This window comes from Coregonus lavaretus (genome assembly GCF_964263955.1).
Source record: "Coregonus lavaretus genome assembly, chromosome: 3".
Lineage (NCBI taxonomy): Eukaryota > Metazoa > Chordata > Actinopteri > Salmoniformes > Salmonidae > Coregonus > Coregonus lavaretus.
Window position 1 is genome coordinate 55,972,546 of NC_139990.1, and position 72,089 is coordinate 56,044,634.

Consider the following 72,089-nt stretch of genomic DNA (forward strand, 5'->3'; position numbering starts at 1 on the left):
GGGAACAGGGGGGGACTTAGCTGGAAATACAAATAGCAGATACATTCCATTACAGCAGTGCCATCATTGGTTTGGGCAACAAGTTTCTCCATATTGTTAAACTCAGACATTTCAGAATTCACAAAGTCAAACACAGACTGCGCATCTCGCCCACTTGACATATCAAAGTAGCTCAAGAAACTTTTCTCCCTGGGGCCTGGAGTTCTTCCTTTTCCGGTAACCTAACCAGGAAAACTCTGGACCCTATAGGGTATGACAATGATTCATCAGTTGTAAAAAGGTTTTATATGGGCATGATGGGACCAGTTTTTCTATATGGTCATATGGTTTTAAAAAACTCTTGAAAAAAACTCCTGGCCCTGGGGGGGATGAAAACCCTGTCAAACTGCATCAACCTTATACTTGTTCATAGAATTTGTGATGAGTGTGATAGAAGAAGTCAGGCACAGGAGGGTAATCACCGAATGCAGAGTTTATTCCGTCGTACACACATAGCGCTGGATAGCGACAAACGAAACAGGCACAGGGGAAATATCTACCCCGGTAATAACAAGGTACGAGTAGCTTCACTGCGCTACACTACTCTCACAAAGAAACAATCACCCACAAGGACAAGGGGGGCAGAGGGAACACTTATACACAGACTAATGAGGGGATAAGAACCAGGTGTGTGTGATTGACAAGACAAGACAAATGGAATGATGAATAATAGAGCGGCAGTGGCTAGTAAGCCGGTGACGACGAACGCCGAAGCCTGCCCGAACAAGGAAGGGAGGCAGCCTCTGCGGAAGTCGTGACAGAATTATATTTAGACTAGACTAACAGGGGGGTTTCCTCTACCCAGACACAGAGACAACAACTGATAGACAATATAACTCACAGGGCTGAGCTTGCTTTATGCAGTTTGCATCATCTAAGCCTATGCAACTGTAGGCCTCATAAAAAATGTACTCACAGTCTGTCATCACTATTATGTTGATTGATTAATTCCAGTTAATTCTTTTGGATTGAAAAGGTATAGGCAGCCTAGCCAGCCCAAGTTAGAATATAAACCACATTTGATCACATTCACATTTTCTCCTGACAAACAAATGGGCTATACAGTGAGGGAAACAAGTATTTGATCCCCTGCTGATTTTGTACGTTTGCCCACTGACAAAGACATGATCAGTCTATAATTTTAATGGTAGGTTTATTTGAACAGTGAGGGACAGAATAACAACAACAAAATCCAGAAAAATGCATGTCAAAAATGTTATAAATTGATTTGCATTTTAATGAGGGAAATAAGTATTTGACCCCTCTGCAAAACATGACTTAGTACTTGGTGGCAAAACCCTTGTTGGCAATCACAGAGGTCAGACGTTTCTTGTAGTTGGCCACCAGGTTTGCACACATCTCAGGAGGGATTTTGTCCCACTCCTCTTTGCAGATCTTCTCCAAGTCATCAAGGTTTCGAGGCTGACGTTTGGCAACTCGAACCTTCAGCTCCCTCCACAGATTTTCTATGGGATTAAGGTCTGGAGACTGGCTAGGCCACTCCAGGACCTTAATGTGCTTCTTCTTGAGCCACTCCTTTGTTGCCTTGGCCGTGTGTTTTGGGTCGTTGTCATGCTGGAATACCCATCCATGACCCATTTTCAATGCCCTGGCTGAGGGAAGGAGGTTCTCACCCAAGATTTGACGGTACATGGCCCCGTCCATCGTCCCTTTGATGCGGTGAAGTTGTCCTGTCCCCTTAGCAGAAAACACGCCCAAAGCATAATGTTTCCACCTCCATGTTTGACGGTGGGGATGGTGTTCTTGGGGTCATAGGCAGCATTCCTCTTCCTCCAAACACAGCGAGTTGAGTTGATGCCAAAGAGCTCGATTTTGGTCTCATCTGACCACAACACTTTCACCCAGTTCTCCTCTGAATCATTCAGATGTTCATTGGCAAACTTCAGACGGGCCTGTATATGTGCTTTCTTGAGCAGGGGGACCTTGCGGGCGCTGCAGGATTTCAGTCCTTCACGGCGTAGTGTGTTACCAATTGTTTTCTTGGTGACTATGGTCCCAGCTGCCTTGAGATCATTGACAAGATCCTCCCGTGTAGTTCTGGGCTGATTCCTCACCATTCTCATGATCATTGCAACTCCACGAGGTGAGATCTTGCATGGAGCCCCAGGCTGAGGGAGATTGACAGTTATTTTGTGTTTCTTCCATTTGCGAATAATCGCACCAACTGTTGTCACCTTCTCACCAAACTGCTTGGCGATGGTCTTGTAGCCCATTCCAGCCTTGTGTAGGTCTACAATCTTGTCCCTGACATCCTTGGAGAGCTCTTTGGTCTTGGCCATGGTGGAGAGTTTGGAATCTGATTGATTGATTGCTTCTGTGGACAGGTGTCTTTTATACAGGTAACAAGCTGAGATTAGGAGCACTCCCTTTAAGAGTGTGCTCCTAATCTCAGCTTGTTACCTGTATAAAAGACACCTGGGAGCCAGAAATCTTTCTGATTGAGAGGGGGTCAAATACTTATTTCCCTCATTAAAATGCAAATCAATTTATAACATTTTTGACATGCATTGTTCTGGATTTTTTTGTTGTTATTCTGTCTCTCACTGTTCAAATAAACCTACCATTAAAATTATAGACTGATCATTTCTTTGTCAGTGGGAAAACGTACAAAATCAGCAGGGGATCAAATACTTTTTTCCCTCACTATAAATACATAACATTACCAATTAGTTTACCCTGACCGGATGGACAGGGCACATAGGCTGTATGCAGCTGCTATTATTAGTAGCCTACAGTTGATCAGACTGAAAAAACATCTAATTTTCATCCCATACAGCATGACAGATCTCTAATGTTTAGATGTAGCCTAGGCACTGCAACATTTATGTCATGAGTTTTTGCTTGTGTCTGTCCGGAGTGATTATGTGTTATCACCATTGATAAATAGCCTAAATACTGGAGGAAAGTGGAAAGCCTACATGAGCGCGCACGAAAAACATGCGCTGTCAACCTCTCTTTTTAATCTCACTTTTAATGGATGATGCGATGGAAGCGATCAAGTCATTCTGAATTGATTTCGACATCCCTGAGAAGACAGTAGAAACGTCCATATGATCAGCAAGTAAAGCATTGTAACGTGCAATTACCTCTGCAAGCTCCTTGTAGTTGTCCTTGTTAGCTGAACTTTCCGTGTAATTGTGCCCTTAAAAGCCAATTTATGCTTCATCAGAAAATGTGGTTGAAGGCTTCGTATGGAGGGTGTGCCGCATTGCAAAACATTGTGTTTTAATCAGTTATTTGGTGACGTGAATATATTTAGTATAGTTTTGTCTAAAAGGATATATTTTAGAATGTTTCATTATTTTTTATTTTTCTGAAATTCACTGAGTAAGATGGTCCTCCCCTTCCTCCTCTGAGGAGCCTCCACTGGTACACACATGCACACACGTACACACACAAACACGCACGCGCGCGCACACTCGGACACACTTGGACACACACTCACTCTTGTCATTAGTTTATCTTAAGCGCTGCTTGTAGACCTTTATAACAACAGAAGTGCAATGAGCTGACATGAGGTGAGTGAGATTGTGAGAGTGTTGCTGAGGGAGGGAGAGTGTGGCTTTCTGCCCTGTCCCCTCCCCTTCCCCCACACTGACCACGGGAGACTGGAACTAGGTGCTTTGATCACAGCAGCTCACAACAGCAACTCCTATCAATACAAAGGAACACATGGCCATGGAGCAGTATTCTGATTAGTGTTCCAAGGGAAGTTTGTCTGTGTTGCTACCAATACTTTTTTGCAGATCAATATACAGTGGGGGAAAAAAGTATTTAGTCAGCCACCAATTGTGCAAGTTCTCTCACTTAAAAAGATGAGAGAGGCCTGTAATTTTCATCATAGGTACACGTCAACTATGACAGACAAAATGAGAAAAAAAAATCCAGAAAATCACATTGTTGGATTTTTAATGAATTGATTTGCAAATTATGGTGGAAAATAAGTATTTGGTCAATAACAAAAGTTTCTCAATACTTTGTTATATACCCTTTGTTGGCAATGACACAGGTCAAACGTTTTCTGTAAGTCTTCACAAGGTTTTCACACACTGTTGCTGGTATTTTGGCCCATTCCTCCATGCAGATCTCCTCTAGAGCAGTGATGTTTTGGGGCTGTCGCTGGGCAACACAGACTTTCAACTCCCTCCAAAGATTTTCTATGGGGTTGAGATCTGGAGAATGGCTAGGCCACTCCAGGACCTTGAAATGCTTCTTACGAAGCCACTCCTTCGTTTCCCGGGCGGTGTGTTTGGGATCATTGTCATGCTGAAAGACCCAGCCACGTTTCATCTTCAATGTCCTTGCTGATGGAAGGAGGTTTTGACTCAAAATCTCACGATACATGGCCCCATTCATTCTTTCCTTTACACGGATCAGTCGTCCTGGTCCCTTTGCAGAAAAACAGCCCCAAAGCATGATGTTTCCACCCCCATGCTTCACAGTAGGTATGGTGTTCTTTGGATGCAACTCAGCATTCTTTGTCCTCCAAACACGACGAGTTGAGTTTTTACCAAAAAGTTCTATTTTGATTTCATCTGACCATATGACATTCTCCCAATCCTCTTCTGGATCATCCAAATGCACTCTAGCAAACTTCAGACGGGCCTGGACATGTACTGGCTTAAGCAGGGGGACACGTCTGGCACTGCAGGATTTGAGTCCCTGGCGGCGTAGTGTGTTACTGATGGTAGGCTTTGTTACTTTGGTCCCAGCTCTCTGCAGGTCATTCACTAGGTCCCCCCGTGTGGTTCTGGGATTTTTGCTCACCGTTCTTGTGATCATTTTGACCCCACGGGGTGAGATCTTGCGTGGAGCCCCAGATCGAGGGAGATTATCAGTGGTCTTGTATGTCTTCCATTTCCTAATAATTGCTCCCACAGTTGATTTCTTCAAACCAAGCTGCTTACCTATTGCAGATTCAGTCTTCCCAGCCTGGTGCAGGTCTACAATTTTGTTTCTGGTGTCCTTTGACAGCTCTTTGGTCTTGGCCATAGTGGAGTTTGGAGTGTGACTGTTTGAGGTTGTGGACAGGTGTCTTTTATACTGATAACAAGTTCAAACAGGTGCCATTAATACAGGTAACGAGTGGAGGACAGAGGAGCCTCTTAAAGAAGAAGTTACAGGTCTGTGAGAGCCAGAAATCTTGCTTGTTTGTAGGTGACCAAATACTTATTTTCCACCATAATTTGCAAATAAATTCATAAAAAATCCTACAATGTGATTTTCTAGATTTTTTCTCTCTCAATTTGTCTGTCATATTTGCCGTGTACCTATGATGAAAATTACAGGCCTCTCTCATCTTTTTAAGTGGGAGAACTTGCACAATTGGTGGCTGACTAAATACTTATTTTCCCCACTGTATGCACGCACCACTTTTCTGTTATTTATTTTTTTGAATTTTTTGAAACAAGTTATTTTTTGAATTTCACTTCACCAATTTGGACTATTTTGTGTATGTCTACAACATGAAATCCAAATAAAAATCCATTTAAATTACAGGTTGTAATGCAACAAAATAGGAAAAACGCCAAGGGGGATGAATACTTTTGCAAGGCACTGTATGTGGGAAGGTGGGATTTAAAACTGTGAAGTGGTTCTGAGCATAATTTGTTGCTGATTAATGGCAGAAATTAACAATTTCTCTGAACCTCGCCTGCCCAGACCGACAGAGGTGAACAGTAATAAGGAGTTGATATGGAGAGCTGTTCATAAAAGATTACGTAGGCTCTTTTATATTTTATGATGGATTTCTGGTGTTACTAAAAAACCACCACACCTCATTTCAGTTTGACATGAAATGTCACAGGTTTGTCGCTAGTCCGCTACATAGTGGACTTTGAATAATCTTTCATGTAAATATGCTTTTATGTTTTCCAGCTAGAAAGTGTACTGTTTGGGGCCAGAAACAGCGACTGTGGCCCTAAGCTTCGAGGCCATGAATTGCTTCAAAGGGCGTTTTGGACAGGATGTGGAGAAACAGGACAAAAAGCTGTCAAAACCAAGATGGGATACCCCCAAAAACAAGGTGATGGATGTTTTGATGGAAGTGATCAATTTAGCAATAACTTATTTTGTTAAATCACACAGTCATTTCTCTCCATCTTATTTAACCCCTTTCTTTCTTTCTTTCTTTCTTTCTTTCTTTCTTTCTTTCTTTCTTTCTTTCTTTCTTTCTTTCTTTCACATGAACAACACCCAGGTGCCCACAGACCGGACCATGGTGGTGGGCGGCAGGCAAGGTGGGGGTGGTAAAGGTTCCAACCGTTCAGGAGGCACCCTGAGGAAACGGCGGCAGCGATACGTGGAGAAGGACGGCAAGTGCAACGTGCATCACGGCAACGTGCGCGAGAAATACCGCTACATGACAGACATCTTCACTACCCTGGTGGACCTGAAGTGGCGCTTTAACCTGCTGGTGTTCACCCTGGTCTACACAACCACCTGGGTGTTCTTCGGTCTCATCTGGTGGCTCATCGCCTACATCCGCGGAGACCTGGACCACACTGATGATGGAGACTGGATCCCCTGCGTCAACAACCTCAACGGCTTCGTCTCCGCCTTCCTCTTCTCCATCGAGACGGAGACCACCATCGGCTACGGCTATCGGGTCATCACTGATAAATGCCCAGAGGGGATTCTTCTGCTGTTAGTCCAGGCCATCCTGGGATCCATCGTCAATGCCTTCATGGTGGGATGCATGTTCGTCAAGATCTCCCAGCCCAAGAAGCGAGCCGAGACGCTCATGTTCTCCCACAAGGCGGTGATCTCTGTGAGGGACAGCAAGCTGTGTCTGATGTTCAGGGTCGGAGACCTGAGGAACTCACACATTGTGGAGGCCTCCATCCGGGTCAAGCTGATCCGCTCCAAGCAGACCAAGGAAGGGGAGTTTATCCCGCTCAACCAGACGGATATTAATGTGGGCTTCGATACGGGGGACGACAGGCTCTTCCTGGTGTCACCACTCATCATCTGTCACGAGTTCAACGAGGGCAGTCCCTTCTGGGAGATCTCCCAGGAACAGCTGGAGAGGGAGGAGTTTGAGGTAGTGGTCATCCTGGAGGGCATGGTGGAAGCCACAGGTGGGTTCTTCTAATTTAAGGTCAGATTTGCATCTCCTGCTTAATGATGAAGATTTGGATTGGGGGAGGGTAAGCTGATCCTAGATCTGTGCCTACGAGCTTCTACCTGGAGAGATTTTTATTATAATCATAATGATGTAGAAAATGATTATTAAAATAACATTAATAACACTATAATTACAGGTACTTTAACTTATAATATGAGAATCCAATGCAGGTGTGTGTGACCCTGTTTATAAGCATTCATTCACTTGGTGGGATAAAGGGGAGGCAGTCGACAGGAATCACTCAAGACTTGCAGGGTATCACCAATTAACGTTGGCTGTGAATGCACTTGACAAGGACTGCAATTACACTGTCCTAAATGACCACAGCATTGTCCTGTATGCTAATAACCTCTATTGGTGTAGTCTGGCTCCTGGTGAGAAGCAGGAGGGACTCCAGGGAAGCCCGTCTGTGTGTTTGTGGGAGAATCCCAGACCTGTCAATAGCACAGCCTCTGGGAAATTAAACGAGCAGAAGATGTTGAGGGAATTCAGGTCGGAATGGTGATTGAATTGGGTCGTTCCACCAATTTGGTGCCTTTTGAGAAGTGTAACTTGGTCAAAATAAACATTTGATTTCACCTAATTCTGTCATAAAGAGCACATGTTCAACTTAATAAAAAACAAGTTTTCCCATGTCAAGAGGATAAATAAAATGAAAAAGACTATAGTAAGTGCCTATTAAGTGCCAAATAAAGTAACAGGGTTGAACGTAACAGGGTTTACGATTTCTTCTTAAATCAGCCATAAATCCCCTTGTTCTGTGCAACAAGGAGTGGCAATTGAATGCAAAAAAATGTAATTGTTAAAACATTTCTAGCCTGTCTATCTATGGGTAACAGGGTTGACGTGTTATGTTTGACCCGCTCAGTTTTCCACCACAAAACAGCAGAAAATGGCCAAAAAGAGTAGAACCAGCTCACCTGCTTTTACTATATGATTTGACTATTAGATGTTTAATGTTTCTTTTAAAAAGGAATAGTTTCACCATATTAAAACGAGAGTTCAGTTCACGTAACGGGGTTGACCTTAAAATAAGGGACAGACGTAAATGAATCACTAATCATATGAAATAAATAGTAATCTTCAGAATTGACTTTGTCAAAGCAACAAAATAACTAGGGCTTTCAATGATGGTGAAACTTGGAGACATTTTGGGATTGTGGGTTAAAATCTTCCTAGAAGTGACACAGGGTTGACAGAGAGACATGTGAAAAGGCTGGATTTTGGCACTTTAGCAAGCCTTTAGTCATATTAAAATTAGGATTGATTGAATTTTCCATATGGTCTATATTAAAGGGCACTTCATTTAATATAACAGGCTTTTAAAATTCAATATTGGTGCACAATTTATACTTAAAACATCAAAGGGATGCAAAAGGCACTCTTTTCATGGAACGACCCAATTCCCTTATCCCTCCCACCGGCAATGATTCTCGGTCCAGGAGTGGGCGGTGGCAGTGAACTGAACTACTGTCGCTTTGATTCAAAGACACACTGCAGGTGATTTACCTTCAGTTTTGTTTATGAGGATGCAGACTGGGTGGGTGTTATTGCTTCACATTTGTTTTTGATATTCTACTCAATATATAGACTTTGGTTTAACAGGGGGATAACTTTTGATCCATCGCACAGCAAGGGCTGGTTTTTCCTCAGTATCCCATGTCAATATTGACGGTTTAGTCAAGGGGACAAACTAAAATCTGATGCGGTTTTGAATTTTTAAAAGCTATCGACAGCAGTTGGTTGTTTTGCTCTTTTCCCTCAGGAAGCAAACCCAATCAGGCCTTGAAGTGGGATTTGCCTGAAGTAGGAAAGAGTTTACTGGTTTGCTGTTAATCTCTCAGGTGCTTAGAGAACGGAAGCTTCTGCAACGTAGACGCAGGGAGTCAGGCAGCAAGTGCAGTTGGTGAGTTTAATAACGAAGACCATGAAGACATACAAAACAAGAGACGCGTACTGGGCATGAAAAACAAAACCAATACTGCCTGAAGACTGAGGCTACTGAGGGCTAAATAAAGGAGAAGGAATCAAGGTACTGATGAAGTCCAGGTGTGCATAACGATGGGGACCAGGTGTGAGTAATGATGGTTGCCAGGACCGGTGGTTAGTAGACCAGCGAGAGCGCCAGAACGGGAGTAGGCGTGACAACTGCGTTTATCTCTTATTCTTATTCATACTCTCAACTCATACGGTGCTCAAAGGCTTTGTTTAGTTTTTCTAGATGCTTCATGAAAATACATAGGCTAATTGGTATGTTGATTGTATATTAAGAATTATCATCATCAGGCTTAGTATGTAGGTATCCCACTCTATACATGATACCATTGAATTGCCAGTTGTATTTTTTCTTCATTCAGCGGGCTGTTTATATTCAAAGAAGCACAGCTATATCATTATAATTTAATAAATTTGATGCAGGTGCAATGCAAATGAAGTGATATACATTTACATTATGGCTGCTGAAAAAAATAACTTGATACAGTACAAGGTTGTGAATCATCCAACCCGCAACCCCTTACTTCTCTTAATATCAGTGTGTGTATGTGTGTGTATGTGTGTGTGTACATTGGTCTGTCTGCCTTGATATACTCCTGGCGCTGGCTGTGCATGGTCTGTTGGTTTGTTTCTTCATTTCTGTGGATAATATGTACTGTAATTGATGTGGTTCTTCAAGGTTCACTTGAGCAGAGGATGAAAATGCTGACAAGCTATTTATAGGCAATCCACGTATAAATATTCAGAAAGGTGTGTGTTTGTTTGTGTGTGTGTGTGTTTGTGTGTGTGTTTATCTGTCTGTGTTTCTGCATCTGTGCGTTTGATGTGTGTACACGTGTGTGATTGAAAGAGAAGATGCACATCTCTGTATTACAACCACTCGTCAGCCTATTTCCTTTTCCCAGTGAGATCTTGTCTCACTCTCTTGTCTCAGTTGTTTTAATACAACCCTGGAAACCCTGCTAAAATGTTTGCACAATGAAAGGAGTACAGCTCATTTAAAGTCAGGAAGACAAAGCATAGTGAATCTTAATTAGATCCACAAAGCACAACGACCCAGCTTGGGTCCAGGTCTTAAGATAGTTCCATGACAAGGGATTTAAAAAAATATATGTTTAGATCATACCCAATCACACAGTCGTTTCGAGTTCCTATCCTCAATTTCATGTCATTAATGTCTGTCTCCCGCCCCCCTCTCTCTCTCAAGGAATGACATGCCAGGCGCGCAGCTCATACCTAGACTCAGAGGTTCTGTGGGGGGAGCGCTTCACCCCTGTGCTCTCCCTAGAGGAGGGCTTCTACGAGGTGGACTATGAATCCTTCCACCACACCTACCCTACCCCGACCCCCACCTGCTCTGCCCGAGAGCTGGCCGAGCTGGACAAGAAGGGAGAGGCCATCCCCCTACCTCCCCAGTCCCCACCTCCAGTCCTGGAGCCGCCCCCACCACGTCCAGAGAAGGAGGAAGACAGAGGGGAGGAAGAGGTGGGGGTGGAGGCGATAGGGGATGGAGAGGGGGAGAACGTTAGCAATGGAGATGCGAACAGGATGGATGATGGGCATGAATGAGTGTGCATTGGTGAAAACACAGACCATGTCATCCGATGATGCTGCTCACTGGTTTAAAACACGTTCATACATGGAACAGAGGCTACAAGAGGCAAGATTTCAAATCCACAACATCATGAAGATGGGCAAGAAGTACTTGTGCAAGTGACTCAATGTCTCAAATGGCTTTGATATCAAACTTCATCAACTGATCAAGTGTCAAACATAAACTATGATATCCTATAGTTTTTGACTGCTATTAGAGGGACCAAAGGTAAGACTTCATGGGGACTCTTCATTTTTTTATTACAGCATTTAGTGCCAATATTCTGATCTAAAACAACTTGGATAACTGGGTGAATATGATTTTAAAAGTTTCAAATAATGGTATGTAAATTATTGAATACTTTTAACTAGAGCAATGTGTGTAAGAATGAATGTGAAAGATGATAAATTAAAGGAGGCCTGGCCAAATGCCCTTCCATTTCAAGTATTTTGATACACACGTTATGCTTACATGTGTTCATTTTCGTGAAATGAATATTTACTTTGTATTGAAATCTTAAATCACTAAGGTTGTAAGGCCTTTGCCTTTTAATTAATTGTTTAAAGTTATGGTTTGGATTTCTTACACCATTTTGTTGGCTTCACAAATGATCCTGTTCATGGCATTTTGGAAGGGTTTGCTATTAGTGGGCTTTGCCAACCACCTAATAAAATAAATAACTGAGCGCTTATCATGGAATTTGAAATGATTGAAGTCTTTTTCATTAATTTTTTCATTTTACATTCACACCATGGTGACCACACACATAGGTTTTTAGAGGTTGATCATTCACTCTGAGGTTGTGCCATTTTGAGTCTTACCTTGGTGAAGATTTCCCTCTACTGGCTGTAGAACGTCATGACAAGCACAACCTGGTCCTCTCAGGTCTCTCTCCAACTTCTTCCAAGCCTGATCAAGTAAGAAAAAGGTGAGGGGAATGACTAATCAGTTCATTTTTGTTATGCAGTCATATATAAGTAAGTCATTAATCATCAGACAAGGCCTAAAATCCCCAAACACAAGCAAATTGTGACATTGGCAAGTATGGTGAAAGGTGTGTTTATCATAATGAAGCAGCAGGGGCCCCTTAAAACTGCACCCACTCTCATTGTAAACAAGTAATACTGCACTGCCACAGAAATCAAACTCAAAACGACAAAAAACCATCAAATCGCACAGAAATCAAATTATACATAAATCAAATCATACACAATCAAAGTCATACATGTGATCGCTAAGGTGACAGGCATAATACAAGTTATACAAATTGTTGTCATGTAGTCCAGGGCAGAGGTAGCTCTCGAGAACCCAAGGGATCATACCCAGCCCTCTTGGGTTCTCATTTGAACCATTGACCACAGCTCGGCCAATTTGTTTATTATAAACTGGGTGGTTTGAGCCCTGAACGCTGATTGGCTGACAGCCGTGGGATATACCACGGGTATGACAAAACATTTATTTTTACTGCTCTAATTACGTTGGTAACCAGTTTATAATAGCAATAAGGCACCACAGGGGTTTGTGGTATATGGCCAATTTACCACGGCTAAGGGCTGTATCCAGGCACTCCGCGTTGCGTCGTGCATAAGAACAGCCCTTAGAAGTGGTATATTGGCCATATACCACACCCCCTCGTAATCCTTGCATGCAATATGCATTTGGAAACCTCAGAAACTATACTTTCATATCCCCCCAAAATAGTTCAGGGGTCGCATTAGCGCAGAATTCTGCCAAAAAATAATGATAAAACGCATAAGAAATATCTTAATGCGTTTTGTAAATCTAAAATGCTTCTTACTGTAATTTCTGCTTGCCATTAGACAAATGTTGTGCTTGACTTGCATTTCTCCAGTCGGATGAGAATTCACCAACAGCATTCTATCTGCAGACAGCGCTCTGACCCATGTGTACTTTTCTCTGGTACTTTTCTCGGTGTAGCCTACTTTTCTCTGGTACTTTTCTCGGTGTAGCCTACTTTTCTATGGTAAAATGCAAGATTAACTTCAATTAAAACATTAGGAAATGTAGCTGGCTACATTCTTTCTATGATAAACAATAGAAATATAATGTCCTTGTTTTTTCATTGTAAGCTCATTTACTTGTGTGGCTGCTATCCAAATGGCGTTGTACTTATGTTGTCATGTCAAGCTATTTTCTGGTGAATGTGTTGCAGTAATATATTTTCTGTGAAGGAAAACTATAGTTGCACACCCCTGATCACTCTATGATCAGGTGAAATGGTCTAAAACACAGATTTTTTGATGGTCTGCATTTTGAAAATGCAGATTTCTGAACTCTAACGTTTTACAAATACAAAAGATATACTTACTGTGTGCTGTTTTAACACAGAATCACACAGAGGTATTTTGCGTTGCACATTTACCTGAACTACAACACTTCCTGAGCAAATGGAAACTTGGGAGGGAACAAAAAAAACGTGGCTTGAAGCTTTGCCACACTAAAAATCTGTGGTAAAACATCTAACAGTAGCCAGTGTATATTTTGCAGTCTATTTGTAACGTTTTTTTGGGATGATAATTAAGTTGAGTGTTCAAGGTTTCCAAAACCGTATAGGAATCAAGGATCAATTGTTTTTAGGTAGAACATTTCACGCTTTGGTCAGCTCCCCTCAGCTAAATCAAAAGAAAGATTCAATTACTCTAATGCATTGGAGTCAGAAGGGCCGAGGATAGGCTCCTTCACACAGAGCTCAATCTAAAAATGCATATAATCTTGAATAATATTTTTTTGTTGGATAGCTAGAATTCACACTAAATACAATTGAATATCCATGGAGAACAACTTTTTGATATCTTGTATGTTGTCACCATAGTCCCTATGGCAGGGGTCCCCAACTACATTCAGCCACGGGATGATTCAGACCCTTTACTAAGTACTTTGTTGAAGCACCTTTGGCAACGATTACAGCCTGGAGTCTTCTTGGGTATGACGCTACAAGCTTGGTACACCTGTATTTGGGGAGTTTCTCCCATTCTTGTCAAGCCCTGTCAGGTTGGATGGAGAGCGTCGCTGCACAGCTATTTTGAGGTCTCTCCAGAGATGTTCAATCGGGTTCAAATCCGAGCTCTGGCTGGGCCACTCAAGGACATTGAGAGACTTGTCCCGAAGCCACTCCTGCATTGTCTTGGCTGTGTGCTTAGGGTCGTTGTCCTGTTGGAAGGTGAACCTTCTCCCCAATCTGAGGTCCTGAGCGCTCTGGAGCAGGTTTTCATCAAGGAGCTCTCTGTACTTTGCTCCGTTCATCTTTCCCTCGATCCTGACTGGTCTCCCAGTCCCGGCCGCTGAATAATTTTCCCACAGCATGATGCTGCAACCACCATGCTTCACCGTAGGGATGGTGCCAGGTTTCCTCCAGAAGTGACGCTTGGCATTCAGGCCAAAGAGTTCAATCTTGGTTTCATCAGACCAGATAATCTTTTTTCTCATGGTCTGAGAGTCCTTTAGGTGCCTTTTGGCAAACTTCAAGCGGGCTGTCATGTGCCTTTTACTGAGGAGTGGCTTCCGCCTGGCCACTACCATAAAGGCCTGATTGGTGGAATGCTGCAGAGTGCCCATCTCCACAGAGTGACCATCGGGTTCTTGGTCACCTCCCTGACCAAGGCCCTTCTCCCCCGATTGCTCAGTTTGTCCGGGCGGCCAGCTCTAGGAAGGTGGGTCCAAACTTCTTCCATTTAAGAATGATGGAGGCTACTGTGTTCTTGGGGACCTTCAATGCTGCAGAAAGTTTTAGGTACCCTTCCCCAGATCTGTCTCTGAGCTCTACGGACAATTCAATCGACCTCATGGCTTGGTTTTTGCTCTGACATGCATTGTCTGTCAAGGGCTGATGTGGATGCGGTGTTGGAGTCAGGCGCAGGACACAGAAGCTTAGTCGAACCGACTTTAATTGTCACAAAGACAAATACAAAATAACGGGCCTCAAAACACAGGAGGCGAGCGATTACGCAAAAGGTGCGTAAAACACTAAACACTAGAAAACAATAAACATACACCAACGGACAGGCGTTCAACAACACACAACTGCAAACAAAACCAAAGGAAACTTATAGGTGACCTAATCAATACATAATACGAAACAGGTGCACCAACAAGACAAAACCAAACAAACATAGAGAACATCAAGCGGTAGCAGCTAGTACTCCGGGGACGACGAACGCCGAAGCCTGCCCGAACAAGGAGGAGGAGCAGTCTCGGCGGAATTTGTGACAGTACCCCCCCCCTTGACGCGCGGCTCCAGCCGTGCGCCGACCCCGGCCTCGGGGACGGCCAGGAGGACGTGGAGCAGGGCGCGTAGGATACTCCGGTGGAACTCAGTCAGGAGGGATGGATCTAAAATGTCCCTCCTAGGCACCCAGCACCGTTCCTCCGGACCGTACCCCTCCCACTCCACGAGATATTGTAGACCCCCCATCCGACGTCTCGAATCCACGATGGACCGGACTGAGTACGCCGGAGCCCCCTCGATGTCCAGTGGGGGCGGAGGGGTCTCTCTTATCTCACTCTCCTGGAGTGGACCAGCTACCACCGGCCTGAGGAGAGACACATGGAACGAGGGGTTAATGTGATAGTCATTAGGCAGTTGCAACTTGTAACACACCTCGTTCAATCTCCTCAGGACTTTAAATGGCCCCACAAACTGCCGGCCAAGCTTCCGGAAGGGCAGGCGAAGGGGCAGGTTTCGAGTCGAGAGCCAGACTCGATCTCCAGGGGCGTATACTGGACCCTCACTGCGGTGGAGATCGGCGCTCGCCTTCTGCCTGCGGATGGCCCGCTGCAGATGTACGTGTGCAGCGTTTCACGTCTCCTCCGAGCGCCGAAACCACTCATCCACCGCAGGAGCCTCGATCTGGCTCTGATGCCATGGTGCCAGAACCGGCTGATACCCTAACACGCACTGAAAAGGGGTCAGGTTAGTAGAGGAGTGGCGAAGAGAGTTCTGAACCATCTCTGCCCAGGGGATATACCCCGACCACTCCTCCTGCCGGCCCTGGAAATATGATCTCAGAAACCTACCCACATCCTGGTTCACTCTCTCCACCTGCCCATTACTCTCAGGGTGGTAACCCGAGGTAAGGCTAACCGAGACCCCCAAGCGTTCCATGAACGCCCTCCAGACTCTAGAGGTGAATTGGGGACCCCGATCAGACACTATATCCTCGGGAACCCCGTAGTGCCGGAAGACGTGGGTGAACAAAGCCTCAGCGGTCTGTAGGGCAGTAGGGAGACCCGGCATTGGAATGAGACGACAGGCCTTAGAGAACCGATCCACAACGACCAGAATAGTGGTATTCCCCTGAGAGGAGGGAAGGTCCGTGACAAAGTCCACCGAGAGGTGAGACCACGGCCGTTGTGGAATGGGCAGGGGTTGTAACTTCCCCCTGGGCAGGTGTCTAGGCGCCTTACACTGAGCGCACACCGAGCAGGAGGAGACATAAACCCTCACGTCCCTAGCCAATGTTGGCCACCAGTACTTAACACTAAGGCAGTGCACTGTCCGGCCAATACCTGGATGTCCAGAGGAGGGTGACGTATGAGCCCAATAGATGAGACGATCACGGGACCTTGAGCGGCACGTACGTCCGACCCACTGGACACTCTGGGGGAGTAGGGTCGGTGCGTAACGCCCGCTCAATTTCCGCATCGACCTCCCATACCACCGGTGCCATCAGACAAGACTCCGGCAGTATGGGAGTGGGCTCAATGGACCTCTCCTCTGTGTCATACCGCCGGGACAGGGCGTCTGCCTTACCGTTCTGGGACCCTGGGATGTAAGTGATCTTAAAAACGAACCGGGTCAGAAACATGTTCCACCTAGCCTGACGAGGGTTCAATCTCCTAGCTGCCCGGATGTACTCCAGGTTACGATGGTCAGTCAGAATGAGAAAAGGGTGTTGAGCCCCCTCAAGCCAATGCCTCCACACCTTTAGGGCTTGAACCACGGCTAACAGCTCCCTGTCCCCTACGTCATAATTACATTCCGCCGGGCTGAGCTTTTTAGAATAAAAAGCGCAGGGACGGAGCTTAGGAGGCGTGCCGGAGCGTTGCGACAGTACTGCCCCAATACCGGCCTCTGACGCGTCCACCTCTACCTGGAACGCTAAAGCGGGGTCCGGGTGCGCCAGCACCGGAGCCGAAGTGAACAGGTCCTTCAGTTTACAAAACGCCCTGTCCGCTTCAGCCGACCACTGCAAACGCACCGGGCCCCCCTTCAGCAGGGAAGTAATGGGAGCTGCTACCTGTCCAAAACCCCGGATAAACCTCCGGTAGTAATTGGCAAAACCCAAAAACTGCTGCACCTCTTTAACAGTGGTTGGGGTTTGCCAGTTACGCACGGCTGACACACGGTCAATCTCCATCTTCACCCCTGACGCTGACAACCGATGACCCAAGAAGGAGATGGACTCCTGGAAAAACAGACATTTCTCTGCCTTGACATACAAGTCATGCTCCAACAGCCTCCCCAACACTCGGCACACCAGGGCTACATGCTCGGCTCGTGTAGCAGAGTACACTAGGATGTCGTCAATGTACACTACCACTCCCTGCCCATGCAGGTCCCGGAAGATCTCGTCCACAAATGATTGGAAGACTGAAGGAGCATTCATTAACCCGTATGGCATGACAAGATACTCATAATGACCTGAGGTGGTACTAAATGCCGTCTTCCAAGTTATAAGCGCTCCTGAGATCCAGTTTTGTGAAGAAACGCGCTCCGCGTAATCATTCAGTCATACTCGCAATCAGAGGAAGAGGGTAACTGTATTTCACAGTGATCTGATTGAGACCACGGTAATCAATACACGGGCGCAACCCTCCATCCTTCTTCTTCACAAAAAAGAAACTCGAGGACGCAGGGGAAGTGGAGGGCCGTATGTACCCCTGTCTCATGGACTCAGCTATGTATGTCTCCATAGCCGCCGTCTCCTCTTGAGACAGAGGATACACATGGCTCCGCGGGAGTGCCGCACCTGTCTGGAGGTTTATCGCACAATCTCCCTGTCTATGAGGTGGCAATCGCGTCGCCCTCGTCTTGCTGAACACGAGTGCCAAATCCTCATACTCAGGGGGAATGTGCATTGCGGGCACTTGGTTCGGACTCTCCACCGTAGTCGCCCCAACGGAAACACCTAAACATCACCCAACACACTGGCCAAAACATTCCTTGAGAGCCCTCTGTTGCCACGAAATGGTGGGGTCATGGGTGATTAACCAAGGAAGCCCCAGCACCACAGGATACGCAGGGGAGTCAATTAGGTACAACTGAATAATCTCCTCATGACCCCCCTGCGTCTTCATCTTTAGTGGCGCTGTGACCTCCCTAATCAACCCAGATCCCAACGGGCGGCTATCTAGGGCATGGACAGGAAAGGGTGCATCAACGGGCAGGAGGGGAATCCCTAACTTAGAATAAAATTTCCGATCAATAAAATTCCCAGCTGCGCCTGAATCGACTAGCGCCTTATGCTGGGAATGAGATGCAACCTGAGGAAATACCACAGGTATACACAAGTGAACAACAGAGAGCTCTGGGTGAGTGGGGCGCCTACTCACCTGAAATGACTCCCCAGTGCGCGACCTGTTGCCCCGATTCCCTGGAGACCCTCCCCAGCACCTAGCCGCAGTGTGTCCTCCACGGCCACAGCTGGTGCAGGGGACGGCCCCCCTCGGGTTCTCTCTCCTTCTCTCTCTAGCACCAGCACCCCCGAGCTCCATAGGGCTCGGCTCGGAGGTGCTGGGGGATGGAATGGACGGCCCCAACTTGGGACGTCCGCGGGTGGCCAGCAGGGTATCCAGACGAATGGACATGTCCACTAGCTGGTCGAAGGACAGGTTGGTGTCCCTGCAGGCCAGCTCTCGACGAACGTCCTCACGCAGGCTACACTGATAGTGGTCGATGAGGGCCCTCTCATTCCACCCCGCATCCGCCGCTAGAGTCCGGAAATCCAGGGCGAACTCCTGTGCACTCCTCTTCCCCTGTCGGAGGTGGAACAGACGCTCCCCCGCCGCTTTACCCTCAGGAGGGTGATCGAAAACAGCCCTGAAGTGGCGGGAGAACTCCCCGTAGCTGATGGTGGCGGCGTCTATTCCCCTCCATTCGGCGTTGGCCCACTCCAACGCCTTGCCGGAGAGACAGGAGATGAGGGCGGAAACGCTCTCGTATCCCGAGGGCGCTGTGTGTATGGTGGCCAGGTAGAGTTCCACCTGAAGGAGGAACCCCTGACACCCGGCTGCGGTGCCATCATACGCCCTCGGGAGCGAGAGCCGAATCCCACTGGATTCCGGAGCTGGTCTGGTGGGGCTGGCCGATGGTGGTGGTAATGTAGGAGGAGGTGTGGGCACGCCTCCCCTTTCCCATCGGCGCAGGGTGTTCATAACCTCCTGCATGGCGGAGCCGAGTTGCTGGATCCTGGCGTCCTGGCAGCTGACCCGATCCTCCAGCGACTCGGTCGCCGCCGCTGCTCCTGCTGACTCCATATTCTGGTGTGTTGTTCTGTCAAGGGCTGATGTGGATGCGGTGTTGGAGTCAGGCGCAGGACACAGAAGCTTAGTCGAACCGACTTTAATTGTCACAAAGACAAATACAAAATAACGGGCCTCAAAACACAGGAGGCGAGCGATTACGCAAACGGTGCGTAAAACACTAAACACTAGAAAACAATAAACATACACCAACGGACAGGCGTTCAACAACACACAACTGCAAACAAAACCAAAGGAAACTTATAGGTGACCTAATCAATACATAATACGAAACAGGTGCACCAACAAGACAAAACCAAACAAACATAGAGAACATCAAGCGGTAGCAGCTAGTACTCCGGGGACGACGAACGCCGAAGCCTGCCCGAACAAGGAGGAGGAGCAGTCTCGGCGGAATTCGTGACATTGTCAACTGTGGGACCTTATATAGACAGGTGTGTGCCTTTCCAAATCATGTCCAATCAATTGAATTTACCACAGGTGGACTCCAATCAAGTTGTAGAAACATCTCAAAGATGATCAATGGAAACAGGATGCACCTGAGCTCAATTTCGAGTCTCATAGCAAAGGCTCTGAATGCTTATATAAATAAGGTATTTACGTTTTTTATTTTATTTTATAAATTAGCAAAAATGTCAGAAAAAATGTTTTCGCTTTGTCATTATGGGATATTGTGTGTAGATTGATGAAGACAATTGTAATATAATCAATTTTAGAACAAGGCTGTAATGTAACAAAATGTGGGAAAAGTGAAGGGGTCTGAATACTTCCCGAATGCACTGTAATAGTACAACCAAGGCAATGTGTGAACCTGCGGGGATAAGAGGCCACAATCCTGTCCTTCATACACCAACCTATCATTAACTTATACAGTACAGTGCATTCCACAAGTGCCAACTCATCCACAGCAATAATACATTCCAATTTAACCTTCAAAGTAAAGAAGTTATGGATCAATTCAATCAAATCTGCAATAGTGTATTTAGCCTACACATTTGCATTTTGTAGACACATGAGCTTTTTTGTAGATGGGAAATTCCATGGTAACGGAATTTCGCTTTGACTCAGATTTTTCACTTTAAAATGTATGCCAACAAAAACCATGTGTAACAAACCATACAACTATGAACAAAGGACTACTTTGAACAATATATAATGGAATTTCCCAAAAACACATTTATTGGAAGAACTATGCAGATGCAAAGTTTGGTAACAGAAATACGTTTTTTTTATGCGAGCATGTTTTCCAAGATTCAAAGGTGTCTGCAGAAATAATGGGGTGTTTGCTATGACATGACACCAAAGAGTTGTAATTATTGTTATTTTTTATGGTTATTGAACAACAGTAGGTAAAGTGGATTTAAATCATGGGTCCCTGACCTGTAATATTCAGAAATGCATAATTATGGAGAGTTCAGAAATCTGCATTTTCAAAACGCAGATCATGAAAGAAATCTGCCTTTTAAAACATACATTAGTTCAACACATTCGGCAGAAAATAGTTTCATTTTCATCAGATGACAACAGAAGTGCAACGCTATTTTGCTAAAAGCAACAAGTAAATGAGCTTTCAATGAAAAGCAGGTTTTCTTTGTTGCAAAAACTATGCATGGCCATCATATTTCTAATGTTTATCATAGAAAGAATGTAGCCAGCTACATTTCCTAATGTTTTGTTTGAAGTTAATCTGGCATTTTACTGGAGAAACGTAGGCTACACCGAGAAAAGTACCTGAGAAAAGTTGCTACACACCAGTTAGAGCGCTGTCTTCTGATAGAATGCCCGTCTGTGAACTCTCATCCTTCACTTCCAAAAATTACAATAAGAAGCATATTAGATCTGCGTATACAAAACGCAGCAAGATATTTCTTATGCATTTTATATATTTATTTTTTTGTACTGTATGCTCTCAATGTGATTTGATAGGCGTGACACCAAAATCCAAGCTGGCTTCCCTTGACACTTTTTTTTGGTGCACCAGGACCAATCACAGTTGAGCTCACAGTTTAGCTCAACGCTGATTGGGTAATTTTTTCAACTTTCTTTTATCAAGGGAGGCCAAATGCTCGCTGGCTTCCCTTGCAATCAATGCTACAGGCGGCAACAATGTCATACTCGTTTGGACCAGACAGCATCAGATAGGTGGCCTACACGTAGAGAGACGCGCTGTTTCGCTCGCTCTGACGCTTTCTCCGGTGAGATACATTCAGCCAGCCTCTTGTGAATTGAAGGAAAATTATGAAACACTGAGAGAAGAAAGATTATTTTCTTTTTTTGTCATTTTTTCTTGGTCACATTTTTGGGAAGCCTGGCTTCCCTTGGCATCCACATTTTTATATATTTTTTGTTAATTAAAAAAAAAAATATATTATTAAAAATATATTTAAACAGTAACATGCAAAACACAAAAAACAGAACAGCCAGAGGGATTACACAAAGAAATAAGGAAGAGAGAAAAAATATATATATATTAATAATAATAATACAAATCCACATTATATCAAATCAAATACAGACATGTAGCAAATACATTTTTTAGACATTTTGTTTCGCATACGTTTTAAAGATTCGAAATAGTTTACCAAATCAGATGTATATATTTTTTAATGGCCTTTTTCTTCATACATTTTGATTTGTGTATGACATTTTTTTCCTAATAAAATAAAGAGATTTATGACATACTGACGTTCAATTGTGGAATCAGTGTAGTAAAATAATATGTCAAACTTAGATATTTCAATGGTTGTATGCATTTTGTTGCCAAGATATAGTTTCACATCAGTCCAGAACACCTCACTACAGTGGGGAAAAAAAGTATTTAGTCAGCCACCAATTGTGCAAGTTCTCCCACTTAAAAAGATGAGAGAGGCCTGTAATTTTCATCATAGGTACACGTCAACTATGACAGACAAAATGAGATTTTTTTTTACAGAAAATCACATTGTAGGATTTTTAATGAATTTATTTGCAAATTATGGTGGAAAATAAGTATTTGGTCAATAACAAAAGTTTCTCAATACTTTGTTATATACCCTTTGTTGGCAATGACACAGGTCAAACGTTTTCTGTAAGTCTTCACAAGGTTTTCACACACTGTTGCTGGTATTTTGGCCCATTCCTCCATGCAGATCTCCTCTAGAGCAGTGATGTTTTGGGGCTGTTGCTGGGCAACACGGACTTTCAACTCCCTCCAAAGATTTTATATGGGGTTGAGATCTGGAGACTGGCTAGGCCACTCCAGGACCTTGAAATGCTTCTTACGAAGCCACTCCTTCGTTGCCCGGGCGGTGTGTTTGGGATCATTGTCATGCTGAAAGACCCAGCCACGTTTCATCTTCAATGCCCTTGCTGATGGAAGGAGGTTTTCACTCAAAATCTCACGATACATGGCCCCATTCATTCTTTCCTTTACACGGATCAGTCGTCCTGGTCCCTTTGCAGAAAAACAGCCCCAAAGCATGATGTTTCCACCCCCATGCTTCACAGTAGGTATGGTGTTCTTTGGATGCAACTCAGCATTCTTTGTCCTCCAAACACGACGAGTTGAGTTTTTACCAAAAAGTAATATTTTGGTTTCATCTGACATTCTCCCAATCCTCTTCTGGATCATTCAAATGCACTCTAGCAAACTTCAGACGGGCCTGGACATGTACTGGCTTAAGCAGGGGGACACGTCTCGCACTGCAGGATTTGAGTCCCTGGTGGCGTAGTGTGTTACTGATGGTAGGCTTTGTTACTTTGGTCCCAGCTCTCTGCAGGTCATTCACTAGGTCCCCCCGTGTTGTTCTGGGATTTTTGCTTACCGTTCTTGTGATCATTTTGACCCCGTGGAGCCCCAGATCGAGGGAGATTATCAGTGGTCTTGTATGTCTTCCATTTCCTAATAATTGCTCCCACAGTTGATTTCTTCAAACCAAGCTGCTTACCTATTGCAGATTCAGTCTTCCCAGCCTGGTGCAGGTCTACAATTTTGTTTCTGGTGTCCTTTGACAGCTCTTTGGTCTTGGCCATAGTGGAGTTTGGAGTGTGACTGTTTGAGGTTGTGGACAGGTGTCTTTTATACTGATAACAAGTTCAAACAGGTGCCATTAATACAGGTAACGAGTGGAGGACAGAGGAGCCTCTTAAAGAAGAAGTTACAGGTCTGTGAGAGCCAGAAATCTTGCTTGATGTAGGTGACCAAATACTTATTTTCCACCATAATTTGCAAATAAATTCATTAAAAATCCTACAATGTGATATTCTGGATTTTTTTTCTTCTCATTTTGTCTGTCATAGTTGACGTGTACCTATGATGAAAATACAGGCCTCTCTCATCTTTTTAAGTGGGAGAACTTGCACAATTGGTGGCTGACTAAATACATTTTTTCCCCACTGTATGTAAACAATTACAAACTAAGTGTTCAATAGATTCCGTTTCTAGTTCACAAAAACTGCATTCACTGGTAACATCAGGTATATATTTAGAAATCAAGCTATTACACGGGTAGAATATATGGATAATCTTAAAGGAGATCTCCTTTACTTTATTGGTCACCATAAATTTGTGTGGCGTGAGCCAAGCAAGGTGCCAGTTTACATAAAACGATGAAACCCAACAAAATATAGCAGAAGGAATAGAATTTCTGTAGAAAATATCCCTTAACCTCTTGAGGATCGGGCCCTTTTTTTCAATTTTTGCCTAAAATGACATACCCAAATCTAACTACCTGTAGCTCAGGACCTGAAGCAAGGATATGCATATTCTTGATACCATTTGAAAGGAAACACTTTGAAGTTTGTGGAAATGTGAAATTAATGTAGGAGAATATAACACATTAGATCTGGTAAAAGGAAATACAAACAAAAAAAAACATGTGTTTTCTATTTATTTATTTGTCCATCATTTTTGCAAGAGAAAGGCCACAATATAATATTTCAGATTGATCCAGTGAAGCGTTGCAATACTGGACTATTTTGTATGAAGTCTGCCCAAATGTGCCGAATTGGTCAATTGATACATTTTCAAGTACATAACTATAGAGAACATACAAAAAGGATATGGTAATACTAAATGTAAGTTTACACACTCCCAGGAATGTCATACATGATGGATCATTAGCTTATACACTAACTTTCACACATCTAGATGGCCGGGCGGGGTGGGTGTGGAGCCAGAGACAGCAAGGCTTCAAACTGTAGAACCCAGTTCCTATATTTGAATATAAAAATTGATTTTATCAAACAAAAACATGCTACATTTTATCTCTGGGACCCTCAGGATGACAAATCAGAGCAAGATTACTGAATGTAAGTACATTATTTGCCTTCAGAGGTGAATGTATCAAACCAGTTGCCGTGATACGTTTTTTGTTGTTGTGCACTCTCCTCAAACAATAGCAGGGTATTTTTTCACTCTAATAGCTACTGTATTGGACAGTGCAGTTAGATTAACAAGAATGTAAGCTTTCTGCCCATATATGACATGTCTATGTCCTGGAAAGTTTGCTGTTACTTACAACAGTCATGCTAATCACATTAGCGCACGTTAGCTCAACCGTCCAGTATACGGGACACCGATACCGTAGAGGTTAATAAACAATAGATGAATTTCTTATCTAGTAGACATATGCCATTCACCTGGATAACGCTTACAATAGGAGATGTTCCAAAATATGCATTATTCTGAAGTAAATATTTTATCCCACTAGGTATAGCTTTTATAACAGTGTCATATTCCTTGCTTGAAACCTCAAAGTTGTATTTTTCCATAAATTCTCTCCGCATAAATAGATTCCCACTAATACCAACTAATTAGCTGACAAGGACAATGTTTTTTGAGAAACAATTACGGTAAAATAACATCTTGTTTCTATGTAATATCGACCCATTATTCCATATAAAACATTTATGAGGTGAAAAGTTGTGTTTATACAGCAAAGTCCAGCACATTAAAGCCTGCTTGTGAAAAGCCGCCAATTTCACAGGAAGTTTACCCATAATGTAGGAACATTGTAGTAAAAAATTAAGCCCTCCGAGCTTCTGAAAAACAGTTGACTTTTGATATCTGATTAAAGAGAGTGAAGTCTAAGACATTTAGACCGCCATCACAAACCCTGTTGGTGATAACAGCTCTTTTTATCTTATGTGGCTTGTTTTTCCATATTAAATTGTTCAATAGCCTATCTAAGGTACAGCAAGTGGATTTGGGAATGTCAATAGATGAAAAAAGATAGGATGCACGAGATAGCCCCTCAGCTTTGGATAAAAGCACCCTACCTTGAAGACTTAAATCCCTCCCTAACTATGAGGATAATTTATTTATTTTTGATAGATTCAGTTACAGGATTCAAATTAAGATCATTCACAGCCTTATGATTTTTGGTGATCTTTACACCGAGGTTGGTTACAGTATCTTTTTCAGAGATTTTACCATCTGCTGGATTGACAGCTCCTTTCAGAACAAACATCTCACATTTGGAAAGATTTAATACCAAACCTGAGATTTGGGAGAACTGCTTCACAATAGCCAATGCTAATCTAGCTTGTGACAAATGTTTTCAAAAAAGTGAGGTGCCAGTTGGGATATCTTGATATCTCTGGCCTGGAATGTAATGCCTTCAAATTGACATTGATAAACTAATGAGGATAATGTTTGAGATACTAACAAAAATAAAAAAGGTGAGATTGGACAACCTTGTCGTATTCCTTTGTAAATGTTAAACCTTGATGATGTTCCATGACAGAGTTTTATTCAGCTATTACTACCATTATACAGAGTTCTAATAGCATCAACAAAAAAATTACCAAATTTCAAATGCTTAAGACAATCAAAGATAAAATTGTGACTTACGGTATCAAATGCTTTCTGAAAATCCCAAAAAATAAGATAACATCCATTAGATCACAATACTCAACCAAATCTAACACCAGCCTCAGATTATTAGATATATGACACCCTTTCATAAACCCTGATTGACATTCATCAATCAGATCATTCAAGCACGACTTTAACCTTTTCGCAAAGTTTGAGGCTATAATTTTGTATTTGTTATTTAGGAGTGTGATTGGACGTCAATTATCAATAATTAAGAGATCCTTGTGTGGTTTAGGTATAAGAGTAATAACCCCATGCTTCAGAGAGGCAGGTAGTTCTCCCTTGTTTATAGCCTCCTTAAAGGTTTCAAGTAAAAATTGTGCTATTTCTTCAGAGAAGATTTTGTAAAATTCAGAGGTTAATCCATCACAACCTGGAGATTAGTTATTTTTTAATTGAGCAACCCCATATTGGATGTCCATAATGGATCAATCTTGACAACAAGACCGATTGAATTCTTCACTAACCGTGTTAACATTCTCTATAGAATCAAGGAGATCCTTAGATCTCAAACTGTTATCTAAGGAGTAAAGATTCTCACAAAACTTAGTGGTAAAGTCTGATAACAACTCTCTATCCTCAGAGGTTACCCCATTAATCGTACGTTTCCGAAGTGTGTTGAGTTCCCCTCTCCTCTTTTCCAAATAAAAAAAGTATCTACTGTTCTTTTCGCCTTTTTCAAGCTATTGTTTTCTGGATCTTATGAAGGCCCCTCTAGCCTTTTCCTCATAAAATGTATCTAGTTGATTCTGTAAATCATTCAATTTAGCTTTCTCATTAATACAGGCTGAGCGGATTTTAAATTTCAGCAGTTCCCAATATTTCCCATATTCTGCATTAGAGGTAGCTAAATTCCAGTAAACAGAAATTAGATTCTTAATCAGATTTTTTAAATCATCATGCAATAACAATGAGTTATTCAATTTCCAATAACCATCAGAGTATTTCGTATCATCATTACTGCACATTTGTACAGTCAGCCATATTACTTTATGATCCGTCACGACTGCAGGCAGTATTTTTACCTCTACAGTGTTGGCCTCAAGACTAGAAAGTCCGAAATTATTGACACCGTTGATAAAGATGAGCAGAAACGACTGGGGTGTATTTACGGACATCCAAGCTAGGTGGCGACAAAAAATGCAATTACAAGCGTCCAGACCGTGGTGTATCATGGGAAGGAGGAGTCTGATGACGCATGGCCACATTGGTAGGTAATGTGTGCTGCGTGTTCAGAAGAAGAAGAAGAAGAAGAAGAAGAGAAACCCGGGTAAAGCAAGCTCGAGCTGTTTTAGATTGAAAGCAAATATGAGACCAGGTAAGTTTATTTGATCAATTGAGTAAACGGGGATACATAATTTAAATGCCCGTCAAAGTCTTACTATTATGAAGGCCAAATATGTGTGAAATTGTTTAATCTTCCGGCCTGGTGTTGTGAGCAGTAGCCATGATTTCTCTCACACAACTTGGACGAAAAGTAAATAGTGCATGTAGCTAACTATTCAGTTACAAGTACGACGTGTTTGTGTTCAATTTCACTAATTATCATTAATATTACAGTGTTTGGACTGTCTTTGCTTATGCTGTGATTTAACGCACATTACCGCAATGGTGCAGCCCGCATGGCACGAAAACTAAACACGTGTTCCTCGCGAGCTCATACGCGAGTAGCTAGCTAGCAATCTAGGTAACTAGTGTTCGCACACAACACAAGTATTCTTGTTATTTAGCCTGAAAACGTGCCATTTTGATTTATTTTTGATTGCCTAGCCAAATATAGGTCAAACGTTATTGGCACATGTACTTTCAACCTGCTAGGATTGGTAAGTAGGTTACTAACTAACTAGACCATTGCATTAGCTAGATTCATGCACGGCAATGTCATGCTGTTTCAAATCAAATCAAATCAAATCAAATCAAATTTTATTGGTCACATGCGCCGAATACAACAGGTGCAGACATTACAGTGAAATGCTTACTTACAGCCCTTAACCAACAGTGCATTTATTTTAAACAAAAAAGTAAGAATAAAACAACAACAAAAAAGTGTTGAGAAAAAAAAGAGCAGAAGTAAAAAATAAAGTGACAGTAGGGAGGCTATATATACAATAGAATAAAGTGACAGTAGGGAGGCTATATATACAGGGGGGTACCGTTGCATAGTCAATGTGCGGGGGCACCGGCTAGTTGAGGTAATATGTACATGTGGGTAGAGTTAAAGTGACTATGCATAAATACTTAACAGAGTAGCAGCAGCGTAAAAAGGATGGGGTGGGGGGGCAGTGCAAATAGTCCGGGTAGCCATGATTAGCTGTTCAGGAGTCTTATGGCTTGGGGGTAGAAGCTGTTGAGAAGTCTTTTGGACCTAGACTTGGCACTCCGGTACCGCTTGCCGTGCGGTAGCAGAGAGAACAGTCTATGACTAGGGTGACTGGAGTCTTTGACAATTTTGAGGGCCTTCCTCTGACACCGCCTGGTATAGAGGTCCTGGATGGCAGGGAGCTTTGCCCCAGTGATGTACTGGGCCGTACGCACTACCCTCTGTAGTGCCTTGCGGTCAGAGGCCAAGCAGTTGCCATACCAGGCGGTGATGCAACCAGTCAGGATGCTCTCGATGGTGCAGCTGTAGAATTTTTTGAGGATCTGAGGACCCATGCCAAATCTTTTTAGTCTCCTGAGGGGGAATAGGCTTTGTCGTGCCCTCTTCACGACTGTCTTGGTGTGTTTGGACCATGATAGTTCGTTGGTGATGTGGACACCAAGGAACTTGAAGCTCTCAACCTGTTCCACTACAGCCCCGTCGATGAGAATGGGGGCGTGCTCAGTCCTCTTTTTTCTTTTTTTTCCTGTAGTCCACAATCATCTCCTTTGTCTTGGTCACGTTGAGGGAGAGGTTGTTGTCCTGGCACCACACGGCCAGATCTCTGACCTCCTCCCTATAGGCTGTCTCATCGTTGTCGGTGTTTACCCATTATCTTTGGGTTACAGCCCTCGAGCTCAAATGCAGTCTTCTAGTTAGCAGACAAACTAACACCGAGACATAAAAAAAAAATGGAATATTCTGTTCCATTCAATTTCCAAGTTCTTTGTTGTACCCCTTAAATCCGCTATTAGGGTATCAAATCATCACAGGTGGTGAAATGAACATGTATTTAGCCACTAAACTACTTACAGCTATCATGTCTGTAAGACAAATAAATAAGCATGCATTAGTTGTTGGGATCTATGATTCTATAAGTAATCTACACTATAACATACATTTACATTTACATTTTAGTCATTTAGCAGACGCTCTTAACCAGAGCGACTTACAGGAGCAATTAGGGTTAAGTGCCTTGCTCAAGGGCACATTAACGTCATTTAGCAGACGCTCTTAGCCAGAGCGACTCACAAATTGGTGCGTTCACCCTATAGCCAGTGGGATAACCACTTTACAATTTGGGGGGGGGGGGGGTTAGAAGGAATACTTTAGCCTATCCCAGGTATTCCTTAAAGAGGTGGGGTTTCAAATGTCTCCGGAAGGTGGTGAGTGACTCCGCTGTCCTGGCGTCGTGAGGGAGCTTGTTCCACCATTGGGGTGCCAGAGCAGCGAACAGTTTTGACTGGGCTGAGGGGGAGCTGTGCTTCCGCAGAGGAAGGGGAGCCAGCAGGCCAGAGGTGGATGAACGCAATGTCCTCGTTTGGGTGTAGGGACTGATCAGAGCCTGAAGGTACAGGGGTGCCGTTCCCCTCACTGCTCCAAAGGCAAGCACCATGGTCTTGTAGCGGATGCGAGCTTCAATTGGAAGCCAGTGGAGTGTGCGGAGGAGGGGGGTGACGTGAGAGAACTTGGGAAGGTTGAACACCAGACGGGCTGCGGCATTCTGGATGAGTTGTAGGGGTTTAATGGCACAGGCAGGGAGCCCAGCCAACAGCGAGTTGCAGTAGTCCAGACGGGAGATGACAAGTGCCTGGACCAGGACCTGCGCCGCTTCCTGTGTAAGGCAGGGTCGCACTCTCCGAATGTTGTAGAGCATGAACCTGCAGGAGCGGGTCACCGCCTTGATGTTGGCGGAGAACGACAGGGTGTTGTCCAGGGTCACGCCTAGGCTCTTCGCACTCTGGGAGGAGGACACAGCGGAGTTGTCTACCGTGATGGCGAGATCATGGAACGGGCAGTCCTTCCCGGGGAGGAAGAGCAGCTCCGTCTTGCCAGGGTTCAGCTTGAGGTGGTGATCCGTCATCCATACTGATATGTCTGCCAGACATGCAGAGATGCGATTCGCCACCTGGTGATCAGAAGGGGGAAAGGAGAAGATTAGTTGTGTATCGTCAGCGTAGCAATGATAGGAAAGGCCATGTGAGGATATGACAGAGCCAAGTGACTTGGTGTATAGGGAGAAAAGGAGAGGGCCCAAAACCGATCCCTGGGGGACACCAGTGGTGAGAGCACGTGGTGCGGAGACAGCTTCCCGCCACGCCACTTGGTAGGAGCGACCGGTCAGGTAGGACGCAATCCAGGAGTGAGCCGCGCCGGAGATGCCCATTTCGGAGAGGGTGGAGAGGAGGATCTGATGGTTCACAGTATCAAAGGCAGCAGACAGATCTAGAAGGACAAGAGCAGAGGAGAGAGAGTTAGCTTTAGCAGTGCGGAGAGTCTCTGTGACACAGAGAAGAGCAGTCTCAGTTGAATGACCAGTCCTGAAACCTGATTGGTTTGGATCAAGAAGGTCATTCTGAGAGAGATAGCAAGAGAGTTGGCTAAAGATACACCATCAATCCGAAGCATCTCATTCATTTGTTTACACCAGGCCCTGGCAGCATACAGATTTGAATGTCAATCTCAATTTTCACAATCTTCCTTCTTTCTTTTAGGATTCAGCCCTCGGGGTGGTGATCGAGGAGGCTTCAGAGGAAGAGGGAGCTTTGGAGACAGAGGTGGTGGACGGGGAGGTTTTGGCGATAGAGGTGGACGAGGAGGTTTCAGAGGCAGAGGTGGTGGTAAGTCAAACATAGCTAGATTTTATTTGACATGTTTTTAAGCTTATAGATGCATGCTCGTTCCGTCTTGTGTAAGTGTACCTGACTGACAAGCATTCTTATCACATTTTCGAAGTCAAGTCAACCTCGTGACTTAACACATGAAATTTCTTGCAACTGCCATGTATTAAAATTTGGGCAAGAACTGGACATTAAGTGTTATTTGCCTGTTACAGGAGGTGGATTTAGGTCTCCAAGTGGCGAGGGTGGCTTCAGAGGCCGTGGAGGTGGTCGTGGCACCCCCAGGGGTAGAGGTGGACGTGGGGGCTTTGGGGCGGGCAGGAAAGTCACAGTGGAGCCTCATAGACATGAGGGTGAGTGGAAACGTTGGGGAGCTGTGCAATACAAGCTGTCTCCAGCAGAGGCCTGTAGTTGCACTATTGTTTGTATTGTTCAGCAGCACCCACTCTATGCACAATTTCTTATTTTATTTTCTTAAACTTCCCAATGTATCGGAGTGTTGTAATTTCATAAGTCCTTTTTTTCCCACCCTCAGGAGTGTTCATCTGCCGTGGTAAGGAAGATGCCCTGGTGACAAAGAACATGGTGATTGGAGAGTCTGTGTATGGAGAAAAAAGGATGAATGTCGAGGAAGGGGAAACAAAGATTGAGTACAGAGCGTGGAATCCTTTCCGGTCAAAGCTGGCAGCAGCCATCTTGGGAGGAGTTGACCAGATCCACATCAAACCTGGCTCGAAGGTCATGTACCTGGGAGCCGCATCAGGGACGACAGTGTCCCACGTGTCAGACATCGTTGGACCTGTGAGTATATTTTTCCCACATAATCTTGTTTAGAACTATTAAAACGTTTATCACAATGAAGTGTGGACCTTCATTCCTTTGACCCCTGTACATGTAATGACAGACTTTTCCTCTCTGTTTTGCAGGAGGGTCTTGTGTATGCTGTAGAGTTCTCTCACAGGTCAGGACGTGATCTGCTCAATGTTGCCAAAAAGAGAACCAACATCATTCCCATCATTGAGGACGCCCGGCATCCACACAAATACCGCATGCTTGTTGGTAAGTCATCAAAATCATACACTGATGCAAAAAGGCTGGTGGTTTATGGATGTTTTACTAACTCTGGCTGAACCCTCTGTGCAGGCATGGTAGATGTCATCTTCGCTGATGTGGCCCAGCCTGATCAGACCAGAATTGTTGCACTCAACGCTCACAACTTCCTCAAGAACGGAGGGCATTTTGTCATCTCAATCAAGGTAAAACACAGACTGTGCAAGAAGCTGTGTTATTCAGAGTTAGTGGTGCTATCTTCGGGAATACTATTCTTAAGCAGTCAAACTAAGATATTAGACATTGAACTGCAAAGCTTTTGATTTTAGGAGCAACCTAGATTACTGTTACTGAGGGCCGTGTTTCAGGTGCAGTGGGATTAAAGTAAATTTGTCTCGTCTCCCTCCAGGCAAACTGCATTGATTCAACGGCAGCACCGGAGGCTGTATTTGCTGCGGAGGTGAAGAAGATGGGCTCAGAAAACATGAAGCCCCAGGAGCAGCTGACACTGGAGCCTTATGAGAGAGATCACGCCATCGTAGTAGGAATCTACAGGTGAGGAAATGCTTGTTTATAAATATACACGGGTCACGTAAAAAAATATTTTACAGCGTTCTGACTGATGTGTAGCTACTTTCTCTGTAAAATGCAAGATTAACTTGAAGCAAAGCATTAGGAAATGTAGCTGGCTACATTCTTTCTATGATAACCATTAGAAATATGATGGCCATGCATTGTTTTTGCAAAAAAATACCTTGCTTTTTCATTGTAAGCACATTTACTTGTGTGGGTGCTAGCCAATCTGACGAATGAAGCTATTTTCTGCCGAATGGGTTGCACTAATGTATTTTCTGTGATGGACAACTAGTTGCACGCCCCTGGTCACTATTGAAGAAAAAGAAAAAAAACTCGCTTTTGAAATGGTTTAAAGTGCAGATTTTGGTTTAAATTCATCTCTATACATCTGAGTTTTGGCATCAAGTTCATTTCAAAGCTTTTACGGAATGTTTTCTTTTGAATTTATCAAATATTATTTCTTACAGACCTGCCCCCAAGATTAAGAAGTGAACTGGCCCTTCGCTGTGGCATAGTGACTTTTTCTGTGGACCCACCTCTGCCACGAGGGGGAACTGCTCAGCACCGGGATTTAGCGAGGCACTGATTGGACCCCAACATGCTTACACCCATATCTGAACTGTCCATTTTAGTATGCCTGTCTCCAGAACTCGGACGGTTGCTTGTCTGTCGCTTTAGAAGTACATAACTGTCTTTGTCTGGGGAGAGGGTGTTGGGGTGGAATTCACTTCCCTAATTAACTCTGTAGTGCCATGTAAAGTACTGTACAGAGGGAAAGCCTGATATATTGATTTAACTTTTAGTTTTGTTTAATATTCACATTAATTTGTAATCTGCTTTTAAAGAGCAACTATTTCAGTTTATCCTTGAGTCACAAAGTCAGATGTATAATGTCTTGCTTGATGTTAAAACAAGACTGACTTACACCCATGTGTATGTTTAATTTTGACTTAAATGTGATATTGTACCTTGACTTTTTTTTATTAAAACAGTGTGATTGTATATTTGATTTAGTCCTGCATTTTTAGACCTGGTCAGAGGAACAATATGTTGTCATGACATAAGATATGGTCACTCAACTATACTGAACAAAAACATAAATGCAAGTTCGGGGAGCGTGCAATTAGCATGTTGACTGCAGGAATGTGCACCAGAGCTGTTGCCAGTTTTATATTGGTCATTTCTCTACCATAAGCCGCCTCAGTGTTTTAGGGAATTTGGCAGTACATCCAACCAGCCTCAACCGCAGACCACGTGTACCCACGCCAGCCCAGGACCTTCTTCACCTGTGGAAGTGTGGGGTGTTGAGTATTCCTGTCTGTAATAAAGCACATTTTTGGGGGAAAAACTAATTCTGATTAGCTGGGCCTGGCTCTCTAGTGGGTGGGCCTATGCCCTCCCAGGGACACCCATGGCTGCGCCCCTACACAGTCATGTGAAATCCATAGATTGACTAATTTATATGAACTGTAACTCGGTAAAATTGTTTAATGTAGCGTTGATATTTTCTTCAGTGTAGTTTGATATGGATTAACTTCATGTGAACGCGCTTTTGACTAATGACGAAAGTTAAAGGGGGGCGGGTACACATCGTGGCCAAATTGTGTTCACCGTTACCAAATGACCGTTTAACTGTTGGTGACTAGCTGCTAGTACTAAAACAGCACCGATTATGTGAACTCGCGCGACTAAAGACAAAGATTATTATTTTCATCCCTGGTGGTGACCGCCGCCATTTTAAGTGAGTGAACGTGCATACAGATTGGGCAGTGGTTATCGTCAAAACGCGCTAATGAGGCGGGTAATTTGAACATGATTGATGGTTAGCTGATGCGATATTATGATTGACAAACTGGTGTTAACTAGGTGCCGGTAGTATGACAGTCCCTCAGAAAATTGAGACCCTTAGCAGGCCTAACGTTAGTTAACGGTAATTTACCCAACGCGTTAGCTAGCTAACATTAGATAACGCTTATGCGATTTTCAAGCACAGAATGCATGAATGTATGCACTCACTAACTGTAAGTCGCTCTGGATAAGAGCGTCTGCTAAATGTAATGAATTGAGGTTTCTAATTTACCAGTATTAAGATGATCATTTAAATAGCTAAACATATGTAACAGCATGTCCGTGAATCTAAATGTACTCATTTAGCTAGTTCGTTCGCTAAGGTGTTAACAGTCAAGGTTTGCCGTTGAGGCAACATGCACGAGCTTGCTAGCTAGCAACGTTGGCTAGCTACCTACCTTACTAGCTAACTCACCCTAAAACCTAATTTCGACCGTTTTAATGCCGAGGCAGTTTGCATAAAAATGTATTACCGCTGTGTTAGATTATGAACAGGCTATCCATGTGATGTTTAATTCCGCACCAAGGACAGTAGCTTCTGACTGTCGTGGGTTTGTTTTGGCGGCCATTTTGTAGGGGGAATGCAACTCAATCAAGCGGGAACGAGCTTCGTGTCGGGGGCGCGCTTTTCGTGCAGACCCTCGTCGAAGTGATTGCTAGTGATGCCTGTGGAGTGATCGAGATTAACGGCCAGAGAGGGGGGGTCCCTTGCGAATGCACATCGCTAGTTATAGCGGTGCAACGGAAATACCCCAATTTTATTTTAATCGTTTATTTTTTATTTCAACACTCCTCGCATCCCCTCCACCCACCACGTAGTTGGATAGTAGTACTAACTGTTACAGTGAAAGCTAGCTAGTTAGCCAGCTAGCTAGCCTCCCAGACTCAGTAGCTAAAATAAACCCAACGTTTGCCAGCTTGCTACAAGGTTTTTTGAGTGAAACAGAGGCCACGAAAGAATCAACAATCAATGGGGAGATAAGAAGACAAATAAGGTGTATTTTGGATGACAACCTAGCCATCGCCATGCTACCCCAAGCGGTACCACATCTGTTACCTGTGAACTGCTCAATTAGCTAGCTTGCACTGCGCCGGGCGGACCGCGCCGAACCTCCGAGTTGATCTTGCGCTCTTGCTGGACTGCGTTTTGGAGACTAACCTCACTGAAGACCCAAGTTTTGACGGGAATTTATTGCAAAAACGACACTACCCTCTCGTTATTAGGATATCTCACCCATCAGAGGGGTGACAGTTTGGGGGTGGGGGTGGGGGGTGGGGGGGGGGATTGGTTTACCGGTTCTTATTCTGCCCGGTACCTGTGGTGGAGGCTAGGACGGAGGGAGAGAGGGAATACTGATAATGGCTGCTCCGGGAAGCTGGAAACGAACCGCCGCCTGAGGTAAGAGAGAAGCTTAGTTTATTCACTCACTGGGTTTTAACTCATTTGTTGTACAGATGCCATTTTTGTCATCAGTCGTTTTGTGTGTGAAGAAGACCATGATGATAAACTGACATCCATACAAAAAGCACCTTCCGTACACTCCCATGTCCTCCAACCTCAGCATCAAGATGCTATTTTCAATCACAATGGTGCTAGTTAATTGTACAGGACATTCACTTGGCTTGTAACATTTATCGATTTGTACACGTTGTGGACAATCTAGCTAGTAGCTACATTTCCCCCGTAGTGATGCCTTGCAATGTAGATCATCAGCGTTGGTTGTGATTCGCCATGATGGAAAACTGCATAGTTCAGACTACCCTTTTGCATCTTTTAGAAATCACATTCTCAGCTGCAATGTAGGAATGAAGTAGGATTATCAAAAGTAACCCTGGCCAGGCCAGTAGTCTCAATATGTTGTATGGGCAGTGTTGGCCATGTAAACTGTCCATGAGCATGCCTCATCATGGACTGATTACGATTTGATGTATGACTGGGATATCCTCCCTTTTCAATGCATAACATAGCCACTGTTCCTACTTGTGGTAAAATTGAGGAATGATGGATGCCATATTCTTAATCACTCCGGCCTAATTTTATCTGCAGTGTTTCCTTTAACTAGCTAATGCAAATATTTTAAAGGGAATGCCCAAAATCCGCTGCAAACTTCATTTTATAATTCACAGGAAGACATTGAAGAAGGGTATTGTAATCTCTGACGAAGGCTGTGCGTGGTGATTCAGGAAAAACCGCTACGTTAAAGAATGTCATAATATATGGATGACATTACAACCCTTGGATCTTCATACGTTCACACGCGTATGAATTGGGAGGGACATGCCGTTTCTGATGAAATTGCCACCTAAGACTGTGAAAAGCAGTCTGTTATTGTGTATTTGTTGGAGTATATTTTCCATTTTGAATAACCTTTGTCGCAAAGTCATACCCTGGATAAATCTCGGTGCCTACACCCTTCATTTCCATGTAGCATTATGAACAAGCCCCTTGCTGAAGTAGAAACGCCGGTTCAAAATGGATTCACTTTCCTCTGTCCTTACCATGTTGGCTTCATTCTCTTACTGTTACCACTGCACCAAAGTGAAACCGTTATTACACGTTAATGCATATGTCGTTATAATTTGTATGCCATCAGAATTTGATGTATTTTGATATTAATGAATGTATCCCTCATCCACATCCATCATATGTTTGTAAACCAGAAAAATAATTCCCTCATTAGTTTTTAGGTGAAAGGTTGGGTGCAGTTTGACATTGTCTCTAAGCTACTGAGTCATGATTCTTTCTTGTGGTGTTGCATGTCCTCACACATCTGGAGCATTAAAATGGATGATTCTCAGTAAATGCTGTACTTCCAAGTTGCATGGATGATTACCATGGATTTGGTCAATGTCATTTATTGTGGTTTAGCATTCTGAACCACAATAAGAGCATTTGACTGCACGTGACAATGACCCATTAATTTTGTCAAAAGCTTTGCTGAATACACAGTTGTGATACATTCGCTTGCCAAGATATTGAAAGACCAACTTGAGCGTGCAGTACATCCCTCCATACCATAGCTTCATGTTGTAGGCCTATACACCCCCCTCTCTAGTTCTCTTTCCCTCTCAATTTGGGGTGAGAGAAAAGCTCTGTTTGAGGTTTCTTTTGGTACCGGTAGCAGAGTGACACGCTGTTGTGAATGGACTGACTGACTAACTTCATTGTACCGAACCTTGACACGACTGTGAAGTGCAGCAAGTTGGTGTTGAGGGACCCCTGGCCAAGACTGGTCACCAAAAGACTGACTGTGTGAAGAGGTGTTGTTTTATGTGTCAGGCAAGCTGGGTGTTTGTGGGAGCGTGATTCCAGGCTGATGAGATGCTCGCCTGCAAGGATGACTTTCCGGTCATGTTGCAAATAAATATTAGAGCTCATGAGCACTTGGTCCAGTCAAGGGCATGCCACTGTTTTACCGGTGAGCATGTGTGAAAAGTTTGTGCTGGCGTTTGCAGGTGCAAGTCATTGAGTTTGTGTGTGTGTCATGAAGCCTAGTAGCGATAATGATGATGTGGGTGGCCATCTCTAATTCTGACTCTTACTCGAATCTAGTAACTTCAACCCAGGTAGCAGCTTGTCCCCCACCCCCTTTCCATGCTCTTTTTCTGGTGAACCTGGCACTGGTGAGTCAACCGATCGCTTGTTTGTCTTTGGAGAGACCACTTGAGGGGGCCTTCCCCATTCATCTATTGATTTACTCCTGAGTTTGATAGCTTAGGGAGGGGAAGAGGAGACACCCACTCGCTCACAAGTTCATAGTCGTCGTCGTCCCCCCTCTCCCCGCTCCTACCTTTTACACAGTGGCAAACTTGATTTACAGCGGAAGCAGTGTCTTGCCTGTTACAGAGAAGGCACAGTCCATAGCCCACGCTTTTCGAGGCAGTCCCCTTTGAGCACAAGCCCTTAAAGTGTGTTAGAGAGGGACTGGAAGGAAACGGGTTCAGTGAGTTTACTGTAGAGAGAAAGTTTGCACATGGCCTTTAGTAGGGCCTGGAACGTTACTCGGACCGGGGAGGATTGAACTGCAGCCTGTCTTGTCACCTATTAAACCTGCCCACCACACCCCTTTCCCTCCCTCTTCTATTCCTGTCCAGCAGTCCCAATGTGACTTTGCCCTCAGTGTCTCTATCTCTCTCTGAGAGGACAACCCCACACCACTTCTCCAGCCCTCTAGAAGCACATTTGATTTTGATGTGGCTCTATATGAACCCATTTCCTGATGCACAGCAACTTCACTACCTCGGCAGTACTCAAGTTGTCCATGTGCAGTGTTTCCCCTAACATCACCCTCATCTCAGCCTAGATATGTTGCCCCGTATCTTGTCTTAGATTAGTTTCTATAGAAAATGTTGGTTTTAGGTGCCCCTGGATACTGATTTGGGGGCCTTCAGTGTCCCTCTGAAGGAAAAATCTGGGATGCACACTAGTGAGTGTACCAGTACGTTCACTGATGCTCTCTCAGGCACAGACTATATGAGGTCTCTGCTTGCACCTTTGGTTCATGACCACCCCACCTTGACTGGCATGTGTCTCAGTGAAGCTTGAGTTTCAAGACTGGGCTACCTGCACAATGTAACCACAGAGTTGGCTGCTAAACCTCTACATCTTCAGCCAATTCAACATCTGATCATGTCTGATCAGCTTTGTGTTCTTAGAATGGTGTTTATAACGCTCAGAACCTTTTTAATGTTATGGAAACTGGAAAATGTGGAATGTGATAGAAGGCAAAGGACATTCCATATGCTAGGTCATTCAGTAAACTGCATAAAGTGAATGTTTAGATCAATTTGCAATGGAGGAATGCTTAGAATGGATTCGATCAATGGCATCACATGTACATTTGTCGTCAGTCATTTAAGTAAGTGAGCATTGCGATCATAATTACATAAGTTGATTCCTCTTTGAGTCGTTATATGTATTAAAAACTACAGAGATTAGCATGACCATAACATTTTTTAATCTAGTGAATGATAACTATTGGGGAAAGCTCAGCATCTTAAAAACTGAAGGACACTACTGTAATCCCACAGTTCCAATTTCTCCCCCTGCTGTTGCCAGGAGCAACCAGGCAAGCTACAAGAAACCCACAACCATTCCTCTATCCCCCCCTTCTCTCCTTCCATTTAACCCATATCCTCCTTTTCAGGATATCATGTCAAATACCTTTTTTCTTGAACAGATGTGAATCAAAGTATATTTCAAGAACTGAGGTGAGCGTTGTCATCTATAAATCAATCATGATACCCACCAAGTCAGAATTCAAGCCCAGCCTTGTGGTACAGACCAGTAACTGAAGTGGAAATGCTCAGTCTCTTTGAAAACTAGTGCATCTCTTCTAGGTTAATTGACAGCTGCAGACAAGACCACTGAGTAGTTGGTTGGTGGTTGCTATAACATCTTGAGCGGAGTCTGCACCTATAGCTCTGGTGTGATTTTATAACATGGCTAAAGCTGGTTATTAGTGGTTCTACTTCTCCCTATCCGAAGTGCGCCTTGACTGTATAGACCTAGAATGGGCCATGGTAGCACATTTCCTGAGGTGCCACTGATGAAGGTTATAATACTGAAATGCAGACTTTTAATAAAGAAGTAGCCTATTCAACTTCCATTATGCTCCTGGAGTGACTTATATCATTCACACATCAAGTAGACCTAGCACATTTCTTCTTCAGAACAGAGGCTACTGGTCTCTACCAGGGAGAAGTTCTAAAGACCTTAAGGCATTAATATTTTAGCTAAATCAAAGCTACCTTAAGAGAGAACATTTAATGTAACATTAGGGGTCCACTGGGAAACACTGACCAACACTTTGGTTCCTACCCTGTCATAATAACTCCTCCCTGGCTTTTTCATTCGTTGTCATGTCAAACAACACTGTATTCAAAGTGCCCACTATATTCCAACTTTTGGTTGGTTTCATTGAACAGTATAAAACAATCAGAACGGATTGTTTTATAGCCCCATTTAAAAAACACTTTGAATGTATGTGTTGCCACCCTAGGGTCATGCACTACTCAAAACTAATATTTAGAACTTTTATTTCAAAAAACTAAAATACCGTCATACCGTCCAATGTTAAAAATATTGTGATATGTTATTTGGGTCATGTCGCCCAGCCCTTGTTGCCAGCTCCTTAGTAGGATCCTAAAGAATCTGCGATGCGGATGGAATTACGGAATCCAGACATTAAAGGGTAGGAAGCATGAGTTTTTACTCACATGTAACAACACACTGTGGTCAAAGTTTTAGTAACTTAGTTGTAGTTACGATCTGGTTACCTTTAAGTGCCAACATAGTTATGTTTCTGGGTTATTACATATTTATTAACTACTTTCCGGATATCTTCTAAACTACCCACAATGCACTATTTCTCAACGTCATATGAAGGATTTACTCTGTGCTACCAAGTTTGTATGCTAGCTCAGTAGCTAGCTCAAGCTGGCTAACGTTAGTCAATAGACATGCTAGCATGTAATTACATTCCAAGTGTTGGCGGTGGTGAGCTACAATCCACCAATCGCAGGAATTGTGACGTGAACAAGAAGCAGATGGGGCATGTGCGGCCATGCAACATGCAGTATGAAAAATGTATGCACTCACTAACTGTAAGTCGCTCTGGATAAGAGCGTCTGCTAAAAGACTAAGTGCTCTTCACAGACTTTGTGGCTGCGTTATCTAATGGGAACCTGTTGGCACGGCAGGCTCTGGTGCATTCCTCCTGTGGTATCAAAACGAAAGGGAAAATCATGTTCTCCTTTTTGTTTTGTAAACTTTTTGGCATGTTCTCTGTAAAATAGGCTATGGGAGTTTTCTTACTTTTTCCACCTTGGCTTAGTGCTTGCTGACAGACATCTTGAATCTATCTATTTGGCATTTCTCTGACTCTCCATCGGCCGGTGAAGCGCCCGCTTCCCCCTTGCTTTGGTAGCCAATTCAGCCTACACACATTAAAAAGTTTTGCCTTCGGATGGTCCCCAGCCATCAATCTGTAAGTCTCTGCTCTCTTTGCTTTGATCTGTGGTTATGTTTTAGCTGTGTTCTAGCTTGCCGACCATAACCGTGGTGGTTGGCTGGGCTGGCTAGGCTAATAGCTAGTTAGCCAGCCAACTAACATTATATATTTAGCTAAGATTACTCCATATATATAACATTCTTTGATAACTGGTTAGATGGTGTTATGTATTTCCAAAACGTTGCTTTACTTTAATGTAGCTGTAAGCTAGGTGTTAATAGCAACTGGCAGACTCATGTAGTGCTAATGTTAGCAGGCTAGTTGGCTAGCAACCTTGCAAGTTGATTTGTAACAATAAATTCATACAGTATTTGCTTGTAAGTCGGGTGAAAATGTTATTGAAACCAGAAGTCAAGAGTGCAAATGATTGGTTTAATTTGAAGTTATACATTTGAAGTTACTGTATTTCTGTTGGAGTTTAAATTATAGGGAATAGGCTGGCTTGCCGGGTCCTCCGCATTACACCCCTCCCTGGAAAAATATTTTTCCGACATGACTTCGGTGTTCTTCGGAATTCTGAACGGTTTTATATAATAAATAACTAATGCAAATCCATGTTACATATGGTTACGTTCATGCTACTTACCCTTTAAAACGGAATTCAACAATATTAAAACATTTATTGAACTTAGTAGGGAATCAACTAAATTAATTAATTAGCCCAAGTTTATCATAAGACATAAACAGAATGCAATAGTGATTCGTATTTCCTGCAACTTTCTGCCCAAGCTTAACCTTAAAATGCAGAGCTGCTTTTGTACGTTATTCATTCATTCACATATCTCCCTTCCTGTCTGTCCGCCATCCTCTATCATTCATCTGTACCGAAGGTGTAGGTCTTGGGTTTGGATGGTGACAAACTGTTTACTGATCAGTTTGGTAGCATCGTACCAGAGGTGTTTGTGCAGTTCGAGGAATAGGACACCTGACCCCAGATCAGTGTTTTTGATTAGTAACTTCCACAAAGGATCACGCCAGGCTAATTCTCACTTTCTCTTGCCCCTGTTAATTTCCTGTCTTCTTTTAATGCACTTTTCTCTCAGTTCTTCAAATGGCTCATAAATGACTAATGAAAGGCAACACACTACACTGGCTCCTTCACCACTGGCTGGCAGGTAGAGGAGTTCTCAGCCCTGGCTCCTGACTGGGGCATGGAGAGGGGAGCCTTTAACCATCAACCATCATCATACAGGTGACCTGCCAGCCAGGGACATAAGGTGAAATGGTTAGTAGTTGTTATCCTAAACTTGTCCCGTAATGAACAGTTTTGATTTATATTATAACTCCTTGAGAACTCTATGTAGACCTACTACTGTGGATTGTTGTAGATTTGTTGATTGTCTTCATGAATCCTGAATAAATTCCAAAAAGCTTACCACCCTGCCACAGGTCACCGCTTCCCTCCACAATTTCAGAAAGTTGTCTCTTGAGGAGGCGCTGGGTCATTTCCAGTATGTAGGTGTATTTACACTATATATGGGCGTACATGGGGTCATTGGGGTGGTTGATTTAGTGTGTGTGTGTGAGTGGTTTATTAAGCATGACGCCATGTTCCCCTGCCCTTGTTTGTGTAGTGGTAGGCACAGTGGCCTTTTCAACAGTGCTGTGCCTGTTGGAGAGCCGCCGGTGTGGTGGACAGGTCCCTGGGTGTGTGCCCTCCCTGGGGTGTGTCACTGCTGGGCTAAGCCTGGCTGGTCTGGGGCTCCAGTCTGTCAATTTACCTTTACTGGACAGAGGTAGTGGACTGGAGAAATTAAATGTTGTTCAACCCTGGGTCTGAAGACGCACAGAATGTGAAGGGCAGGCTTTTGCCAAAACCTTTTTTTAGTTGAATGTGTTAGTACTGGTCTGGAACAAAAGCCTGCACACCTTTGGTTCCCGCTAACCAGGATGGAAGAACTCTGGACTCGAAGGGTCCACATCTCACTGTCACTCTGAGAGGGACAGACTTTTATGTTGTTGCCAGAGCAGTCCATAATCACTCTAAGTGTAAGGTGGACTCTGTAATCATTGGATCTTGTGGACAACCACAGATGCTAGTTGTTCTGTATCACAGCTCCCTTCCAGCTGAACAGGTATATTATGTCTGGTTAGTTTTTAGGTTAGTATTCACTTTGAATGTTGATCAGCTTTATGGTTAGAAAACATGTAACATCACCATGACTAGGGCCAATACATGTGTCCTCTTGGCTAGGAGAAATGAACATGACCTCCTGGCTAGGGCCCTAATCATGACGCCTTTCTTCTTTACACAAGTCCGTAAAGGGTGCTTGTTTAGTTATGTTGTAACCATCTTTGTCAGTGGCAATGTGTTCCACTTCCATGTTGCTGACAGTGCTTTGTGGGCAGTATACCGTATATACCGTACACCGGGGTACAGTGACTTGCGTAAGTATTCACCCCCTTGGCATTTTTCCTATTTTGTTTGTATCATTTGATTTACACAACATGCCTACCACTTTGAAGATGCAAAATATGTTTTATTGTGAAACAAACAAGAAATAAGACAAAAAAACAGAACTTGAGCGTGCATAACTATTCACCCCCCCCCAAAGTCAATACTTTGTAGAGCCACCTTTTGCAGCAATTACAGCTACAAGTCTCTTGGGGTATGTCTCTATAAGCTTGGCACATCTAGCCACTGGGATTTTTAACCATTCTTCAAGGCAAAACTGCTCCAGCTCCTTCAAGTTGGATGGGTTCCGCTTGTGTACAGCAATCTTTAAGTCATACCACATATTCTCAATTGGATTGAGGTCTGGCCTTTGACTAGGCCATTCCAAGACATTTAAATGTTTCCCCTTAAACTTCTCGAGTGTTGCTTTAGCAGTATGCTTAGGGTCATTGTCCTGCTGGAAGGTGAACCTCCGTCCCAGTCTCAAATCTCTGGAAGACTGAAACAGGTTTCCCTCATGAATTTCCCTGTATTTAGCGCCATCCATCATTCCTTCAATTCTGACCAGTTTCCCAGTCCCTGCCGATGAAAAATGGTGGATGGTGTTCTCGGGGTGATGAGAGGTGTTGGGTTTGCGCCAGACATAGTGCTTTCCTTGATGGCCAAAAAGCTCAATTTTTCCCATATGTTTGGGGAGTCTCCCACATGCTTTTGGCGAACACCAAACATGTTTACTTATTTCTTTCTTTAAGCAATGGCTTTTTTCTGGCCACTCTTCCGTAAAGCCCAGCTCTGTGGAGTGTACGGCTTAAAGTGGTCCTATGGACAGATACTCCAATCTCCGCTGTGGAGCTTTGCAGCTCCTTCCTTTGGTCTCTTTGTTGCCTCTGATTAATGCCCTCCTTGCCTGGTCTGTGAGTTTTGGTGGGCGGGCCTCTCTTGGCAGGTTTGTTGTGGTGCCATATTCTTTCCATTTTTTAATAATGGATTTAATGGTGCTCCGTGGGATGTTCAACATTTCTGATATTTTTTTATAATCCATCCCTGATCTATACTTCTCCACAACTTTGTCCCTGACCCGTTTGGAGAGCTCCTTGGTCTTCATGGTGCCGCTTGCTTGGTGGTGCCCCTTGCTTAGTGGTGTTGCAGTCTCTGGTGCCTTTCAGAACAGGTGTATATATACTGAGATCATGTGACAGATCATTGCACACAGGTGGACTTTATTTAACTAATTATGTGACTTCTGAAGGTATTTGGTTGCACCAGATCTTATTTAGGGGCTTCATAGCAAAGGGGGTGAATACATATGCACGCACCACTTTTCTATTATTTATTTTTTAGAATTCGTTGAAACAAGTTATTGTTTTCATTTCACTTCACCAATTTGGACTATTTTGTGTATCTCCATTACATGAAATAAATAATCCAAATAAAAATCCATTTAAATTACAGGTTGTAAAATAGGAAAAACGCCAAGGGGGCTGAATACTTTTGCAAGGCACTGTATTTGTAAAAATCCATAGGGATGGATTTTCTTATTATTATTATTATGTTTGTTTATTATTATTTGTAAAAACAAATTGGGGGGGGGGGGGGGGATTTTCTCCCCTTTTTCTCCCCAATTTCGTGGTGTCAAATTGGTAGTAGTTACAGTCCCTGTCCCATTGCTGCGACCCCCGTACGGACACGGGAGAGGTGAAGGTCGAGAGTCGTGCGTCCTCCGAAACACAACCAACCGAGCCGCACTGCTTCTTGACACAGCGCCCGCTTAACCCGGAAGCCAGCCGCACCAATGTGTCGGAGGAAACACTGTGCACCTGGCGACCGAGTCTTTTGTGCACTGCGCCCGGCCCGCCACAGGGGTCGCTAGAGCGCGATGGGACAAGGACATCCCTGCCGGCCAAACCCTCCCCTACCCTGGACGACGCTAGGCCAATTGTGCGCCGCCCCATGGCTCTCCCGGTCGCGGCCGGCTACGACAGAGCCTGGACTCTAACCAGGATCGCTAGAGGCACAGCTAGCACTGCGATGCAGTGCCTTAGACCACTGCGCCACTCGGGAGGCCTAGGGATGGTTTTTCAATACCGTCAATACCGTTGAAACTATTTATTCGAAGTTTTTTAATAAATTGGAATATTTGTAGCTACTTTTTAAGTAAATACCTGCAACTTGTGCAATACATTAGGAGATAAAGAACATTGCGTTCTTCATTTCACCTGTCACGTTATTGTGAAGATGATGGTAGTCCCCAGTCACGTGTCACGTGGTGTTTGTTTTCAAGCACACAATAAGTAGAGACCATAGCCTTGTGTGTCACTCAATGTTGTGCAGCATGCGCCAGGTGATCTAATTACAGTATGGAATTCACAACTAAATGCTTGCTAGCTAGATATCTTATAACTATTAAGCTAACTGTCTAAAATGTGCTTAATGCTCTGCAGTTGTGCATTTGGTTTGCGATTTAGCAGCTAGTTAGCTATCTAGCTAAGTGGTTCGCTTCTTCCAAAATCAAGCATTCACTTGGTAACAGAGAATTTCCTTCTGGATCAAGAGCCTTGCTGGCTAATATTTGTTTTGTGCGTTCAGCAAACTGTGACTATCATTTTTTAGTTAATTGTATACTTGTATAGTTTAGGTCAGAAACTGTACAAAATGTTCGCAATGCGTTTGTTAGCATTCTCTATGGGATTTTACATGTACTTGTTAGCATTGTTAACCTTCGGATTACAGAGTATCAGTGGGGTTTGAAAACAACAGCCCTTGTGTTCAGTGCCGTTATTACCAAATATCCCGATATGGCACAAGGTCAGTATGACGGTACACTGTATATACAAAAGTATGTGGACACCCCTTCAAATTAGTGGATTTGGCTATTTCAGCCACACCCATTGCTGACAGGTGTATAAAATAGAGCACACAGCCATGCAATCTTCATAGACAAACATTGGCAGTAGAAAGGCCCGTACTGAAGAGCTCAGTGACTTTCAACGTGGCACCGTCATAGGATGCCACATTCCCAACAAGTCAGTTTGTCAAATTTCTGCCCTGCTAGAGCTGTCTGTCAACTGTAAGTGCTGTTATTGTGAAGTGGAAACGTCTAAGGGCAACAGTGGCTGAGCCGCGATGTGGTAGGCCACAAAAGCTCACAGAACGGGACCGCCGAGTGCTGAAGCGTGTAGCACTTCAAAATCGTCTGTCCTCGGTTGCAACACTTACTACAGAGTTCCAAACTGCCTCTGGAAGCAACGTCAGCACAATAACTGTTCGTCGGGAGCTTCATGAAATGGTTTTCCATGGCCGAGCAGCCGCACAGAAGCCTAAAATCACCATGCGCAATGCCAAGTGTCGGCTGGGGATTTGAACCAGCAACCTTTCAGTTACTGGCCCAACGCTCTAACCGCTAGGCTAACAGCCACCCTGGGATGAATTGGAACGCCAACTGAGAGCAAGGCCTAATCGCCCAACATCAGTTCCCGACCTCACTAATGCTTTTGTGGCTGAATGGAAGCAAGTCCCCGCAGCAATGTATAGTGGAAAGCCTTCCCAGAAGAGTGGAGGCTGTTATAGCAGCAAAGGGGGGACTAACTCCATACTAATGCCCATGATTTTGGAATGAGATGTTGGACGAGCAGGTGTCCACATACTTATGGTCATGTAGTGTATGACAATCTGGATACCGCCCAAGCCTAATGAACATGTTATTGATGCACCAGGAAGATGCAGAACGGTGTGTGTGTGTGTGAGAGAGAGAGGGGTGGGTGGGTGGGTGTGTGAGAGAGGGAGAGAGATGCATGTTTATGTGTGAGTGTGTTTGCAGTGAGAGGCTGCTCTCCTTGGTGCTGCTTTTTTCCTCGGCAGCTTGCTGACCTGCTTAACACAGCTGAGCAAGAGGGGGAGAGCGAGGGAGAGCGAGAGAGAGTGGGAGCTGATGGAGAAGGAGAGAGAGAGACACTGAAAAGCAAGGTAACAGAGGAATAAAATAAATAAGGAGATTAATCAAGTTAAGTGGAAAGTGATTTACAAGGAGAAAGAAAGAGGTAGAAAGAGGACAACATTCTAACATGTCAAGATAAGAAAGTGTAGGTAGCTACTGTATGTCAGTGTGGTTGAGTGGAGGGAAGAGGGGCAGCAGCTCTTAAAATAGACCTTACTACTCCATCACTTAAGCAAGCCTTGATCCATGCCTGTACTGTACTAGATTATCCTCCTATGAATAAAAACATCTCTTCATTATGCATATTTTATCTATGATGAGCTTTATAGATTTGTCTTATGCCAGGGAGGGGGGAGCGTACAGAGACAGAGAACCTGACTGATGGATTGGTTAATGACTGTTCTGCTGTAGCTTTTGTACATTTCCATGTGACCAAAGCTTGGAATTCAATCAACCCACCATAGCAATGTTTACATTTGTTTGTTTACAAACTACTGTCCCTGCAATCACCTATTCTGAAAACTGGAAGCATATGGGCATTTCCATATAAAAGGACCCATGAGCATCAACATGTGAAGTTCATAGGAGCATGTCAAATGAAAGCTGAGTCTTTTTTTTAAAACTTTCATTTTTTAAGTAAGGCATATATCCATTTTTCAACCATTTTCAATCCTAAAAATTGATTTCTGGTCAAATACATGGAAAAGGGGTCTCGACAATATCTACCAGAAAGTCTTAAAAGGTATTAGAAATGCATCAAAACACAATAATGTTAAAGTCAAGACCCCTGCCAATTAATATCAACATGTATATTTAGTTTTGGAGAAATTAAATGCCTTTTTAAGTTGAAAAAACATTCCATTACCAAAAACCCACATCTCTAAGATATTTTCTAATTTCTCTCCCTCGTGAGGGAGGATAATGAAAGTTCACAGAAGTAACAAGTAAAGGTAGACCTACCAATTAGTTTGTGTTTTTACTGATATCAAGGTTGTTTATGTATTATTATGTGACTAAAACTCTTAACTCTGTTACGAAATTGTAGTCACAAACCACAGTTGGGTCACCTGCTACTGTTCTCCCTTCCACTGATATACTGTTATTCAGCTCATAACAGTTTTTTTTGTCTTTCACACTCTCTCTGTGTCTGGGTCTCTGTCTCTCTCTCTCCAGTTAATGTCACATCTCCCAGCCCTTACTGACACCTACCACCTACCATGTTTCCATTTACTGTAACAAGCATTCTCGCCCACTCAGCACCGACCAACACCGAATGTCCATGGACGTTGAAAAGTAGTTGAAATGTGGTCAGTCCACCCTGGCCAGACCAAATCTGAACCAATCATAGACACCTGTGTTTCACAAGTTTGGACAGTACAGTACAGCACAGTAGAAAACAGTAAAGAAAAGTACAGGAGAGTTCAGTACAGTAGAGCACACTACTTAAAACTCTACTCTACTGTGCTGTACTGTACTCTAGTGTGCTCTACTTTGCTGTAATGTAATGACCAAACTTGCGAAGCATAGACATCTATGATTGTTTCAGATTTGGTCTGGTCCAGTCAAAACGTATGTGGCCTTGTTTAGGGGTGGAGTTCATTACAATAATAGCCAGTGTGTAGAATAATACCAAAATATGCAAAAGAAGGATATTGCATATTTCTACCTTTTTGTGTACCTATTCAGGATACATCAAAATGCAGGGGTCGCGTTAACACAGAATTCTGGTTTTTCACACAGAAAGAAAACATAAAACGCATAAGAAATATCTTGCTGTGTTTTTTAAACGCAGATCTAATATGCTTCTTATTGTAATTTTTGCTCAGCATCAGATTAATTTTGTGCTTCAGTTGCACTTCTCCACTCGGATGTGAAGGATGAGAGTTCACAGATGGGCATTCTATCAGAAGACAGCGCTCTAACTGGTGTGTAGCAACTTTTCTCAGGTACTTTTCTCAGTGTAGCCTACTTTACTCCAGTAAAATACAAGATTTAACTTCAAACAAAACATTAGGAAATGTAGCTGGCTACATTTTTTCTATGATAAACATTATAAATATTATGGCCATGCATAGTTTTTGCAAAATAAACCTTGCTTTTTCATTGTAAGCTCATTTACTTGTTGCTTTTAGCCAAATAACGTTGCACTTACATTTACATAATTTAGCAGACGCTCTTATCCAGAGCGACTTACAAATTGATGCATTCAACTTATGATAGCCAGTGGGACAACCACTTTTCTTATTTTCTTTTTCATCTTTTTATTTTTTTTGTGGGGGAAGAAGGATTACTTTATACTATTCCAGGTATTCTTTAAAGAGGTAGGGTTTCAAGTGTCTCCGGAAGGTGGTCAGTGACTCCGCTGTCCTGGCGTCGTGGGTGAGCTTGTTCCAACATTGGGGTGCCAGAGCAGCGAATAGCTTTGACTGGGCTGAGCGGGAACTGTGTGCTTCTGTAGAGGGGAAGGGGAGCTAGCAGGCCAGAGGTGGATGAACGTAGTGCCCTCGTTTGGGTGTAGGGTCTGATCAGAGCCTGAAGGTAAGGAGGTGCAGTTCCCCTCACAGCTCCGTAGGCAAGCACCATGGTCTTGTAGTAGATGCGAGCCTCAACTGGAAGCCAGTGGAGTGTGCGGAGGAGCGGGGTGACATGAGACCAATCACTTCTGTTGTCATCTGATGAAAATGAAGCTATTTTCTGCTGAATGTCTTGAACTAATGTATTTTCTGTAAAGGAAAACTATAGTTGCACGCCCCTGATCACTCTATTGAAGCAAAAAAAATTATAATGACTTTCAATATAAAAGGCTGATTATTTTAAATGGTCTGCGTTTTGAAAATGCTGATTACTGAATTCTAACGCAACCCCTGCCATGAAGAGAATGATATTCATATCCATAATTATGCATTTCTGAATATTACAGGTCAGGGACCCGTGATGTAAATCCACTTCACTTACTGTAGTTCAATAACCAAAATATTATTTTTTCAAACTGAAGGTGTCATGTCATAGCTGACACCCCATTCTTTCTGCAGACATCATTGATTCTTAATTCTGAGTTTTTGGAAAACATTGTCGCATAAAAAAAGAAAACAACATGATTCTGTTACCAAACTTTGCATCTGCATGGTTCTTCCAGTAAATGTGTTTTTGTGAAATTCTATTTTAAATTGTTCAAAGTAGTCCTTGTGCATAGTTGTATGGTCTGTTAAACTTTGAAATTAATGTTTTTTGTTCGGCATACATTTTAATGTCAAAAATCTGAGTCGAAGCATAATTCCATTACCATGGTAATTCCTATCTACAAAGAAGCTAATGTGCAGGCTAAATACACCATTGCAGATTTGATTGAATTGAGCCATAACTTCTTTACTTTGCAGGTTAACCTGGAATGTATTGCTGCTGTGGATAACTTGGCACTTGTGGAATGCACTGTACTGTATAAGTTAATGATAGGTTGGTGTATGAAGGACAGGATTGTGGCCTCTTATCCCCGCAGGTTCACACATTGCCTTGGTTGTACTCTTACAGTGCATTCGGGAAGTATTCAGACCCCTTCACTTTTCCCACATTTTGTTACGTTACAGCCTTATTCTAAAATTGATTCAATTGTTTTTTTCCTCATCAATCTACACACAATACCTCATAATGACAAAGTGAAAACAGATTTTAATAAATTTTTGCAAATTTATGAAAAATAAAAAACAGAAATACCTTATTTACGTAAGTATTCATACCCTTTGCTATGAGACTCGACCAAGCCATGAGGTCGAAGGAATTGTCCGTTGAGCTCCGAGACAGGATTGCGTCGAGGCACAGATCTGGGGAAGGGTACCAAAACATTTCTGCAGCATTGAAGGTCCCCAAGAACACAGTGGCCTCCATCATTCTTAAGTTGAAGAAGTTTGGAACCACCAAGACTCTTCCTAGAGCTGGCCACCCGGCCAAACTGAGCAATCGGGAGAGAAGGGCCTTGGTCAGGGAGGTGACCAAGAACCCGATGGTCACGCTGACAGAGCTCCAGAGTTCCTCTGTGGAGATGGGAGAACCTTCCAAAAGGACAACCATCTCTGCAGCACCACCAATCAGGCCTTTATGGTAGAGTGGCCAGACGTAAGCCACTCCTCAGTAAATGGCAGCCCGCTTGGAGTTTGCCAAAAGGCACCTAAAGAACTCTCAGACCATGAGAAACAAGATTCTCTGGTCTGATGAAACCAAGATTGAACTCTTTGGCCTGAATGCCAAGAGTCACTTCTGGAGGAAACCAGGCACCGCTCCTCACCTGGCCAATACCATCCCTATGGTGAAGCATGGTGGTGGCAGCATCATGCTGTGAGAATGTTTTTCAGTGGCAGGGAGACTAGTCAGGATCGAGGGAAAGATAAATGGAGCAAAGTACAGAGAGATCCTTGATGAAAACCTGCTCCAGAGCACTCAGGACCTCAGACTGGGGTGAAGGTTCACCTTCCAACAGGACAACAACCCTAAGCACACAGCCAAGACAACGCAGCAGTGGCTTTGGAACAAGTCTGAATGTCCGTGAGTGGCCCAGCCAGAGCCCAGACTTGAACCCGATCTAACATCTCTGGAGAGACCTGAAAATAGATGTGCAGCGATGCTCCCCATCCAACCTGACAGAGCTTGAGAGGATCTGCAGAGAAGAATGGGAGAAACTCCCCAAATACAGGTGTGCCAAGCTTGTAGCGTCATATCCAAGAAGACTCGAGGCTGTAATCGCCGCCAAAGGTGCTTCAACAAGGCACTGAGTAAAGGGTCTGAATATTTATGCCACATAATTGAATTCTAAATTTTTCTGATCAGTGATAGATGAGCAAATGAATAAATGAGCTACCACCTCCCCTTGTTTGCCCAACCATGTAGAGATCAATTAGTGAAACAAAATCACATTGATTGATTATCAGACAAGTCACAGGCTTTTGGTTGGGAGTAGGACAGGCTGCTACTAGGTGAGTGACGAGCAAAATCTACTTGTTAAGCTACATGAAATGCTATCAAAATGTTCTGATCAGTGATAGGCCTAAATGAGCAAACTGGAATAAAGATGATCATGAGCACTCCCCTCAATGAAGCTAACATTTTCCCAGCCTAATTGTAACCAGATATCCAAACGGAAAAATCTGACATTGATTGATTTATCAAGACGAGTCCCCACCCTTGTCTCAAAGCAGCATGATGGCGCTGTCCCAATCAAAACGGTGCTGAAATTATCAACTTGTTGACCACACACAGCTATTGCTTTAAATTTAGTATAACTGTTGGATATGACTTTGGGAGTTTCAGTATAAGCAACAATGTGATACATGCATTGCCTTCAATTGCATTAGCCTACTTTATTCCAATATTTTTTGTCATTCAGTTGCTCATAACTACGGTGAGTTTTCCTCTCTCCTTGCTTTTCTAAGATGAGGGCTGTTTCCTATCCTCACTCAACTGCTGCCTGCCTCCGCAGCATTGTTCTCAACACCAGTTTTAAATCAATATACAGTCTTCTAGAAATCAGGCTGTTTTTCTGGGTTCGGGCTTATTACATTTCTGTGATGTCGGACCGGGCCTGGGTAAGACCGGATGAGAACTCTACTCTCTATACCCCTCACTCCATCTTTTACCCTTCCCCCTAACATCCCCACTCACCCTGCCCCATGTTTGTGACTTATGCAACTCATCCCTCCCCTCTCCCACTCCAGTCTGCAGCTCCCTGCCTGCCTGCATGATGTTGGGACACTAATGCTACGGTGGTGGACAGCAGGGGGGTAGTGCTGTTGCTAGGGCTGCCTCCCAGCCCTCTTATGGAGAGAAGAGAGGAAAGTAGAATGGATTGATTTCTGTGGACACACTGTACCCTTCTGTGTATCAGGAAAAATGTCAGTGTCAGGACATGCATCCCATTTGTCTTGGCATGAGGGGTTTTGAAAGCATTGAATGGTGTGCCTGTATATGTTATGTGGCTTCTCTTAGCAGGACGTTTACAGAGCGGTTGTGCATGGTGCCACTGACAGGTGTGGCATTGTGACTTTTCTGAGATGAACTGATTCATGCACTGAGGGGTCTTACATCACTGTAATTGTAAATCATTGAGGCCATGTAAAGTAGCGTTGCTAATTTCCCCTCAAAAGAGGACTGTATTGTCAGCAGAAGTATTGTAATCTACATAGTAAAACTGGTGCGTCTCCCTGGCCACACACTAGTTGTAAGAGGGGGGGAAGCTATTTAGTGTGACAACTGCTTATTCCTCAATAGCTCTAAATGGGCTGTCGCTGATGGTGACTGTGCTGTTCCTGGCACTTGCACTTTAGCTCTAGTGGGTGGTGGTGGTGGGGATGTGTCCGTGACCATTGACAAGACTGCAGTTTCTCTCCGTCTGGCTCTGCCTCACCCTCTCTCTCTCTGTCTCGCTCTCTCCGTCTCTGTCTCTGTCTCTCCCTCTCACAGCCTGGCTCTTCAGGCGCTGAAGGCATCACTGATGTAATTTGACTTATGGAACAGGGTGGCTATGTATGTTCTGTCTAAGGGCTGTTTGCTGTGGCGTATGATGGCTATAGGATAGGATGTGCACTGTGAGCAGTGTGGAGAGCGTATAGGATCTGTATCAGGGACGATGCTGGCTGGGTCACTCTCCTCACAGGGAGCAGAAAGTGGGTCAGCACTGGGGGAAGAGAAGAGAGGAAAGGAGAGGCAGGCCAGCAGCAGCTTTACACTGAAAACATGCCACACAGAGACAGCCATGGATGGAGCGGGCCTCTTATTTCATCATGATGCTGTCAAACAGACGTGACCAGGGTGTCCACCTTTCCACACCCAGGTTGACGCACGTGTCTGCGTCTTTCTGTGGGTTCTTAAACCCAGTCGAGGGACAGAAAGATACCCTGATCCCTTTCAGGCCAACCCAGGGGCCGTGTCCCCAAACTGGTAAATAGTCTGCTTGCCTTACGGCCTCTGCTTTGTGATCCCTGAAATAAAAGTATCAGGCCAGAGTTATGGGCTTTAATGAATCTTCATTGGTTTCACCTCATCCTTTCCTTCAGAAAAGGGTTTGAGGGAAAGGATACGAGGAGAGGATACCATTTTTTTTTATTGACAGAGTAATAGGGGCTTAGGCAAGGGTAGAAGAGCCTATGACGTGTCTGAACCTGTGTGACATATGGCCTATTCAAACATATGACTAATGACATACACTACCAGTCAAAAGTTTGGACACACCTACTCATTCAAGGGTTTTAATTTTTTTACATCGTAGAATAAAAGTGAAGACATCAAAACTATGAAATAACACGTGGAACCAAAAATATATTTTATATTTGAGATTCTTCAAATAGCCACCCTTCGCCTTGATGACATCTTTGCACACTCTTGGCATTCTCTCAACCAGCTTCATGAGGTAGTCACCTGGAATGCATTTCAATTAACAGGTGTGCCTTCTTAAAAGTTAACTTGTGGAATTTCTTTCCTTTAATGTGAGCCAATCAGTTGTGTTGTGAAGATAGCCCTATTTGGTAAAAGACCAAGTCCATATTATGGCAAGAACAGCTCAAATAAGCAAAGAGAAACGACAGTCCATCATTACTTTAAGACATGAAGGTCAGTCAATACGGAACATTTCAAGAACTTTGAAAGTTTCTTCAAGTGCAGTTGCAAAAACCATCAAGTGCTATGATGAAACTGGCTCTCATGAGGACCGCCACAGGAATGGAAGACACAGAGTTACCTCTGCTGCAGAGGATAAGTTCATTAGCGTTACCAGCCTCAGAAATTGCAGCCCAAATAAATGCTTCACAGAGTTCAAGTAACAGACACATCTCAACATCAACTGTTCAGAGGGGACTGTGTGAATCAGGCCTTCATGGTCGAATTGCTGCAAAGAAACCACTACTAAAGGACACCACTAAGAAGAAGAGACTTGCTTGGGCCAAGAAACACGAGCAATAGACATTAGACCGGTGGAAAGTTGTCCTTTGGTCTGGAGTCCAAATTTGAGATTTTTGGTTCCAACCGCCGTGTCTCTGTGAGACGCGGTGTGGATGAACGGATGATCTCTGCATGTGTGACGAGTACTGAGGATACGAAGAGGCAGGACGCAGACGCAGGAATCGACAATGTAAAGGTTTACTTAACACTGAGCAAGAGAACAACAAAGAGCGAGTACACGACATGACACTAACAATCACACACAACACTGAACAGTCCAGGGCTATATAGGGGTGGTGATGAGATGATGAGGTGCAGGTGCGCTGGAGGTGTTGGCTCAGTAGACCGGCGAATCAGAGCCCCCCCCCCCAACCCACGCCCTCCTCAGATGCGTCCACCTCCAGGATGAAAGGACGAGCTGGATCTGGGTGTTTTAGGAGGGGCGCTGTGGTGAACCTCTCCTTCAGCCTCTTGAAGGCAGCGTCAGCCTCAGGGTTCCAGGCCAGCTTCTGAGGCCCACCCTTAGAAGAGAGGTGAGCGGGGCGGCTATGGAGCTGAAGGACCTGATGAAACGCCGGTAGAAATTTACGAAGCCCAGGAATCTCTGTAGGCCCTTGATGGTGGTGGGACTGGCCATGACCTGACAGCGTCAGTCTTTGCTCTTTCCATGAACATCCCCTGAGGACTGATCCTGTATCCCAGGAAGGAGATGGCCTGTTGGTGGAATTCGCATTTCTCCCCCTTCAACAACAGGCTGTGTTCCCGGAGGTGGAGTAGGACCGCTCGGACGTCCCTGACCTGCTCCTCGAACGTAGCCGAGTAGATCAGGCTATCGTCGATGTACACCACCACCTGTCTACTCAGCATGTCTCGGAACACGTCATTGACGAAGGACTGGAACACGGAAGGTGCGTTAGCGAGGTCGTAGGGCATGACGCAGTATTCATAGTGGCCTGAGGTAGTGCTGAATCCCGTCTTCCACTCGTCTCCTTCCCGGATTCGGATCAGGTTGTAGGCACTCCTCAGGTCCAACTTGGTAGTACTGGGCCCCTTGCAGCTGCTCGATGGCTGACGGAACCAGAGGGAGGGGGTACCGGTACTTGGTGGTGACTGCATTCAGCCCCCGGTAGTCAATGCACGGCCTCAGTCCTCCGTCATTTTTGGCCACGAAGAAGAAGCTTGCGGAGGCAGGAGAGGTAGAGCGTCTGATTAACCCCTGTTTCAGGGTCTCCGCCACATACTTCTCCATGGCCTCAGTCTCCGCTTTGGAGAGGGAGTAAATGCGACTCTTCGGGGGGTGTTGTCCCTCCAGCAGGTCAATGGCGCAGTCCCAGGGCCTGTGAGGAGGGAGACACTTAGCCTTAGAGGCAGAGAAGACATCAGAGAGATCTGCGTACTCATGTGGAATGTTGGGCTGGAGGGCAGACTCTGGACTATCCAGTGACGTGGAACAACAAACCACCGGCAGGCAGGTCCTCCGGCATGAGGGTGACCAGGCTGTGATCCTCTTGGTGATCCAATTGATGGTGGGGTTGTGTAGTCTGAGCCAGGGCAATCCCAAGACGATCCGGTGAAGGGGTGACGTGACGATGTGGAAGGACAGCTCCTCGTGGTGCTCCGGTAGTGTGGGAATGGTGATGGTGATGGGGGGAGTGACGTGCATAATGGTGCCTGATCCAAGTGGTTTATTGTCCAGCGAGGTGACGTGTAGCGGATAAGGCAGTGGCACGGTAGGCAACCCCCATTGAGACCAGCTCCCTATCGGTAAGGCTCCCCGCTGATCCGGAATCTATCATTGCCGTGGAAAGCGAAGAGAAGGAAGAACCATTCACCGTTAGGGGAAGTAAAAAGGTTTGGTGACAGGTGATGACGGAACACTCACGGAGCGGCGACGGGAGTCATACCGCCTAGATAGGGAGCCGCCAGGAGATCTGTGGTCTGTGGTGGTGTAGGGGGTGCTGCCCACCTCCATGGGTGAGGACTCGGAGGCAGGGAGGCTTCCATAGCTCAGATGGGGTGAGCATCGAGGCTCCGGGTGGTGTTGGGAACGCAGTCTGTCTCTCAACATGTCGTCAAGATGAATGGACGTGGCGATGAGGGTATCAAGGTCCATCTCGTCGTCCCGACATTCGAGTTCCATTGTGATGTCCTCCCGTAAGCCTCTCCTGAAGGCCGTGCGCAGAGCACGCTCATTCCAGCCGGAAGACGCCACCACCGTACGAAAGCTCAGGCCGTACTCGAACGCGGCCTCCTCTCCCTGTTGTAGCCGGAGGAGCCGCTCACCCCCATCCTTTCCCTCCGTGGGATGATCGAACACCGCCCTGAACCGAGCGAGGAAGGTGGAGTAGGGAAGCGCCACGGCCTCACCTCCTTTTCAGACTGCCGTGGCCCAATCCAGCGCCTTTCCCTTCAGTAGCGAAATCACCAGCGCTATCCTGGCTTGGTCCGAAGGAGATACCCCACGCTGACACGCCAGATACAGTGAAACCTGTAGCAGGAAGCCTCTACATTTTGTCGTTTTCCCGTCATAGCGCTCCGGCAGGGCGAGGGAGTCTTAGACGTTGGTGATAGCACGGGAGGAGGTGGACTGGGTCCGCTCGCTGAGGTGGAACCGGAGCGATGGTCAGTTCATGCAGCATTTGGAGCACTTCCTGCATGGCGGCATTCAGCTGGGCAATCTGCTGCTGGTGCTGGTCGAGGCGCTGGGAAACTCCAGGAGGATTACCTGCTGAATCCATTTTCGTTTGGTGTGTGATTCTGTGACGAGTACTGAGGATACGAAGAGGCAGGACGCAGGCGCAGGAATCAACAATGTAAAGGTTTACTTAACACTGAGCAAGAGAACAACAAAGAGCGAATACACAACACCATCTGGTTTGCACTTAGTGGGACTATCATTTGTTTTTCAACAGGACAATGACCTAACACACTTCCAGGCTGTGTAAGGGCTATTTTAACAAGATGGAGAGTGATTTGAATGCTGCATTAGATGTCCTGGCCTCCACAATCACCTGACCTCAACCCAATTGAGATGGTTTGGGTTGAGTTGGACCGCAGAGTGAAGGAAAATCAGCCAACAAGTGCTCAGCATATGTGGGAACTCCTTCATGCATTCCAGGTGAATACCTCATGAAGCTGGTTGAGAGAATGCCAAGAGTGTGCAAAGCTGTCATCAAGGAAAAGGGTGGCTACTTTGAAGAATCTAAAATCTAAAATATATTTTGATTTGTTTAACACTTTTTTGGTTACTACATGATTCCATATGTGTAATTTCATAGTTTTGATGTCTTCACTATTATTCTACAATGTAGAAAATAGTAAAAATAAAGAAAAACCCTTCAATGAGTAGGTGTGTCCAAACTTGACTGGTACTGTATATATCATTGAATATGACCCTGTTTGACACACACAAAAAAATTTACCAATATTTTCTTTTAGCAGGAAATAATGTATTTGTTCCATGTCGTTTCAGCAAACCATGACACTGGAAGAAAGCAAGCCATGACACCCACCATCCCAGATTGTTCTGAAATTGTAGAGTCTGGTTGTTGGGGTGTAATTGGCATCCATGGGTGGCTTTTGATCATTTCATTGGATTCCTCATGTCTTACTCATTTATTAGGAAGAATTATGGTCCAAATCGAATGTTCAGTACTATATTTATTGAAGATATGAATCCTATGAATTAAAATGGCCAATGTGGGTGCAATCTGTAAGCTTAATTTCTCAAATCAAATTATATTTCAACAAAACGTTTCAGGAATACTAATCTTATGTTAATAATTACAGAAACAATTTCAGCTAAATCTGAGATGGTGCGTGTCAAAATCCTCTTTCTTGTGCTTTTTGAGGTGGAACGATCCTATTACAATTCATAAATCAGACAACATCAATGCGGGGTAGAGAAGTGTTGTCAAGATACTCAAATTTTGACTTTGATACCAGGTTTAGTATCACAATACTCGATACCGTCACTATACTCGACACCAAAACGATACCACGGCATAAAAAGAAGGCATTTTAGCCAAAGTCACAGAATAGCACTTGATCCAGACAAACTCAGCTACTGCTCTATTCAATTGTTGGGCATCTTTTGAGTTCATCCTTACGTTTGCATTTTTTTACATACATTTTTTTCAGAGACAGCCATGTATGCATTAATGAATCAATTATACAATCATACAATTTGACTTTGTTTTTACCAATCTAATTACATTATGGTAATCACTTATTTGAATGGTAAATCTCTATTGATAAATTGGGTAAATCAAGATGTAGCCTAGGCCTATCCACAATACAGGTGAATGCATATTCAATAGGAGTGTGTGCATGCATTGAATTATTCAATAGGCTACAAAATAAACTTTCCAGTGACACTGACTCACCCAATGATGAAGATGAAGATGAAGCATAGGCTACTCACTGGAGATGGCCGATGCACTCGTGCCAATATCTCAAGATAAGCTACTTTGAAAAACAGTGCTGTTCGCTCCGACTCGCTCAAAAGTTGCTGAGAAAAAAATTGTTCGCTTCTACAGACAGATTACTCTTCTCTTTTCAGCAGTAGGCATTTGCTTTACAAACAGTAGGCCTACGTTTTTCTCGCGATTGTGTTTTGACATTTTTGAAAGGCAAACTGATGGAGGTTCCCAATCAAGTCAGGTACACACAGTCCCTGACACACAAAGTGCCAAGGTTAGAGCTTTCAAAATCCTTCTATGTATTATATCTATGACCACAACGCAACAAGCTGTTCTATACTGTGTACATTAAGGACACCTGCTCTTTCCATGACATAGCTGAATCCAGGTGAAGGCTATGATCCCTTATTGATGTCACTTGTTAAATCCACTTCAATCCGTGTAGATGAAGGGAAGGAGACAGGTAAAAACAAATATTTTAAAGACTTGAGACAATTGAGACATGGATTGTGCCTGTGTGCCATTCAGAGGGTGAATGGGCAAGACAACGCTTAATTGCCTTTGGACGGGGTAAGTGCCAGGCGCACCGGTTTGTGTCAAGAACTGCAACCCTGATGGGTTTTTTACACTCAACAGTTTTCTGTGTGTATCAAGAATGGTCCACCACCCAAAGGACATCCAGCCAACTTGACACAACTATGGGAAGCATTGGAGTCAACATGGGCCAGCATCCCTGTGGAACGCTTTCGACACCTTTGTAGAGTCCATGCCCCGATGAATTGAGGCTGTTCTGAGGGCAAGTCAATATTAGGAAGGTGTACCTAATGTTTGGTATACTCAGTGTATATTTGGAACGCGTGCTGCCCAAATTGCGGCCTTCCCGACTGTAGTAAAATATATTTTGGGGAAATGTATAGCCTAATTATGGCAAAATTATTTCAATTTATCAGGGGGTGCTACAGCACCCCTACTTCACTCGGCTATGGTTGCAGCCCAGATTCCCAGTGCAGGCTAGCATTGAGTAAGTGGAGCAGGCACAGGGTCGGCTGCACTCATAGACAGGCTTGATCCGTCAGACACATTTGACAGAAGTACCGAAAGTAACACAAATTCTAGTACCGAACCGTTTTTCATGTTCTAGTGTCGAAAAAGTACAGAAGTTTCAGTATACCGTGCAACACTAGGGTAGAGAGAACTGCGTCCCTTCAAAACACTTAGGCTGCATTTATACAGGCAGACCAATTCTGATCTTTTTTCCACTAGTTGGTCTTTTGACCAATCACATCAGATCTTTTCACATCAGATCTTTTTCAGACCTGATTTGATTGTTCAAAAGACCAATTAGTGAAAAAAGATCAGAATTGGGCTCGATGTGTGAACACCGTCATAGAGATCCACTCACAAACAATTATCCATACCAAAAAGAGGTTCAGACACCTGAGGAGCCACATTACCCTCAAGCATACTAAGGCCATGTCCATGCACGCGCTGAGCCATGACAAGCAGACACATGCCAACCCGCCTTGACATATGTCCAACCCCCGCACACACCTTCATGTGCACGTATACCCCAATGCAACCATATGACACTGGCAAAGAGTGGCAGGGTCCAAGACGTGCCGTCAATCCGAGCCGCCCAGCCCACCCACCTGCCACAAAGATCCATTGTTTGGACATAGGAGTGACCAGTAGATTGGCCAGACCACTCAGACCCTGATGACTATGGACAAAGAGCACCATTCCTTAATCACTTCCTTGAAGTAAACACATATCTGAGAGTAATTACCTCTTGGAATGAGGAAAACATTGTCCAACTATTGGAACAGGGGCCCTACGAGGTAGAGTTATGTGGGCGCGTCAGGAAGCAGCGTTTTGAATTTCCAGGTGCGTGTGGGGTAGGGTGGGGAAAGGGGGTGGTGGATGTGCCCCCTCCGGCTGGTCTGCCCCAAGGCAACACCCAGCACTTTACTCGGATTGCCCTAGAGATAAACCCCTACTACAGAAATGGGTTCCACAAATTGTAAGTGGCTTTGGATTAAAAGTGTCATCCAAATAAATTAATTAGCTAGCTCGTCTGTCTGCCCAGTAGACTCTCTAGGCAATGGCTATCCATCTGTGTTAATGATTGTGAATATTTACATATTTTGTCCCTTTTGACGTCCTGCGCTTGTGCACATTTGCTTGTGCCGCAGACCGTGTGCTCCCATGGACAGGCCATTTGTGCTCGCATACGTGTGTTTGTGTGTGCGTGTGTATGCTTGTAAGTGAAAGGCCCTGTTGTCTCTGTGGGAGTGTGAGACTGCTCCCAGCTTCAACAATGACAGCCAAAGTGACGGTATGTGTGCCTGCACATACCCTTTGCCAGCCACCATGCCAGCTCTAAACTGGCACAGCAAGAATTAAATAGCCAGAGCTTCTAGAGATTATGGCTGGTTTAACAGAAGCTTAATCACATCATATGTGCAGTATAGGGTGAATAGGAAAGGAACAGCGACCGAGAGGGTTGGAGGGATATATATATAAAAATTACAGTGAAGACTGGGAGGGGACTTTAAAAGGAGATGGGATATTGTTATTGTAGGGACTTTGCAGGCTACAGCTCTACTACTGTGGAGTTGAGTAGAATGAATGGTAGGCGTAGGTTCCCCTAATAAAAGCCTGTTTTACCCTTAAGCCAACATCAGCTACCTTATGTTTTTAGGGTTTTCAACTCAGGTGCTCTTTGTGCTATAACACATCTCACAAGGTTTTTGATCCATCTTTACCCATTTTGTCTGTGTTAGTAGTCCCATGACCGGTGCTGTGTCAGTTACAGGGAAACCTGGTATCCTAGTACCGACGCAGCGCTGGGCTGGCTGGATCCTTCTAAGTGAGACAATTATTACCCAATGAATGTGATGATAAGTAGTTAGTATTGATTGGATTTGTATTTGACTACATCCCCCACAACCCCTCCCTCTGCAGGAAGAGGCCACATCTGTGACAGATCCATGTCAATTAACCCACACTGGCCTGTTAACTTTGTGCCTGAAGTTAATGAAATGTTATTCATTACTCAGATGTGCCTGTTGTGAATCACTGGACATGACAGGAAGACCCTAATGAAATTCTGCTGCACAGGGTTGGGCTCCAGTGAGGAAAAGACCACCACATTTGAGACCTCTTGGGGTGATTGTACTTCTAGGGCCTTAAGAGTGCCTCCGCCCTCCAGTGCATTTTTGTCATCAGTTTAAACGTGCAATATGCAGAAATCACTCTGCCATTTCCTGGTCGCAAGAATTCTAATAGTTCGCCTAATTTCAGTTTGTGACCAAGCAAGTGTAGAGAATCATTGTACCATCTAAACCGCTGTGAAATATATTTTCAATAACCAAAAATATTGTATTTTCAGCAGTTTGAAGCTGGTGTACAAAACCGAAAGTAAAAGACGCAAAAATGAAACTTAAGAACGGGAAGCATAGAAATAGCGCACATAGAACAGATATACCGCTTCTTAGACCTGCTTTCAATGAGAATGACAGATCTATAACTCACATTTCTATGTCAAATTGGTCTGGTCGCCCAAAAAGTTACATATTGCAGCTTTAAACTGGATCGGTTGCTTGCTGGATGGCAAATTGAGTTTCCTATTATTTTATGTCTCAGTTTAGACATTTGAATAGATGCTGTCCTTGTCTGTCTGTCCTTCCTTACTGTACTTTTTTTGTAGCAATGCTACCATACCTGTAGACTTCCAGTAATTGCGCTAACGCTAGTTAGCATTGGCTTGCGAAACTACCGCTAACTTACTTCTTACTGCACGCAGAGACATAAATTTTTTATTCAGGATAAATGCCAGAATCTCGCAGTGTCCCTTTAAGGCAGATGTAAACATTTATATAAAGAAAGCTGCCACTACTGTTCATTGATAACAGCTAACCGTGTGGTGTTCAGCTGGGGGTTTTGGGAGAGACCGCCGCCTACAATATATAATGTCCTCCTCACTCCCCTATCAGAATTGAGTCCGTGTCTACGACCGGCCCGTACTTAGGCTACTATTTATCAATTTCAGTCGATATTATGTCACTGTTTCTTCATCATTATGCTTAGATATTGTAACGAATCTAGGATGGAGAGCAGGTAGATTTGACTCTCCAAACTGTGGGCTAAAAATAACTTCAGCCTGTTTCCAGAAAATCTGCACATTATTGTTGTGATGCTATTTCAGTTAGATAGTCGGTGCAAGGTCTAGTTCTGGCTGTGGTGATATGTGTTCTGTTTTCCAATTGATTTTGTAATGCGTTTGTCTTTAGGCGAGACATACTGCCGGAGCCGTTTCTAATAATGTTAATGGTGACTTAGAAAAGTGTCTACCTGCATTTCTGTCTCAAAATTCATATTGACAGTATAAACTGCAGCTATTTTAGTGGTTATACGTTCATCTTGAAGCAGGAGCTGATGTTAAAAAGGAGTTTCCCTATACTTGACACTGTATCTAGAAAATGTTGCCCTACATTTAAAAAAGCATTGTGTGATGTGATCCTAGCAACATCCATGTAGTATTTAATTGCACTTTGCACTGGCGTGAGTTGCTCCCCTATAACACAGTGCAGTTGGTTGGTGCTAGTCAGAAAATACATCACTCTTCCTCCTCTGGCAGTGCCCAGCCAGTGGTTTGTTGTAATAACTAGGGTTGGCCACTGGGGGCAGCAAAGGAGGGACCACCAGACCCTCCTCAATTATCACAACCTTTGGCCTGCATCGCACCCGTTAATCTACTTCTCTGGATGTTTATCCTGGTCCTAGAGTCAGCCCGGTGCTGTCACAAAGCCTCAGTTCCCATTCCTCTTACTACCATCAGTTGATAAAAAAATTATTTTTATTTTCTGTCTTTATTCGTATGCGAAATGTATGCTATTAATTTAAATGGAAGCGCAGGATAATCTTTTTTTGCACACAGACAGACTGTCACAACTGGAACTGTGCCATTGCCTTTTATGGGAATATCCCAAACAGAAACCTGATCTCAACATAAACTCTCCCTCTGACCCCTTAAGAAAAAATAACCCTTAATCCTGGCATTGTGAACCATGACATAGTGCAACATTGGAAATGTCCACACGCATGCCTAGACAACATTGTGTAATGTACAATAGATGCGCATCCTGTCTAACGCTTTTGGGTCTCTGTGTGACACAGTTTGTGGTATGTGCGACTAGCACCGTCTGTCTGTGCTGGAATGGATGTGTGCTTTTCAGGTGAAAGGTCGAGCTGGGGGGAGGGGGAGCCTCATCAGGAATTAACAGTGGGGATTCTCCACTGTGTCTTTCCAGAAAAGGGTCAGGCATAAGCGCAAAGACACATGCAGAGTGATGCGCGTATCGCCGCGTAAGCTGTCTCTCTGTGCCATTATCCCTCTCCCCTTAATACAGACACAGTAATGCACACAAATGAGGGTGGACCTGCTCCTGCTTGAGAAAAGGTTACAAGTTTCTGGCTAAAAAATAAAATAAATAGGGAGCCAAAAGAAATTTGGGAATTAAAATATTGTAAAAGAAAATTATAGAGAAGTATAATTAATGAAATTGGGATAAAAATGATAATTTATGTTGTAGAATGCTTTCCTGAATTTTTAGAATTTACATGGAATTGATGGGAACTCTGAGCACAACACATTTATACCTCAGTTATGTTCAGCGTTTTCATACAGGAGAATGGAGACCTCTAGGTGTCATTAGCAGACATTGACTAGAAAGATTTTCCATTTTTTTAAGTGATCATGCAAAAAAAGTATTTCCTCTTTTCTATTAAAGTTATCATTTATAAGCATCACATAACATAAGAGCTTATGGGACTTTCTGAAATGCTTTCTGTATTGGATTTTATTTGTAAATCTGCATGGTTACTCACAAGAAAGCAAACAGCTTTAAGTTTACCCCCTGCTATAAAAAAATGTCATAACTTTATAATAATATGCCATTTAGTAGACGCTTTTATCCAAAGCGACTTAGTCATACATTTTTACGTATGGGTGGTCCCGGGGATCGAACCCACTACCCTGGCATTACAAGCGCCATGCTCTACCAATTGAGCTACAGAGGACCACTAATATTGTCTAGATTGAGCAATCTGTTTGTCCAGTATTCCCAGCACGGCCCGAATATTTGCCTATCCCTTTGCTACACTCTTACACCTGTCCTTGCAGGGGACCACCTGTCCTTGCAGGGACCTCCCGGGTCCTATTTATGGACGAAGCGCCTCAAACTTCTTTCAGTGTTCAACTTGACTCTGCCTGCTCTTGGGTTTCTTGGCAGAACTCTCGTGGCAGTAGCAACATTGGGCCATTTTTGTCACATGTAACTCCAACCTTTCCTGTACACTATATAGCCCACTGGGAAACATAACACATGCTCATGCTCATCACCTATGACATGCCTTGCGCTTGTTTTGTAAACGCCTGTAGTTGCCGGGTGGAATTCTGGGTCATGGCTAGAAGGGATCCAGCTTTTGTCAAATTAATGTAAAAGGTATAATTTTTTTGCATTTTAGCAAACCCTAAACCTTTTCCTAACCTTAACCTAATTCTCCTAACCTGCTACGAAAAGTCAAATCTGATGTTAATTTGACAAAAGCTGGATCCCTTCTAGCCATGACCAGGAATTCTGCCACAGCATTTCCCATTGCTCCCTGAGGTCCTTGAGCTGTTGTTATGATCAGAGGGGCATGTTGTAACAGAGGATGAGGCATATATGTATATTTTGTTTTACTTTGTTTCACTCAAGTCAAAGTTTGATATTTGAAACTGTTTCTTGTCAGTGTGTTACTTTTAGCAGTTGCAGCTTGATGTAACAACTGTAACATACTGCATAAATTCTAGATAACTAATTAATCAAGCATTACATCACTTTCTATTACATAATTTTCAATGTTTTTACAAAGTGAATTGTATTATTGGCTAAAATTATTCCATTCCATTCCAAAGGGACTGGCATGGGGTGTCAAAGGGTAGTAAAAAGGTTGGTGCCTATTTTAAAAATGTGGAGACCTTGGCGTCACAAGGCGCCATGTAACCTTATTTAGTTGTCAGGATTTCACTGGTCGGCTATGATATATATTTGGATATTCTGCCTGTAGATAGGGAGGTTGAAAATACAGCAGAGAAGCATATGATTCGTTGTTGGTAAGGATTCCATCCATCCCTGCGCTGGGTGAGAATGAGTAATGATTATGATGGGTGAAATCAGTGCTTGTCTCTGGTTCTACTTATCGACGAAATTAAAGGACATTTAGCTCTACAGTATACACACACCTTTATAAAACATCTTCCCAAGCTTTAGCTGAGCTGAAACGCAACCCCGGCAACCTCCCTGCAGTGTAATTGTAATTCGCTGCTGTGTTACCCCTCGGTTCCTCTGGCGCTCTCTAGCTTCTTCTGTAGAGTTCGACTACGGTATCTTCCCACTGCATCATGTTTACCTAGCAACACGCATCACCCGCTGCCGGCCCTCCCATTGGTCATTTCAAAACGCACCCGGGACCAATGGCAGGGCTGTTACCATGGTACAGTGTGTAGTTGCCGGGTGGAATTTTGCTGCAAGGCACGTGAGTCCCGGAGTCTTCGCCTTGCGTTTTTAATCTCGGGTGTCTGGGAGTTTTGCAAACGTGATTTATTGGAACCGAGTCACACTCCCTTTCGAGAGTCAGCTCACATAATACACGTACACATTTATCTATACATTTGTGCGTATACAATGAAAATAGTGTTATGACACAAGGAGGCTGCACCAGTTCTGTTTGGACTGTATGTGCCTTGCTGTGCCTCTGTTCGTCGCTAAGGGGAAAGGGGGGACTGAATTTGCTGGCTAATTGCTCAACCAAGTTTAGTATAACGTTATGATGTTGCTATTCATATTTGTTGTGTCATATATTGGAACAAAGATGCGGAGAGGCTGTGGTGTCAGTTTCTCCAGATCAGATTAAAGACTGTCAAAGTCCCTGGCATTTTGGAATTAGGTTGTAAGTAGTTTACACATACATTTGGGGACATAATTGTTATTTATTCTATTAGATATTAAATGTATTGTTTAGGCTACCTATTGTTATTTTTTCATCATTTGTATGTGTCTGGTAACGCAGGTTTTTTAAATGTTAAGAACATTGAATCATTGTTGTTGTTGGCTGTTAACATCCTAATTTGTGGTCTAGAGAACATTCATAATTAAGAAATATATATATACTATAGAAATACGACTTTTAAATTGCCAGTCTTCCCCAGAATATAGCAAATGCATACACAGGGCAACTGCAGAGCAACCCCAGGGCTATTGCAAAAGTCATCCTAAAGACCTTGTCCTGCATGCAAATTGTACATTTATTTTGGGTGTGAGCACCCACATCCCCCTTCCCATGTCGCCCACCACCTCAGTAACATCCCTAACCTATAACCTGTAATTGGGGTTAGTTTTTGCATCAACAGTGCTCTCTCATGGAAGTGACACGTGCTGCATAGCTATTGCAAATATCTCCAGCTCACGGTTTGATAAAGTTGTGTGCTGAAATCTATCCCAATCCTTGCATGACGACAGTAGCTGTCTGCCGTGAAGTGAAGTTAAAGTTTTTCTGAAGGGGGCACACGCACATTCACTGGCTACCGTGGAGGATGAATGACGGCATGGTTAACCTCGTTTTGTACATCCCCTCCCATCTCTCCAGTTGCTGTTCTTTTGGGGGAGAATAGGGAAAGGAAGAGCCAACATGAACACGCAGGGATTCACAACACTCAATCTCCTTGAGAACAGACAATGTTTCGGTTCCACCATGTCACAGAGAATTATTTTCAGAGCTTTCAAAATACCAAGGCTAAATTATCACAACGTTACTTAACCTGCCCTTTGTGTTTTACTGGATTGAGATACAGATACATTTTTGAAGTCGTCTGTTATTATGTCATATAGATAATAATTTACCCCGTTGCCATTTATTGGTGTCATAAAGGTGTAAAATAGTTTATTTTCTTCCTTTGTTTGAGCTGAAGAAGAAACAAAGTATATTTTGTTAATATACCCCAAAAAGTAACCGTGCAATCAGATTGTCAGTGTTTTCAGATATCTTAGATTATGTCTTTGCCTGTTTTGCTTACACTAGCCTAGTTTGTAACTTTTGCAGTCAAGTTTTTTGCAATTTACTGCACAGAATATTTTTATTATATGCAAGCAGGTCACCTGGCAGGTCACCTGGCAGATGTCCCTGTGCTTGCATTAGATATTCTCGTTTTGTGTATTTTTGTGCCCTATCAAATTATGCATGCTATTTATGGGAAGTTTAAAGTATTGTTTGAATTTTTCTATTGGAAACTGTTATGTAGGAAACTGTTATAGCTTCCTTTTTTGCATGACTTCATGAGCTACCCCTTTGGTCGCATTTCTAATGGTCTTACCCCCTCCCTGTCTGTCTACCTGAGGTCTTTAAATGTTTCCGCGGGCACGTCTTTCTGCCTCCGCGATGCGTTTGGAGACTACGAGGAGGCAAGGGGACAGGGCAGCCTCATTTTCTATCTCCGCCCACATATCCAAGTTGACCAATTCAAGCAGCTGAAGGGAAGTCGTCTGACCAATCACGCTCGAGCTGCTGTGGCGTCGGATAGCAACAGAGCCTGCGAACGCGCACACTGGGGGTGGAGAGTGTGTGGAGCTCACGATTGAGGAAGGCGCGTCAGGGAGAGAGGAGAGTAGTGGCGGTGGAAAGAAATAAGAGAAGGGGAAGGGTTTTGCCAGTGCGCGTGCTTTAGCACAGAAAATATGTAATAATTCTCAAGGACTGGTAGAACGAAATGAAGCTTACAGAAATAGACCTGGTGAAGGACAGCAAACAAATAGCTGTCATAGTTATTATTTTCTGAATAAACATGAGGAACAGGAAGAAACTGTTATGTCATTATCATGACTTGTAATAAACTTCTGAAAGATAGAAAGTTAACTAGGCTACAGCTTCAAGTTGACTCAAATATAGTGTCACAAAATCTTCACTCACTAACTGTAAGTCGCTCTGGATAAGAGCGTCTGCTAAATGACTAAAAATGTAATGTAATGTGAAATGCTTGCTTTACGTTACTGATTACATTACTGATTCTAAGGTAACTTGTTTGACTTTATCCAATAACTTAGTTATTAGTTAGTTATTACTCACTTGCATATTTTCCTTATGCTCCATCGGACTCATCCTTTTGTTATAGATTGAGATGAGTAGACAAGTTTGTTTTTATACTAGCATCTCGTTCAGGAATATTGTTGCTGTTGGCATTTTCAGATATTGTGTGAATAGTGGTAAGGGCTTTTATTTGGGCACGCGCACCCAGGGTCGCCCCATCAATGTAGTCCTCGTCTATATATATATATATATATATATATATATATATATATATATATATATGTGTATGTGTGTGTGTGTGTGTATATATATATATACACACACACACACACATATATATATATATATATATATATATATATATATATGTGTATATATATATATATATATATATATATATATATATATATATATATATATATATATATATATATATATATGTGTGTGTGTATATATATATATATATATATACACACACACATATATATATATGTATATATATGTGTATATATATATGTATATATGTATGTATGTATGTATGTGTATATATATATGTGTATATATATGTATGTGTATATATGTATATATGTATATACAGTGGGGAGAACAAGTATTTGATACACTGCCGATTTTGCAGGTTTTCCTACTTACAAAGCATGTAGAGGTCTGTAATTTTTATCATAGGTACACTTCAACTGTGAGAGACGGAATCTAAAACAAAAATCCACAAAATCACATTGTATGATTTTTAAGTAATTATTTTGTTGTATTTTATTGCATGACATAAGTATTTGATCACCTACCAACCAGTAAGAATTCCGGCTCTCACAGACCTGTTAGTTTTTCTTTAAGAAGCCCTCCTGTTCTCCACTCATTACCTGTATTAACTGCACCTGTTTGAACTCGTTACCTGTATAAAAGACACCTGTCCACACACTCAATCAAACAGACTCCAACCTCTCCACAATGGCCAAGACCAGAGCGCTGTGTAAGGACATCAGGGTTAAAATTGTAGACCTGCACAAGGCTGGGATGGGCTACAGGACAATAGGCAAGCAGCTTGGTGAGAAGGCAACAACTGTTGGCGCAATTATTAGAAAATGGAAGAAGTTCAAGATGACGGTCAATCACCCTCGGTCTGGGGCTCCATGCAAGATCTCACCTCGTGGGGCATCAATGATCATGAGGAAGGTGAGGGATCAGCCCAGAACTACACGGCAGGACCTGGTCAATGACCTGAAGAGAGCTGGGACCACAGTCTCAAAGAAAACCATTAGTAACACACTACGCCGTCATGGATTAAAATCCTGCAGCGCACGCAAGGTCCCCCTGCTCAAGCCAGCGCATGTTCAGGCCTGTCTGAAGTTTGCCAAGACCATCTGGATGATCCAGAGGAGGAATGGGAGAAGGTCATGTGGTCTGATCAGACAAAAATAGAGCTTTTTGGTCTAAACTCCACTCGCCGTGTTTGGAGGAAGAAGAAGGATGAGTACAACCCCAAGAACACCATCCCAACCGTGAAGCATGGAGGTGGAAAAATCATTCTTTGGGGATGCTTTTCTGCAAAGGGGACAGGACGACTGCACCGTATTGAGGGGAGGATGGATGGGGCCATGTATCGCGAGATCTTGGCCAACAACCTCCTTCCCTCAGTAAGAGCATTGAAGATGGGTGGTGGCAGGGTCTTCCAGCAT

At 43.7% G+C, this 72,089-nt stretch overlaps 2 protein-coding genes across 2 annotated transcripts; both read left to right on the forward strand.

The window, feature by feature from the left end:
• Positions 1-5,995: 5,995 nt before the first annotated feature.
• On the forward strand, positions 5,996-10,750 carry LOC311116342 (G protein-activated inward rectifier potassium channel 4-like; the record flags this gene model as incomplete). Its single annotated transcript, XM_084157403.1, has 3 exons — positions 5,996-6,085; positions 6,260-7,139; positions 10,389-10,750. The coding sequence occupies 3 exons, from the start codon at positions 5,996-5,998 to the stop codon at positions 10,748-10,750; spliced, it is 1,332 nt and encodes a 443-aa protein (XP_084013529.1).
• A 16,566-nt stretch (positions 10,751-27,316) lies between these two features.
• Positions 27,317-33,741, forward strand: LOC311116383 (rRNA 2'-O-methyltransferase fibrillarin-like). Its single transcript, XM_084157408.1, has 8 exons — positions 27,317-27,451; positions 30,988-31,113; positions 31,329-31,466; positions 31,649-31,914; positions 32,040-32,172; positions 32,257-32,369; positions 32,573-32,718; positions 33,207-33,741. Exons 1-8 carry the CDS (start codon positions 27,442-27,444, stop codon positions 33,229-33,231), a joined length of 957 nt encoding a protein of 318 aa, XP_084013534.1. The 5' UTR covers positions 27,317-27,441; the 3' UTR covers positions 33,232-33,741.
• The last annotated feature ends 38,348 nt before the right edge of the window (positions 33,742-72,089 follow it).

Coding starts and splice junctions, on each gene's coding strand:
- LOC311116383 (XM_084157408.1), top strand. Junction 31,467..31,648: donor GGAGCCTCATAGACATGAGG/GTGAGTGGAAAC, acceptor TCCCACCCTCAG/GAGTGTTCATCTGCCGTGGT. Junction 31,915..32,039: donor TGTCAGACATCGTTGGACCT/GTGAGTATATTT, acceptor TCTGTTTTGCAG/GAGGGTCTTGTGTATGCTGT.